The sequence below is a fragment of the Taudactylus pleione genome, unplaced genomic scaffold (genome assembly GCF_031769625.1).
Source record: "Taudactylus pleione unplaced genomic scaffold, aTauple2 ptg000261l, whole genome shotgun sequence".
Lineage (NCBI taxonomy): Eukaryota > Metazoa > Chordata > Amphibia > Anura > Myobatrachidae > Taudactylus > Taudactylus pleione.
The window spans coordinates 147,337-219,425 of NW_028284663.1; positions in this window are offsets into that span (position 1 = coordinate 147,337).

Consider the following 72,089-nt stretch of genomic DNA (forward strand, 5'->3'; position numbering starts at 1 on the left):
TTTCTCAGATTAGCGTCCCTGCCGCACATCTATAACACACAAATACACTTGTGGTACTTTGTGTTTTTATTGGAGAAGCAGTGCAAGAAAAAAAAAAAGAGAATATACTATTGGATGCCAGGCGCGGCTTAATCACATGATCCTGACGCTACCCCTGCTGCATATATTGCGCATATTATATGAGTTACTGCCGTCTGTTTCTGGTTTTATAATCTCTTTCCTTCTTTTTTGGAAGATAACAGCCTCATTTGTCTGCTGCTCAAAGTCTCAGAGACGTATTGTGCGCAAATTATAGGTTCTCCAATTTGTTTTTTTTCTTTGTTAATTTAAGACAAAATGTTGGTGATTTACAAAATACATAAACATCATATTAAAGATCATTTCAGAAGTGATTGAAACTAAATAAAATATGTTATGCTCTGTTTTCCTACAATTCCGAATCTTGAACTAGTAATTCATAAAATATCACTTGAATATTTTTGTTTATTGCACAGTATTAAAGTCATGTTATCAGCTAAATGGCGGATTTCTTCCACAGTCGATTTTTAACGAGGTGGCAATTTTGTGCAATTTCTCCTTTCTGAGACAATGATTTCATGTTATATCGCAAAGAATAATCACAAAACTGTAAAGAAAGAAGCAGACGAACAATGATGAGTTTTATGGAACTTTCACGTTTTGGACTTCAAAAAGGAAATCAGACATAAAAAGAACAAAGTGTAAAACGCACAATATTGACCGTGAGTAACACAAAAAGAGTTTGGGTCCCAAGGCACGCATCAGATGGAGCAACACTACAACAGATATTCAATATATTGTCTTTGTATTTTATACATGCTGTTATTTTATGTGGTTCTTGGGGAATAGAAACATTTTTTTCTGATTACATATAGGTTTATTTCTTACTTTATCATGTTACAGGAAAACACTCCTGATATTTAATGTAATGTTTCCATGTACACACGTCACCTAATGAATTTAATGAATGTAATCCTTACTACAGTACATACCCTCACCATTATTTAAAGAGCTCCTACATTTTGATTCAGCTAAGATTATATGGATAGAAAGCTGAGTAGATGCTGTTGTCTCATGTAACAATTTATAGATGGCTCCTGGTGATGTCACCGTGTGCTGTACAGCATTACACAATTAGAGCTAGCAAACTTATCAGGGTCTAGAGCCTAATACCCTGTAGCAGTACAGAAGACCCTCATCCCAGGGCGAACTCGGACTCGATAGCTCTTCTCTGGTCGTCCTGAGTTGAGCCCAAGTGTTTGTCATACTGTGTGATGCTATACAACTATCTTCTTGAAGAAATGACAGTACTCTTAGTTGAGTACACATAGCATACAGATGTTCTGAGAAGATGTACACAGCACATTGGTCAAAATGATATGTATTTACATACATAGTCTGACACAGTCGGGATATGGGTCCCTCTCCTGGGTAGGTGGGCTCCCTCTTTACACACACAGCAGCTGGAGAAACAGGACACAGTTCTGGGGTTCTCGTGCAAGCTGGTCGGAGACAGTCTTTATTGTACTGGACACATAAATAAAACAAAACACAAACAAAATCCTAGCCTGTCTGGGCTCTAACTAGACAGCAGGTTCCCTCACTAACAGAAGACTAAATAAGTTCATGTCCAGAGTACTTACAGGTGGTATCACACAGTGTCTCAGAGCAAACTAGCCTGCGGGCCTGCTCTCCCAGGTATGAGACACTCAGCCATAACAAAACCCAGCTATCTGAGCCACTTTCAAATGCAAGTCCTAACGAGCTATTCATACAGTGCCCCTGCCTCCCCAGTACCCATCCATAGAGTTCCCTTGCCTCCCTGGTTACTCATCCATACAATGCCCCGGCCACCCTGTACTCATCCATAGAGAGCCACTTCCTCCCTGGTACACCCATCCATAGAGATTCCCTGTCTCCCTGGTACCCATCCATAGAGTTCTCCTGCCTCCCTGGTACCCATCCATAGTGTGCTCCTGCCTCATTGGTACCCATCCATAGTGTGCCCCTGCCTCATTGGTACCCATCCATAGTGTGCCCCTGCCTCATTGGTACCCATCCATAGGGTGTCCCTGCCTCTTGGATGCTCACCCTTTCTCCATGTTTTTATTTATTTTTGATCTTAATGTCAGCAGGAAAGGGTGTGGCTATTTCTGTGCTGGGCCACCATCAACCTCGTCCTCCACTACACACACTGGAACGGCAACTGAACAACTGTTACGTGTACACGACTGCACCTTCACGATCAGAGCAGCACGTGGTGAGACAGTCTAGACCAAGTCCTGAGACTACGGGACAGCCCTGCAAAATTAGGGCTTTTAAACTTTTGCGATTCTGATGGAAAAGTGACTTTTACATCAGAATCACAAAAGTTTGTAGAACTGCGTTGTACTTTTCAAATCCTGGAATACTCTAGATCTCTAGTCCTCCAGCCAGCCCCTACATGAAATCAATAGCAACTATTGTCCATGTAATGATTTGGCTACCTTTCTCAAAACCATCCCAACATTAAATTAATAGTGTTTACATTTAATAAGTAGACCTCCTTTTGCCCCAACAACCTCACAATTAAATAAATTGTATTGACATGTAGCATTCATGGTCAGTACCAGACCCTGAGTCACTCTTCTGTAAGATCTGAGCTGGCCCCCTCCTCAGCTTTAGGCTCTGGGCGGTGGCTCATGCCGCCCTGTCCTAGTCACGGCCCCTGGTTGTAGAGCTAAACTAAGAATTGCTTCCGCACCCCTTGCAGGTCATTAGAATAGGCTATCCTGCGAACACAACATCACTTTTGCACCTATAGGAGGAATTTCACACATTACTGAGACTAGACCCCATCCTAAAAGCAATATCACCATCTGCCAGAGCGTGATTAGAGACACTGGTTTGGGCCATCTTTTATCAGCTCCATTTGTCAAGACACCCACATAAAAATGGATTAGGTTTATAATAGCACTTTAGTGCCATCGCCCACTGTGCCCTAAGTGGAAGCCTAAGATACACAATTGAGCACCTGGCCGTGCAATATGTCCCTGTTCATTCAATGCCCTCTTCATGAGAAGCAAAGCTTCACAGATACTGTGAGTCCGGATTTCACCAAGGCAAGTAGTGCCCGGGTACACGCATAACATAAGCCGAGGATATCAGGATTACCTGCTTGTGTCTGCTGCTTCAATTCTACTAAGCTAAGGTGATAGATTCAATCTTAAATTAAAGTTGTGAATGTGGTGAAGTTGTTATTTTTCTAAAAAAATTGAGATAATTAGTGGTATATTTGCTAAAGTGCGAGTTTATGGAAGTGGAGATATCGCCCATAGTAACCAACCAGATTCTAGCTATTAACTTCTAGAATGTGCTAGATAAATGATAAGTAGAATCTTCTATAAACCCGCACTTTAGTAAATACACCACTTAGAATTAAAGATAAATTATTAGACTAAAAACAGACCAAAGAAATTCACATAGCACCAAAATATATTAGTAAATAGACTACAAACATATAAAATAACATTGTTACTATGATTCCTAGGTTACAAAAAGTGATTTTTCAGAAAATTGTTACATAACATCTTCATTCGCTCACATCTTTATGCTATTTGTACACTATTGAAGCTGATATATATATATACTATGACTAATATATATACGAACAATAGTGATCAACATACAGTAGCTGTCTCTTCCGTCTTCGATGGGATGTGCACAGACAAATTCATTGTTATCTCTTATCATGTCCCTTTGTAAGTCTTCCAAACACAATAGTTTGTTATTGTTCTGTGATTTAAGCCTTGGTTCTAAGACACATTCAATACTCTGCTAGTGCAAATGTTACATTAAACAGTATTTCTCCTTCACAAACAGCTTTCATGAAACAATGTTTTGTTACTTATATTTGATAGATAAGATGGGTACATTAATATTAGCATAAAATCATCAGTACGATTTTTTAGGAAGTGAGTATCATGATCTGGAAAGTTAGAAAACTATTTGTACAGGATACATGAATAAACTATGGGACGTTAGAGACCTAGGTGTACAGTAAACAAATAAACAATGGGAAGTTAAATAACTAGCTGTACAGTACACAAATAAATCATGGGAAGTTAGAGACCTAGCTGTACAGTACACAAATAAATCATGGGACGTTAGAGACCTAGCTGTACAGTACATGAATAAACCATGGGAAGTTAGAGACCTAGGTGTACAGTACACAAATAAACCATGGGACGTTAGAGGACTAGCTGTACAGTACATGAATAAACCATGGTAAATTAGGGAACTAGGAGTACAGTAAACAAATAAACAATGGGAAGTAAGAGAACTAGGTGTACATTATGCAAATAAATCATGGGAAGTTAGAAACTGATGAGTACAGTACACAAATAAACAATGGGAAGTTAGAGAACTAGATGCATAGTACACAAATAAACCATGGGAAGTTAAAGAATTAGGTGTATAGTACACATATAAGCCATGGTAAGTTTGATGTATAGTATACAAGTTATCCACGGTAAGTTAAATAACTAGCTGTACAGTACACAAATAAACCATGGTAAATTAGGGAACTAGGAGTAGAGTAAACAAATAAACAATGGGTAGTAAGAGAACTAGGTGTACATTATGCATATAAACAATGGGAAGTTAGAAACTGATGAGTACAGTACACAAATAAACCATGGGAAGTTGCAGACCTACGTGTACAGACCTACGTGTACAGTACACAAATAAACCATGAGAAGAAAGAGAACTAGGTGTACAGTACACATATAAACCATGGTAAGTTCGAGAACTAGGTATATAGTACACAAATAAACCATGGGAAGTTAGATAACTAGTACAGGTTGAGTCTCCCATATCCAAAATGCTTGGGACCAGGGGTATTTTGCTTGGGACCAGGGGTATTTTTGATAATTGCATATCATAATGAAATATCTTGGGAATGGGACCCCAATATACACACAGAATGCATATATGTGTTATATGCACCTTATACACAAAGCCTGCAGGTCATTTTATACAATATTTTCAATAATTTTGTGGCTCAAGCAAAGTTTGTGTACATATATGAAATAAATTTATGTTGCATTTACACCCTATACACACAGCCTGAAGGTAATTTTATACCATATTTTTAATAATTTGTGCCTTAGACAAAGTTTGTGTACATTGAACCATCAAAAATCAAAGGTTTTATTATCTCAGTCATGCCAAAATTATTCCGTAATTCGGAATATTTGGATATGGGAGACTCAACCTGTAGTACAGTACACAAATTAACCATTGAACGTTAGAGAACAAATAACAAATAAACCACGGGAAGTTAAATAACTATCTGTACAGTGCACAAATGAACCATGAGACGTTAGAGACCTAGGTGTACAGTACACAAATAAACCACGAGAAGAAAGAGAACTAGGTGTATAGTACACAAATAAACAATGGGAAGTTACAGAACTAGATCTATAGTACACAAATAAACCATGGGAAGTTAAAAAACTAGATGTACAGTACACAAATAAACCATGGGATGTTAGAGAACTAGATGTATAGTACACAAATAAACCATGGGAAGTTAGATAAGTAGATATATAGTACACAAATAGACCATGGTAAGTTAGAGAACTAGGTATATAGTGCACAAATAAACCATGGTTAGAGAACTAGGTACAGTGCATCCGGAGAGTATTCACAGCGCTTCTCTTTTTCCACATTTTGTTATGTTACAGGCTTATTCCAAAATGGAATAAATTCATTTTTGTACTCAAAATTCTACACACAATACCCCATAGTGACAACGTGTACAAATATTTTTTTTAGATTTTTGAAAATTTTATAAAAACAAAAACAAAGAAATCACATGTACATAAGTATTCACAGCCTTTGCCATGAAGCTCAAAATTGTGTTCAGGTGCATCCTTTTTCCACTGATCATCCTTGAGATGTTTCTACAGCTTAATTGGTAAAATCAGTTGATTGGACATGATTATGAAAGGCATACACCTGTCTGTATAAGGTTCCACACTTGACAGTGCATGTCAGAGCACAAACCAAGCATGAAGTCCAAGTAATTGTCTGTAGACCTCCGAGACAGGATTGTCTCGAGGCACAAATCTGGGGAAAGGTACAGAAAAATATCTACTGCTTTGAAGGTCCCAATGATCACAGTGGCCTCCATTATCCATAAATGGAAGAAGTTCGGAACCACTAGGACTCTTCCTAGAGTTGGCCGGCGTCTAAACTGAGCAATCGTGAGAGAAGGGCTCTAGTCAACAAATAAATTGTACGTCTCTGCGCATTTCCAGGATTTAATTGCGCATGTGAGGTCGCAGTGCTCCCTAAGCTGCAGCATGATTGAGCAGCCCCAAAGAGCGGCCCTTTGCTAATGAAGGACTTCCAGGTCTATAACCCAGAAGCCCCTCGAACGCGCTGTGGGGGGGGGGTGTGTGGCTGTGTTGGGAGGGATCCAAACTGATTGGATGATTGGAACCCTGTCACAGCTGATAGATGTCACGGCCAGGGTTTCTCAGCATGGTGGTCGACGGGTAATACCTGAGAGGTCACTGTGGCGGGGGGTGTCGGGCGGGGGCACTGGTGCTTGGCGAGGGGCATTGGCTGCGCATGGTTCTGTGTGGGCACTCTGGCTGGTGAGGCCTGCTTCCCTTCCGCTCGGCATGGGTGCCACCATCTTTCCCCCAGCCATGTGATTCAGTTGTAAAATCCTGGTGGGTCATGTGCTCTCTCCAGCCAGTCATGGCATTTGGTATTTAGGAAGGTCCAGAGCCTCCCTTCTTTGCCAGTGCAACGTGTTTCTCAGCAGCAGCTGAGAGAGTTCCTGAGCTTGTTACCTGCCTCCTTGGAAACGCTACCTAGCCTGTTACCCTGCCTGCTCCAACTGCTGGACTTTCCCTGCACCCTCCATTTACCTTCCCCCTGCCTGAGTACCTGAGTCTGCTGTCACCCTGCACCTTGCCTCCACTTGCACTCTGCTGGACTCACTTCAGCCTGACCACACCTGCATACTGGACTGTTCCTGCCTGTCACCAGTAGCGTAACTACTGCCCCCGCAGCCCCCGCGGTGGCTTGGAGGCGCTGGATAGCTTGGGGGCGACGGGGGGGCAGTAGTTACGCCACTCATTGGAGGAACTCCCGTGACTCCCTCCATCTGCCGGGCGCCCGCTGAGTGTGTTACCAGCGAGCGCCCGGCTCCTATTGAAACCCCTGGCGGCTGCCGGAGGACGGAGCTCCCTCTGACTTCCGGGTCCCGCAGGGCACTATGGGAGTGACGTCATGACGTCACTCCCATAGTGCCGAGGAGCGGACGCCGGGGACAGAGCTCAGGAGTGAGCTCCATCTTCCAGGTCCCGCAGAGCACTATGGGAGTGACGTCATGATATAATGATTCATATATAATGAGTATTACAGTATATAAATTACTATACATTCGTTACCTTTCAGTTACAAGAATTAATTGACATAGGCCCGTATTCAATTTGAGGCCTGCAAATCCAGACTTTTCGCCTGCAGGACTTTTCGCCTCTTTCGCCTGTTTTCCAGGCAGAAAAGTATCGCGCGCATGCCCTCTATTCCCCGTATTCAATTCCAAAGTAGGCGAAATCGGGAACAGGCGAAACTTGGATCGGCGAAAAAATACGGGAATTTTCGGGAAATAATTGTAGGACCCCCCTAAAGATGTCCAGACCTCGGGGATCACTATGGGTACCCCCGTTTTTGCCTGCAGAAGAAAGTCGGCTTTTTAAATAGATACGGCAGGTGGTTATTTTTCCCGACATTGAAGAAGTGATGCAGAAGAGCACTTAGGTTTTTTATTTCGTTTTTAAAAGTGGTCCCATCAAATTTGGGGTACATGAAAATGTAGGTAAGCATATTTTTAAGTCCCTAAAGGTAATTTTAAAAACTCTACAAAAATACAGCTGCGGCTACTCTGCGCAATGAATTAAACACCTGCCACATACTTGGACCACCAGAATTAATTTAGTTAGTTTGGCATTTTGTTTCCCTATTATTTTTTTTTTCACCACAATATTTTGAAAATTTTTTTGGGGGTGTCACGATTTTTTTTTTACATTTTTTTTGCACATTTCATTTTAAGGGGGCATTCCCAAGGGTGCAGGCTAATTTTTTTTAAGCCTGCACCTCTAAACCCCAAATCTGCACTTTTTTTCACCTGCTATAGGTAATTGAAATATTATCCCTGTTTTTTTTAAAATGACCCTTCACCCCATTTACGAAAACGGGAATATGCCTGGGACCCCCCTAAAGATGTCCAGATATGGGGGATTACTATGGGTACCCCCATTTTTGCCTGCTGAAGGAAGTCGGGGTTTGTAATAGCCACACAAGGTGCAATTTTGCGGCTATGAAGAAGTGGTAAAGGATAGCACTTAGATTTTTTTGGGGGGAAAACAACTATTCCTATCAAATTTGGGGTACATGAAAATGGGGGTAAGCATTTTTTTAAGTCCCTAAAGTTATTTTTAAAAATCTGCAAAATTGCACCTGCTGCTTGTCCCCGGAATGAAGAAAACACCTGCCGCATACATGGGGACCCGACCTGAATTAATTTAGATAGTTTGGCACTTTGTTCCCCTTTTTTTTTTTTTTACACCCAAAATTAAACATAATTTTTTTGGGGTGTCCCGAATATTTTTAAACTTTTTTTGGCGCAGTTTACCTTTGGGGGACTGTCTTAAGGCTGAATGAGGGTTCCCGCAATGTTGTACCCCAAAAACCGCAATTCTGCACTTTTTTCCGCCTGCTATTCATAGGCAAAACTTTTTCGCCTATTACATTGCATTGACTTTCAGCCTAGGCGAAAAGTCTTCCAAGTTGACTACGGAGGAAACTCAAAATTGGCAAAAATTATGTCATCGGTGAAAAAGTATTGCAGATCCGGACTTTTCGCCTCAATTTGAATACAGGCCAGAGTGGAGAAAATGATTTACAACCCTGTTATCATAAACTCCAAGCTTACAGAATGTTATTTGTTTTCATTATTTAAAAAAAAAAATTAAACAAAAATAATAATTAGTTGTAAAACATTTTCACTTCTACTGCGTTAATCTGCCTGCACGCACTGCAAACGAGCACCGACGTCGGCCTACCCGCCGACTACTCTCCCATGAGACAGATCAGTTGCGTGTCGATCGTTGTTAGCTGCCCAACTGCCACCCTTAAATGCCCATTTCATGGATAGTGTAGTACGTGAATGGAAGGATCAATCTGTGCGCACTAGAATACTCCCCGCCACCTGCTTAAGTCTGAATTGGCACATGCAAAGTTGCCAGTTTCTTTCTTTGGGGCATCCGCGGTACACTGATATCTGCGGGAAACATCCCGACTTAATTCTAATTTAATTTTAGACTTTTTTAAAATGTGCACATTAATAATTTTAAAATATCTATTAATGAGATGTTATTTTCTGGGCCGCCATCAGGGGGGGACTACCGGGACTGGAGAAGGGGGCCCGTCCGCAATGCTGCCCACATCTTCTGATGGCAGCCCTGGTTATTTTTATTCTCTTTTAAAAGCAAAATGTCAATATTTTAAAATAAAGAAAAAAACTATTATAACTAGTTGCATTAACTCAAAGCAGCTGCTGTAAGAATATACGATGACTGTGCGTCTTAAGACATGAGTAGGAAGAGAACTTTCCTTTTTGATACATTGATATTTAGAGAGTCACTTGACATGAGTGAACATTTGTCTATACGCAGAGTCACATCTAGTCATGAAAAGAGGAGCTCATACAAAACAGGTAAAATGTACTTTAAATCCAAACGTTGAAGTGATTTACATCAAACAGTCTCAATATTTCTTTCCTGATTGTCATAACATGAATGGGTGACAACCGTCCTTAACCACAACATTGGCTAATATTTTTTCCAGAAACGTTCCCAAAATTGTCTACTTTTTTAAAAATTATAAGATTATGTAAAAAAATACCTATTTAAATATGATTCAGTATATTTTTTATTAACAAATATGCAGCTGTGCTGTTTATGTATTTGAAAATGTAAAAAAATTTAAATTTTGCAGACATTCTTAGAGAAAATAGTTTTATACAGCATATGTGCTGCACAGAGGAGCATTCCTGGTCCTCGCAAGGCCCCTCAGGGTCTGTCTTTTAGTATTTTAATTTTTTTCTAAATGAAGGGGCATGGCCACACCTCCCATAATTTGTCCACGTCCCCTATTATCCCAGGCCCACTTTGTATTGGTGACCCTATGAGTGTGCAGAGCCGGGCGACTTCCGGAAGATTACCTGCCAGCAGCCACCGGCAGGTGATCTGACACACAGAATAGTCACTGGTGATGCCTGGTGCGCACTTCATATGCCCCCCTGCGTAGCGGAGCCATGTGTGTCCCAAAAGGGGGCATGTCCTGGCACAAAGGGGCGTGGCCTCATGGCAAATCCTGATGCAACCTTATCAGGGAAACCCCAGCTTGGAGTGGTCGCTTCAGTCTATATAGTGGTTAAAAAAAGGTCTCTCCAGGTTAAATAAACCTAAAAAAATAAAAAAATAGCCCCCAATGGTGAAGTAGATTAAAAGAAAAAGCTGAAATCTATGAACACACAGTATGGGGTTGTATCCAGGCGCAAGCATGTCGGGTGACCCAGGCCGGCCCGACTCCCAATATTGGGGGTCTGCTTTCTCTCCAGAGTCGATTCAGTGCTTTGTGGTGGCATAGAACCTCCATGCAGGTCTGACATGCACGGCAGGGTGTGGCCACTCCCCTATTGACCACGCCCTCTTACAGTACCGGGGGCTGGAGGTTTTCTTGGTGGCCCTGATGGTGCACGAGTGAGACCCTTACTCATCCAATTGCAAATTCAAATAGCAAATTAGATCGAGCAAAAGGTTTAAAACATATTGGGAGAAAGTTCCGTTACACATTGTGACGCTGCCTCAAGGTAGTCTATATATACATTGTAACAAGTATATATGAAAGATTCTGAATGTGTTGCTTTAATGTTACAATTTTATGATGTTTAACTAACTGAACTGATTTACAAACTGTTATTGTTCACATTACTGTATAATGCCTGAATAAACGGGAAGCTCTGATATTTCACTGCAGTCACTGGTGCTTACCTGATGTATTACTGGCAAGCTATTGTCCTTTCTCTTTCATATAACCTTTCTTAGGCCATATTAGCTGTGCTTTCAAGGTCAAGAAATGTCACAGTATACAGCATGTACAATGAGGCTACATGACTAAAGCACTTGAAGTGAAGTGGGATAAGTCTGAATGTTATTTTTGTATACTATCATTCATTCATTCATATTTATGTCGCCTCACTGGTGGGTCAGTCGGAATAGATCTTTAAATGAAAATTCTTAATCTAAGTAAAGTAGGAATCCCTAAAGAGATGGAGAGACAGGGACAGACTGGGGCTATACATCAGCCCTGGCAGTCCGCCCCGTGCCTGCACTCAAAAAGGGGGCGTGGTTTAGCTTTGAGGGGGGGCGTGCCATGAGTCACAGGGACCTGGCCTTGCAGCACGCCCCCCTCTCTTCCCGGCCCACTACCGCCACCCCTTCCCTTCCCCTGCTCGCATTATACAGTATGTATCTGGCGGCATGGGGTGGGGGGCGGGGGTACTTCCATCCTCCTCGGACCGCCCCAGACACCATCTGCCCTTCTGGCAAATGCGATAAGTGCCCAATGACCAGCCCGGCCCTGTGGAGAGATATATAATAGTTGCACCGCAGAGAGGTGGGGGCCAGCACGCAGTTTGCACATGGGCACACTCCTCTCTTAATCTGCCCCTGGCCCACCTCACACACTTTATGGCCTCACACAACCTACAGTATTGGATCCACTTAAGTCCAGTTTTTGTTCCCAACACTCCACAGAGACAGCACTGACTAAGGTGGTGAATGATTTGTGTGCTGTGGCCTGGGAATAGAGTAAGATATAGCAAGTAACTGAGCACCTGGACAAACCATGTTGCAATGTAAGGGGGGCAAATACACCCTTTCTTTGCATGCAGGGTAAATACTGGCTGCTTCTGCATGTAGCCTACAAACACTGCAATTTAGATGTCAGTTTGGACACACCTTCCCTAATCTAGTCTCTGTGCCCATGTTACATCTGCCCCCTGCAGCGCAGCACGGTGTTACCAAGATGTACAGTTACTGGCTCTATCTTACCTATTCTCAAAGCTGAATCAGGCCCTGTATCCACAGCACTTCTATTATAGTATCATGTAGTCTTGCCAGTGATTTTATGTGACAAGCTTATGTTTTGTACTCTGCTGGTTAAGTCCGCTCTGTTCGGTGCAGATCTGCTTTTGTTTGCTTATGCCTGGCTGCATTTTACCATGGTAGTGTCTAGATGCCATTCGCGGAGAGGACCCTGATGTCATCAGCTACTGTCCAATGTCATTCCCTACCATCCACATGGATATATAGGTGGAAAATAAATCTTGAGGCGAATGTGACAGGTCAAAGGGTTTAATCCTCCATTTTATTTTACTGCAGTTATTCTGTGTATGAGTTGCTGACAGGAGCAAGTCTCCAGTACCCTACAGGCTTATATCTTCTTATATCTTCTTACAGCGTATATTGTTTTTTCTCTTATTTTATTTGCTACCACATGTACAGTGACCTATTCTGCAGAACCACAATTGTATTATATAGACAATCATTCCAGTCAGTATCAATCTTTCAAAAATAGAGTTCATAATATTCTCATCAGCCAATAGTAGTTATTGGCCTGCCATCTTCATGGACAACACAACAATAAAATCTACGCCTTCAGTTCGCTGCCTAGGTGTCATCCTTGACTCTGACCTGTCCTTTGACCCTGCAAAAACTCTAATCCATGCACTCAATATCTCCCACACTCTAATCCATGCACTCATTATCTCCCACACTCTAATCCATGCACTCATTATCTCCCACACTCTAATCCATGCACTCATTATCTCCCACACTCTAATCCATGCACTCATTATCTCCCACACTCTAATCCATGCACTCATTATCTCCCACACTCTAATCCATGCACTCATTATCTCCCGCACTCTAATCCATGCACTCATTATCTCCCGCACTCTAATCTATGCACTCATTATCTCCCACACTCTAATCCATGCACTCATTATCTCCCACACTCTAATCCATGTACTCATTATCTCCCACACTCTAATCCATGCACTCATTATCTCCCACACTCTAATCCATGCACTCATTATCTCCCACACTCTAATCCATGCACTCATTATCTCCCACACTCTAATCCATGCACTCATTATCTCCCGCACTCTAATCTATGCACTCATTATCTCCCACACTCTAATCCATGCACTCATTATCTCCCACACTCTAATCCATGTACTCATTATCTCCCACACTCTAATCCATGCACTCATTATCTCCCACACTCTAATCCATGCACTCATTATCTCCCACACTCTAATCCATGCACTCATTATCTCCCACACTCTAATCCATGCACTCATTATCTCCCACACTCTAATCCATGCACTCATTATCTCCCACACTCTAATCCATGCACTCATTATCTCCCGCACTCTAATCTATGCACTCATTATCTCCCACACTCTAATCCATGCACTCATTATCTCCCACACTCTAATCCATGTACTCATTATCTCCCACACTCTAATCCATGCACTCATTATCTCCCACACTCTAATCCATGCACTCATTATCTCCCGCACTGATTATTGCAATAGTCTCCTTACTGGTCTTTTTCAATACAGACTTTCACCACTACAACCCTTTCTGAATGCAGCTGTCAGACTGATCTTCCTCGCTACCCATTATCGTCTGCTACACTCTGTCAGACCGTCCACTGGCTGTCTCAATAAAATACCAAATTCTATAAAAATACTTCTGCTTACTCATAAGGCTATTACTCAAACTACACCAACATACATCTCTTCACTTATCTCAAAATATCTCCCAGCTCGACGGCTCAGCACTAGGTCTGTGTCTCTCATCCATATTCCCGGTTACAGTGCTATTTCCGGACTGCCCCCACTCTGTGAAATACCCTCCCAACAATACTTTCTTCCAGTCTCCAAACCAGCAAATGTTCCCTGAAACCTCATCACTTAAGGCAGTTGATCATATCCAGAACCACTCACATAACTTCTGCAAGGTATTCTACCCAATTACCTGCTCTCTACACAGTTCACAGAAAATTTATATTCTACCCTCTTGCATCTTGCTCACTCCAGGCCCTCATTGCTGTGACTGGATCATACAGCCTTCCAAGATCCTCCCACTGATATATAATCCCCCTTTTACCACTATATGGGCTCCAGGTTACTTACTCCCTTGTCATTTAGACTGTACCCACCCTTAACCTCCCTTTAAGAGATACATTTACTGTTATCAGTGCCTCCATCCAGGGCCGGCGCAAGGAATCTCGGCACCCTAGGCAAATCTTCATCACACTGCCCCCCTGCCCACCATCACCAACCACTACCAAGCCCCTGTGGTGCCGGCAGAGTCCAGTCACTGACTGGGGAGGGGATGTATCAATTTGGGCTCCGTGGACCCGGCCACCGGTCCCACCCTCTAGTGGCAGAGACTCATCTTTTGATGCTCAACAGACGTTCACTCTTAACCTTGCTGGCTTGTTCCACGTTTCTTCTTCCTTGGTCTTTTGAACTTACGGGTAGTAGGTCATGTGATTGCAGCTATTGCGGGCAGCAGGCTCTGTTATTCTGTTTATCTATGCCCCCTAGTTGTCCGGCATATATTCCCCAAGGCAAGGGGGAAGCAGCTAGACGGGGAGGAAACATCAGGGATCAGCCTGGCTCTCACTGAAGTGACTGAACACAGAGACACAGTGAGCCAGGATGGGAGCGCTGCATTGGAGACACAGATCACTATGACATACGTGTGCACGATGGATCCCTTTCCCCCCCAGCCTGAGGTCACGCACCTCACTACCGATGGATAACACACCCGCATGCATGGCATACATAAACACTAAATATGTGCCCACGGCCGTCTTGATAGCAGATAAGGTCATGGGCAAAGCAATGCACCTACCCATACATTCACTGACTGTGTTAATGTCTGCTGCCCCCCCCAATTGTGTGCATGGCAGCTGCAAGAAGGCCCCCACATTAAAATACAGCAAACTTATAGGTTTTACACAAGAAAAAAACACACATGAGAAAAACACATACATAGGCCCCTACATGAGAAAAACACACACATAGGCCACCACATGAGAAAAACACACACATAGACCCCCAAATGAGAAAAACACACACATAGGCCCCAACAGGAGAACAGACGCACACATAGGCCCCCACATGAGAAAAAAAAAACACATAGGCCCCCACATATGAAAAACACACACAGATATGCCACTACATGAGAAAAGACACACACACATATGCCACTACATGAGAAAAACACACACATAGGCCCCCACATGAGGAAAGATGCACACATAGGCCCCACATGAGAAAAACACACACATAGGTACCCACATGAGAAAAAACGCACACATAGGCCCCCACATGAGAAAAGACGCACACATAGGCCCCCACATGAGAAAAGACGCACACATAGTCCCCCACATGAGAAAAAACACACACATAGGCCCCCAAATGAGAAAAGACGCACACATAGGCCCCCACATGAGAAAAGACGCACACATAGGCCCCCACATGAGAAAAGACGCACACATAGTCCCCCACATGAGAAAAGACGCACACATAGGCCCCCAAATGAGAAAAGATGCACACATAAGCCCCCACATGAGAAAAAACACACATAGGCCCCCACATGAGAAAAGACGCACAAAAAGGCCCCCACATGAGAAAAGACGCACACATAGTCCCCCACGTGAGAAAAGACGCACACATAGGCCCCCAAATGAGAAAAGATGCACACATAAGCCCCCACATGAGAAAAAACACACATAGGCCCCCACATGAGAAAAGACACACACACGGACCCCCACATGAGAAAATACACACACATAGGCCCCCACATGAGAAAAGACACACACATAGGCCCCCACATGGGAAAAACACACAAAAGGCACCCACGTGAGAAAAGACACACACATAGGCCCCTACATGAGAAAAACAAACACATAGGCACCCACATGAGAAAAACACACAATATGCCCCTACATGAGAAAAGATGAGCAAACATATGCCCCACATGAGAAAAACACACACATAGGCCCCCACATGGGAAAAGACACACACATAGGCCCCTACATGAGAAAAACACACACATAGGCCCCGACATGAGAAAAATACATACATAGGCCCCCACATGAGAAAAGACACACACATAGGCCCCCACATGAGAAAAACACATACATAGGCCCCCACATGAGAAAAACACACACATAGGCCCCCACATGAGAAAAGACACACACACATAGGCTCCCACCTGAGAAAAACACATACATAGGCCCCCACATGAGAAAAACACATACATAGGCCCCCACATGAGAAAAACACACACATAGGCCCCCACATGAGAAAAACACATACATAGGCCCCCACATGAGAAAAACACACACATAGGCCCCCACATGAGAAAAGACACACACATAGGCCCCCACATGAGAAAAAACACACACATATAGGCCCCCACATGAGAAAAGACGCACACATAGGCCCCCACATGAGAAAAGACACACTCACATAGGCCCCCACATGAGAAAAACACATACATAGGCCCCCACATGAGAAAAACACACACATAGGCCCCCACATGAGAAAAGACACACACATAGGCCCCCACATGAGAAAAAACACACACATATAGGCCCCCACATGAGAAAAGACACACACATAGGCCCCCACATGAAAAAACACACACATAGGCCCCCCACATGAGAAAAGACACACACATTGGCTCCCACATGAGAAAAGACACACACATAGGCTCCCACATGAGAAAAGACACACACATAGGCTCCCACATGAGAAAAACACACACATATAGGCCCACACATGAGAAAAGACACACACATAGGCTCCCACATGAGAAATCCACATACATAGGCCCCATTGATACATTGATACCTCACAAAGTGATTCTGAGAACCCTGTGCCCAATAGGGGTAATTTTTTAGGAGAAAAGATGTATACATGGGGCACATCAAAAGACAGGAAAGAAGGAAGAGACCTTGTAGGAGAGAGGGCTCAGGCATAAAAAACTGAGGGAGAGGTTCCAAGGGGCCAAAGAGGTAACCATATTTAATCTGTTGGATCATGTGCCTTCAGAACATGAGACTTCTGTGCTTTACAAGGGCTTGTCCTTTGTACAGACATTTAAGCAACAAAGATTTGATTATGAAAAGGAGCTTTACAACTTCCATATAACGCTCAGACTTAAAGATTTTTTTATGAGGAAAGGAGATCAGGAATCTATTAATAGACCTTTTAAGGTTAGCAGTACCTTTGATCCCCCCTCACCGCATGCTTCAATTGAAACATTTATGAGGTTGGTCAAATCTGAGACCTTACCATATGTACAAAGGGCTAAAATATTTAATTCTAACCTTTTGAAGCAAGAAAATTCAGCCATCAATTCATGCATGACAATACTTCTATTGTCATTTGCCCTCTGATAAGGGCAGGGGGGTCATGATTATGAATCATATGAATTATGTCAATTAAGTCATGCATCAATTGGTTGACGTTAATTGTTACAAACAACTTACGTTTGACCCGACTGATAACTTTAAAAGAGAAATAGATTAAATTATACTGTTGGGTCATGCAAATGGATGGATTGATGATTATATAGTACGTTTCTTGAAACAGGATTTTCAAAAAGTACCTTTGATCTATGGTATGTACTGCCCAAAGTGCACAAATCACTTACGCAGCCCCTGGTAGACCCATTATATGCTCTCAAGGGTCACTGTGTCAAGTCTGTCCCAGTTTGTCAATTACTACCTTCAGCCAGTTGTCCAGAGCACCCATTATTTTTTAAAGGATACTTCAGATTTTTTACAAAAATTGTCATCCATTGGCCAGCCACCAAGAGACTGTCTACTGGCGACACTAGATGTCACAAGTTTCTATACTAATATTGAACATGTTGAGGGAATGCAGGTGGTTAGGGAAATTCTGTCCTCCAGTCCACAGTATGTGGGTCCTCCCACTGAATTAATTTTATTATTGATGGAGTTCATCTTACATAAAAATATTTTTTTGTTTAATAACTTTTTATTTACAGCTTATAGGGACCGCCATGGGGTCAAACATGGCCCCATCTTATGCAAATATATTCATGTATTATTTTGAAAAATAGCACATTATGGCTAATCCACATTTTTCACAATATATTTATTTTTATGTGAGAATTATAGATGATCTCTTCTTGCTGTGGACTGGAGGGGAGATGGCTCTTAAGGAGATTGTGGAGGGCCTAAACCAGTTGCCGGGATCCATTATTTTCACATATACCTTTAGTGCAGAAAAAATTGATTATCTAGAAGTCTGTGTGAAAATTACCAATGATCGGTTTTCCACTGAAATTTCAGAAAACCCACAGATAAAAACACTGCTGGCAGCAATGAGTTTTCACCCACTACCCCTGTAAAGGGATCTACCCTATTCTCAACTTGTTAGGGTAGTGCGGAGTACATCAGATGAATGTTGCCTTCCGAATGCACTAGAAATGATGGGAAATACATTTATTGAAAGGGGCTACCCTCCAGGAGAAGTCAAAAATGCAATATCGAGGTGCTTGGCACTAAAGAGAGAGGATCTACTCAATCCATCTTCCAAATGTGAAGAAGAGATGCAGTTAGTTTTTTCCAGCACATATTCTATTACCTCAGGGTTTATCAAAAAAGCCATATTGCACCATTGGCACATAGTTCAAACATAGTTTGATAAAGCCCTATATGTTTGGGCGAAACCAGTCACAGGACCCCCTGTTTACAGCACTTTTTGACCTGAGCTAAAGACACTGGAGTGTTGTGCTGAATACAGACTTTATTAAGGAAGTGCAGCGAGCGCTCAGGATAACACAAGGTGTTTACAAAAGACCCCGGTGAACACTTAATGCTGGATTAGAGCTGGATTACACAGGAGCCCGACGATACTGCTGGAGCAGGGCTGCCTGAGTCAGGCTATCTCCCAGAGCAACCCCGTGGTTCAGGTACACCAAGTGCGGCTATAACTTGTGACATCAAGAGCTTTATTAAACAAATACTTACATCTTTTGCCTATTTGGAACAGTTTATGCATGTGTGATTTCCACAGAACTTTCTGCATGGGATTCTTTCCACATATAAATATGCAAGTGGAGCACCACTTAACTATCAGCAATATCTAATTGTTCCATCAGTTGTTTTTTTTTTTCGGGACTGTTTTTATTCAATATATTGAATGCAAGTACATAGATCGATTTATCCATATTGTGATCTTAGTAATATAAATACTCCTAATGATATTTATTGAAGTGTATTGTGATATAAATATATTTTAATTTGTAATTTGTGATTAAATTAATGTTATTGGGAAACTCGACTGCTATCTTAATTTTCTGCCATCTCACAACTGGGCTCTATAAATAAGCGCGGTCCCATCTGTAGTACATGGTACAAACAGACCCCATATTGAAGGATGTTTGTAAAAACGTGCCACTGTTTTGCTACAAGAAGAGCAGAAATGTGAAAGAGAAGATCTCACATTCGGATATTGGTCCGAGAAATAATCTCACCAGTAATTGGCAGAATCCCCAGAAAGGGTCCTTCAAATGCACGGACTGTGTCAATTGCTGACACATGAAGATTGGCAGTACTATAGTCCATCCTACTAAAGGGACATGTATCCTTTTAAACACAGAATGTGCTATGACATGAAATTTGTCACATATGTGATTATTTGCCCCTGTAACAAAATTTATGTGGGCAAAACTATCCCCATGCAAAAAGAGAGGATCACAATGCATCGGTCCTCTATCAAAAAAGCTTTCCTATTGGTTTTTCTGCAGCCTAGAAGTGATTCCCAAAATTGGTTCAGTCCCTCACATTATATTTTATACATTTATAGAGTATTTGATTTATATATTTTTTGCATATATATTTTTTGTTGTCTGTTCCGTCTTGTACCAGATTTGTTTAGCCTCGTGTTAACATTCGACACATGCATGCTATATTCTTTTTACATATTGTTCCTGATTTTGTTTTGTTTTGTGGGTGTGGCCTAATCGGCTTGGTTGTTCTGGGTAGTTTTACTGGGACAAATATTCATGTTTTCTAGTGACCCCCAAACAGGTGATCGTATAAGTAATTTGGGCACACTATTGTATATATTTTTTATTTTCATTTTACACTGAGTGTATGTTCACAAAGTCCGCTGGCGTCACTTCTGGCACCTGGGAACCTATGTGTCTTCCCCATTGAGTGGCTTTGGCACATTGGTTCCACCTTTGATGCCATTTCCGGCGCGACAGGTGGTCTTCCTGTATCTCATGTCGTTCCATGGACGCTGGGCTCCCAGTGGCGGAATGACATAGTGGATGGTCTGCTACCGGTGAGACCCACTAGTGGGTGATTAGTATGGGTATTTAACTTGTTCATAGGGCATAGTGGTTTGACAGTCCCCTGACAAAGGAGGCACGAAACAGCTGATGGGACCAATCGGGTTTTGAGCTGGCTCCCCGAGTCCATTGGAGGCTACTTGTACTGGACATTATGTATTGAGTATCATAACTCAATTATTTTTGATGCTATGGCTTGTTTAAACCCTTATGGTATTTTCAATTAAATGCATTAACTTTTGTTAAATGGTGTGCTGGATTCTATCCTTGTTGGACTTTAGTGATATATATATATATATATATATATATATATATTGTTTTAAATATGAAATATACATTTATCTGAAGGAAATTGCCCATTCCTCTTGTGGAAAATAAATGCACTTTGTAACATAAATTGCCCCCAAGTGTATACATTAGTAACAGTAAGAAGGAGCACGAAGAAACACTCTGCCACCATCAAAGTAGATATTAATAAATAATTGAAAGTAATGCAATTTATGGATTATACTGTATAATGCACCTCTCTCTGCAAAAAGCAGCGCAGGTCAGCGCAGGTCAGAAAAACACCTGAAAGAACAGTGAAGAAGACAAAGACAGAGCGTTACATTACATTACCGTTCCGGGAACACACAGCGCGGTTTCATGGTTCTGTGTACGTCTGCGCCACTATCATTATTCCAAACAAGCCAAATGTGTTTGTATGATAAGCACTTCGGGTATCATGAAAGAAAGAAAAACAATCTTATTCAACTACAGAGGTGAAGCAGAGCAATAAACATAAGGAAACAATTGTCATATTTCTCTTTTTCTTTAGCACCCCCCCTCAACTAAACAGCAATTTTGTTGCTAGATGCAACATCAAAGGAATGTCTAAGTGACACGAACAAGAGGGAGAATCAGTGCGGCGGTATTGTGAGATTGTCTTGTCTAAATCCCACTGCTGAGTGCAAGCATTGCCATGGAATGTGTACGTCACTTACGCTGGGCAATATTTGTAAATGTATTAATCTATAGAAGTGAATTATGTTTTATGGCTTATTCAGGTAACATTACAATAGAACTTTATTTTTTTTTTATTTTTCTTTTTACACATGTTAGCAAAGGAAATCAAATCACAAATTAGTACTTTTCTAACATTTTTCTCATGGTAACTTTTGCATAACTGGAGCAATGTTGGATAATGCCCAAGCATGGGCTTTAATCAAGGTCATTGCACCCGGCTTGTACAGTTCTATCTACTACCCGGGTCCATGTTTAGAATTTGTCCGTTGTACGAGGTTACCCCATACCTGCCTACTTTATGTTTTTTCTCCCCGGGAGAAAACTGGGGACAGTGATGGGGGCGGGGCCGGATGGTTTGTATAATCCCCGCCCACTCACGATAAAATAGCACATATTTAACTAGGGGGCGGCGGCAAATGATGCATTTCTTATAGAATCACGTCATTAAACTCCGCCCCCTACTCGCTCGATCACCAATACCTAGGAAAATTCTCCTCATTCTGCCCACTTTATTATGAAGTGGGCAAAATGTGGGAGAGGTGCCTACTTTTCCAGGGGTGCGGGGGTTACCCAAAAAATCTGGAGCTTATAGCAGTTCCCAGGATAGTAGGCATGTAAGGGTTAACCTCCAAGCGTTTTGAGAAGTTGGCTTCAATGTATACAGTATACTGTATGAGATGAGCGGTTCAGTTTTGCTGAAAAGTGAACACACCCGAAATTGGAGGTTTCGAGTCAAACTGAGGCATGCCTCAGTTCCACCCACCAAATCCTGGTCTCAAATTTAGGCAAATCTGCATAAATCCGGAAATGTTGAATCAGGCGTGTCTTGAATTGAAAGCCCCTCCCTGTCTACTTCCTATTCCTCCCTGCAGCAGCTCTGCCTTTGTGGGTGTGCTGAAAGCACTGCATTGATTAGAATGATCTGTGCAGGCTTAGCTAGGTGTAAATAAAATTGAAAAAATGGTTAATTTAAAATTAAATGTTAAAATTTAAAATAGATTAAATTGTTCATTAAAAATGCATTAATTGTATGTTATTAGGGGGAGACGTATCAAATTCTGGTGAAGTACCAACATTTGCGTCTGTCATTTTTCAAACAGAATTTAGTACGGCAGTTAAGAGCTGATTGGTTGGTACTTTATCTCTTTCCAAGGCTTAGTACATACAGTAGATCCCTAAGTTCTTAATGAAAACATTCTATAGGGTGGTATAGTTTATAAAACTGCCATCCCGCCTACCGCTGCAGTGCCATATGTTTCCGAGATGTGCTATTTTCTTTTACACTGCCATGTGTTTGTACCACTGCTCTGTTGCTTCGTTTAACTGATAATTATTAATTAGAGATGTGCGGTTCGGTTCTCCAGAAACCCAAATCCACCTGAATTTTGTAAATCTGGATATAATCGAGTCACCGATCTGATCTCCTGAGGCGATCCGGGTAAATCTGGGTCACAGTTCTGATTTTTTCGTGGTTTAAATCTGAATTTTGGGTTTTGGATTGCACAAATGACATGATTTTAGCTGTTTTAAAAGAAGAAGATCAGAAATGTGTGCGGGAGAGGATTTGGTGAGGGCTTTGTAGGCGAGTGTAAGAACCTTGAATTGGCATCTGAAGGGGAAGGGGAGCCAGTGTAGGGCTTGAAGGAGAGGGGAAGCAGATGTAGAACATCTGGAGAGGAATATGAGCCGAGCAGCAGCATTGAGAACAAATTGTAGTGGAGAGAGGTGAGAGACTGGGAGGCCAGCTAGGAGAAGGTTACAGTAGTCCAATCTGGAGATGACCAGTGAGTGGATGAGGGTTTTAGTGGCATCCTGAGTGAGGAAAGGTCTAATCCTGAAGATATTTTTTAGGTGGAAATGGCAGGAATGCGAGAGGTGCTGAATGTGTGGTTTAAAGGAGAGAGAGGAGTCCAGGATAACTGCAAGACAGCGCACTTTGGGACTAGAGGAGATAGTTGTGCCATCAATGGATAATGAAATTGTGGGAAGTGATGAAGTGGAAGAGGGTGGGAAGATGATCAGCTCAGTCTCAGACATGTTAAGTTTAGGAAAGCGCTGGGACATCCATGAAGAGACAGCAGAAAGACAGTTGGAGATGTGGGTAAGGAGTGAGGGGGAGAGCTCAGGGGGAGAGCTCAGGGAAAGGTAAATTTGAGTGTCATCAGCATAGAGATGATATTGGAGGTCAAAGGAGTTAATGAGTTCACCTAAAGAGGATGTATATAGGGAGAAAAGGAGAGGTCCAAGAACAGAACTCCTACTGTTAGTGGAAGTGGGGGGGAGTAGGTCATGAGAGGACACAGAGAAGGAACAATCAGAGAGGTAGGAGGAAAGCCAGGAGAGGGCAGTGCCATGTAAACCGAGAGAGTAAATGATTTGCAGGAGGAGTGGGTGGTCTACAGTGTCAAATGCTGCAGAGAGGTCAAGGAGAATGAGCAGAGAGTAGTGGTCCTTGGATTTAGCAGCAAGGAGGTCATTGCTGACTTTCATGAGGGCAGTTTCAGTAAAGTGGAGAGAATGGAAGCCAGATTGAAATGAGTCAAGGAGGGAGTAGGAGAAAGGTGGTAAGGCGGTTGTAGACAATATGCTCAAGGAGTTAGGAAGCAAAAGGGAGACGAGAGATGGGTTGATAGTTGGAAAGTATGTTAGGATCAAGGGTAGGTTTTTTAAGAATGGGGGAGACAGGGGCATGTTTGAATGCAGAAGGGACAGTGCCAGATGATAGGGAGATATTAAGGAGGTGAGCCAGATGGGAATAGGCAGAATGAGACAGGTAGGAGAGGAGACGGGAAGGGATAGGGTCAAGAGGGGAGGTGGATGGAGGGGAGGACCGGATGATGGCCATGACTTCCTCTCCAGAAGCAGGGGAGAAGGATGTCAGAGTTGGTGAGACAGAAGGGGAGGGGTGGTCAGGGCAAGGAGGGCGAGGCATGCTGAGGGTCTGATGGGATATGAAGTCCTCACGTATGGAGTCAAGTTTAGATGTAAATTAGGTGGCAAAGAGAGTGAGGAGGGGAGGCGAAGAGGGGAAGGGCAGAGGAGGGAGTTGAAAGTGGCAAAGAGACACTGGGGGTTTGAGGACTGGGAGGAGATGAAGTTCTTGAAATATGTTTTTTTGGAGAGAGACAGGGCAGCACTGTAGGAAGAGAGAATAAATTTGAAATGGAGGAAGTCAGCCTTAGAGTGTGATTTTCTCCACTGACGCTCGGCAATTCTTGAACATTTTTGCAGGTATCTGGTGCATTTGGAATGCCAGGGTTGTGGTGTGGATCTGCGACGGTGAGTAGTTATTGCCAGAGCAACAGAGTCAAGAGCAGAAGTAAGAGAGGAATTGTACAGGGAAATAGCTTGTTCAGGACAGGAGAGAGAAAGGATAGGGTCTCTCCCCTAGAGAGTCCAGCAGGGAGGAAAAGGCAACATTGTCAATAGCCTCAAGTTCTTATCTTCTATCTGGTAGATAGCTAATTAGAAACCTACCTTCATTTCCAGACCACCTGAGAGGCTGATAAAAGGGCGGGTCAGTTTTTCTAGTTTTTCTAGTCTGCCTGTCACTGCTTGGGGAGCAGGTTGAGAAAGACCATTCTTTATGATTGTAAGTACTGTGCCAAATGCTTTTTTGTGAGATGGACTTTAGGTCCTTCCACCTTGGAGAGAGGGAATTGTATGTTAGTTAGAGCCGGACATCCTAGGATTTGTTTTTATGTTTTGTTTATTTTGTGCTCTCAAATAAAACTAGCTACGGATACTGGTACCAAATAAAACTAGCTACTGGATACTGGTGATAGCGCTCTGCCCTACACAGACACAAACACACAGCCGCCAGCGGCAGCTGTGTGTTTGTTACAACAGCCAATGAGAGTCACACAGACTCTCATTGGCTGCTGCATGGAGGGAGCCGGCTGGAGCTCACACATGAGCTCCGTCTTCCGGCTCCCTCCTCAGCGTGTGACAGCAGAGCGGACGGCGCGGGAGCGGAGATACAGGTAAGTTTTTTTTTTTTACTTGTGCAAGGGCTGGTGGCGCTACTGGGGGGGGGTCTGCTACTGGGGATGCGGGGGAGCCTGCTACTGGGGGGGCTATACTACTGGGGGGTCTGCTACTGGGGGGGCTATACTACTGGGGGGGGTCTGCTACTGGGCGTCCATACTACTGAGGGGCCTGCTACTTGGGGGGGCTATACTACTGGGGGGGTCTGCTACTGGGGGGGTCTGCTACTGGGCGTCTATACTACTGAGGTGCCTGCTACTGGGGGGGGCTATACTACTGGGGGGTCTGCTACTGGGGGGGCCATACTACTGAGGGGCCTGCTACTGGGGGGGCCATACTACTGGGGGGGCATACTACTGGGGGGGCTTACTACTACTGGGGGGGCATACTACTGGGGAGGGTCTTACTACTACTGGGGGGGATACTACAGGGGGGCTACTACTGGGGCAGCCTACTACTGGGGGGGCCTACTACTGGGGGGGCATACTACTGGGGGGGCCATACTACTGGGGGGCTGCTAATGGGGGGCATACTACTGGGGGGGCCTACTAATGGGGGGCATACTACTGGGGGGCCTGCTAATGGGGGGCATACTACTGGGGGGCATTCTACTGGGGGCACTGCATAGGGGACCCTACTACTAAGGGGACTGCATAGGGGGCACCACTGCTGGGGGCATTGTGTAAGGGACACCGCTACTGTGGGCATTGTGTAAAAGGGGCACTACTGTGGGCATTGTGTAAAAGGGTCACTACTGTGGGCATTGTGTAAAAGGGGCACTACTGTGTGTCGTAAGATAAATAAGAGACACTACTTTATGGTGTAATGTGAATCAGGCCCTATGTGCGGTGTAATGTGAATAAGATTGTGCACTGTGACTCCTTGGGCCGTAGCCCACTTTGTAAACAAGAACTGTGATTCTTCTGGCCGTACCCCACTGGGTGGGTGCACTACTTTTCATTTCTGCCACTGCTGTGTGGCAATGTGTCATAGATGTGCTTTATACTGTGGTGTCTGTGTCGTTGTGCCGCTGATTTGTCGCTTAGTAACCAGTCAGCTCACTGCAACCTTTGGCCAATAATGTTGAAAACAATATTATAAGCTGTGATGTGGTCTAAATTGACTGGAAATTAATGTTATTGAGGTTAATAATACTCTAGGAAGAAAAAAAAAGACCAATTTATGTGATTTTAGCTTTTTTTGTCAATTTTTGTAAAAAAATCCAAATCCAAATCCAAAGCCAGTCACCGCAGTTTGGCAAATATAAATCCAAATCCAAAGCCGGACGACGAATTAGAACCAAATCCAAATCCGGCAAAAATGGTCCGGCGCACATCCCTAATATATATATATATATATGTATATATATATATAAATATATATATATATATATATATAGTTTATCTATCTATTAATCTGTCTGTCTGTCTATCGATCTCATATCTATCTATCTCTCTCTCTCATATGTATCAATCTAATCTATCTATCTATCTATCTATCTATCTATCTATCTATCTATCTATCTATCTATCTCATATCTATCTATCTATTTCATATCTAACTATGGAATCGGTATGTATGACCGCCGGCCTCAAAATCCCAATGCCGGCAGCCCTATGGGTGAAGATCCCGACAGCAGAGGTAAGTAGGCTATTCCTACCCTTTTCCCACCCCAATCCTCCCTTAGGGGTGCCTAACCCTAACCTCCCCCCCTAGTGCCTAACACTAACCTCCCCCCAGGAGTGCCTAAACCTAAACCCCCCTCCCTGAACCCTAAACCTAACCCTCCTGGGGGTGGTGCCTAACCCTAACCTCCCCCCAGTGATGCCTAAACCAAAACCCCCTCCCCTAGCCTAACCCTAACCCTGCCAGGGGGGTGTCTAACCCTAAGTCCCCCCCGGAGTCCCTAAACCTAACCCCACCCTACGCCGGCTAAGAGGTCCCGACGCCCGGCTTACCTTGGTTTGGTATTGGATAATGATAGGAGTCAGGATTTCTACGCCTATCAACAGTCCCATGCCGGGATTTGACAGTCGGGAAGCCGGCGGTCGGCATTTTGACCGCCAGATTCCTGACTGCACACTGTATCGATCTCATATCTATCTATCTATCTGTCTATTAGGGGTGTGCACCGGCCACTTTTCGTGTTTTGTGTTTTGGTTTTGGATCTGGATCTTTCTTTGTGTTTTGGATCTGGATTGGTTTTTCCAAAACCACCCTTCCGGGTTTTGTGTTTTGTGTAGAGATGAGCGGGTTCGGTTTTCAGAGATCCGAACCCACCCGAATTTTGTAGATCTGAGTCGGATCCAAGCCGGCTCGGATGTTCCCGCCTTACTCGGATCTCTCAAATCGAGGCAAAACCATAGAGATGAAATCTCGTGGCTCGTGAGCATTTCTCTGTATATATAAGGGACACGGCGAGCGCCATTTCACTCCGGCTGTGGAGACTGAACAGGGAGGGGTGATGTGCTGTTCTGTCTGCTGTGTCCTGGGCTGGTGCTGATCCATTCTGGGCTGGTGTTGTTGTGCTGTCTGCTGTGTCCATCTGGGCTGTTGCTGATCCATCAGGGCTGGTGCTACTGCTGCCACTGTGTTGTCTGCTGTGTCCATCTGGGCTGTTGCTGATCCATCTGGGCTGGTGCTGTCTGCTGCATCCATCTGGACCCAAGTTCTGGACCCCCCCCAAAAATAAAAACATATATATTTTTTGTGTAATATATATTTGTCTGTGTGCGTGTTAGGCTTAACCACACAAGATCTAGCAAGTCGGCAATGCAACCTAGGGCTGCTCGACTCCAGTCATCATCAATTTGTGCTCTGGGCCCAAGCTCTGGAGCTGGAAAAAAAATAAAATCATATTGTCTTTTTTTTCTAATAATTGTCTGTGTGTCTGTGCGTGGTAGGCTTAGCCGCACAAGATCTAGCAAGTCGGCAAAGCAAACTAGTGCTGCCCGACTCCAGTCATCATCAATCTGTGCCCTGGGCCCAAGTTGTGGACCGGCTAAAAAAAAAAACATAGTGTATGTTTTTGTCAATTTTTTTTCTGTGTGCACACGACTGCACGTGTGTGAATTTTGTAACCGCACCTTGGCTACACTATTGGTGCTTGTGACACTGCTTCAAGACCACAGAAAATATGGAGGGCTGTCACATGACAGGAGAGCAAGGCCAAGAACCACATGTTGTAGCTGCCGCCAGCAGTGCAAGGCCGTCAACTTTCTCGTTCTCTATGAAGGCCCATGCCCCAGGGCTTAAGTCATGCCATCGATATGGTAGAGCTACATGTACTGAAGTTAAGAAAAATTGAAAGGAAATTTGCCTTTAGATAAACCAAAAATTGGCAATATGCCATTCACTACACAAAGTGACAAGGAAAGGATAAGGCTTTGGCCTTTCTTTATGAAGACTGCTGGTTCTGATTCTTATAGCCCTTCAGAAAAAACAACTGAATGCACTGAGAAATCGAAATCACAAATCCCAGAGGAGTGTACAAGTGTGTCCGCGGTTGCCATGTGTGAGCCAGACCTAAATACTAGTGTACTGGAGGATCCTCCAAGTTCCAACATTTGTGTGCCCTCTGTAAATGTGGGGAAGGGCAGTCAACATCTTGCAGACATAGTCAGTGAGGATGCTTCTGTGGAAATGCACATGGAGGAGGAGGATATTTTGGTAATTGAAGGTGCTAAGGATGATGAGGATGTTGTTGATGAAGATGTTGGTGATGAGGATGTTGATGCTGAGGATGTCCTTTGTGTAAGTAAGGCAACAGCTGTTGCCCATGGATTGAAAAAGCCAAAGCCCATTGTTGTCATGTCGAGGCAAAAGAAAAAAAAATCCACTTCTCACTTGTGGAATTATTGCCACCCCAATCCGGACAACAGTTGTCAAGCCATATGTAACCATTGCAAAGCAAGAGTGAGTAGAGGGAGGGACCTAACCACCTAGGAACCTCCTCCTTGTTACATCTCTTGGAGCGCATTCATCAAATATCAAAGTGTATGTCGCCAAGTTCCAAAACTCAAAACATACCAAGTCCAGTGTCACCTACCTGCTCCCTCTCTGTGGGATCCAAGCGTCTTCGATCTCCAACACCAACACCTGCATCATCATCAACATCCGCATTCGTGATCGGAAGTAATTTAGAAAACAATTGATTATTAAACAGTCCTTTGATAGAGGAAGTAATTATAACAGCTGTCACCCAGTTTCACAGCGGATCACTGACGCCATGACAGCTGTGCTAGTATTAGATGGTGAAATAATAAAATATGAGGGTGATAGTGTGGAGGAAGTGCAAAAGGAGGATGAGGGGGAAATTTGTGTCCTATCTGACGCTAATGTGGATGTTGATGATAAGGATGTGGTTTGCGTAAATCAGCCACCAGTAGCAGCAGTTCTTGCTAATGATAAAAAGAAAGCCAGAAAAGCCACGTCTTGGGTGTGTAATTATTTTAATCTAAATTCTGACAACAGTTGTGAAGGCATCTATTCCATTTGTAAAGCCAAAGTTAGCAGAGGAAGGGACATTAACCATCTAGGCACCTCCTCCTGTTACGTCATTTGCAGCGAGTTTCTGCAATTTTTTTAACAAAATTATAATTTGTAAATTAATAACAAGCAGTCCAGTATCAGCTACCAGCAGTTTGGACCAGCACATGCAATCTCCACCACCAACACCCTCATCATCATCCTCCTTAATGATTGGAGGTAGTCCTTCCAAAAAATGTTTTGTGGGGGCCCAAACAAACCAAGGAGTTCAGCCACGAAAGTGTCAGTCCTAGTGGCTAAAGTGCTTGGTTTGTTAAACTGTGCATGTCCTTTTTAATATCCCACATAAGAGTGGGTGGGAGGGACAATTCCATCTTGCACCTCTTTCCTTTACATTTGGCACAATTTGGGGCATTGCCGACTGACATTATTATAGTTCATTAAACTGCCATCCTGTCTGCCAATGCTGTGTGGCAATGTCTCATAGATGTCCTATATGTTTTTACACTGCCGTGCATTTGTGCCGCTGCTCTGTTGCTTATTTTAGCCAGCCAGCTCGCTGCAGCCTTTGGCCTATATTGGTGAAAAATAGTGAAATCTATATTGTGAGCTGTGAGGTGGTTAAAAATGCCTAGAAATGCCTGAAAATGATTGTTATTAAGGTTAATAATACTGTAGGAACAAAAACAGGCCCAAATTATGTGGTTTTAGCTGTTTATATCATTTTTTGGAAAAAAAATACAGATCCAAAAGCAAAACCTAAAAACAAAACACCAAGGAAAAAAATCCAAAACCAGATTCAGATCCAAAACCAGGGGAGATCCACGCCAGGGTCTGCCACACGACTGTGGCTGAAATTATTGGTTCGTTTGGGCCTCCACAAAACAAGCTGGCAATTAATCTATCCCTGCACAAACTGGCTCTATCTATCTATCTATCTATCTATCTATCTATCTATCTATCTATCTATCTATCTATCTATCTATCTCATCCCATTAGTTACTAATAACCTGCCACTTGTCACTGTGCTGAGAACTGATGAATGATTGGTACTGTCCATGTATGAATAACACCTGTCACTACACCATGTTATATGTACGTACAGTATAGACTCACTTCCCAAACGACTTAATCTATTAGTCCCATTGATATGGATAGAGTGCACAGAGGAGCAGCAGTACATAGCATTGCGTTAGGATGTTGTACATTGCAGCTGAACAATGGGCCTCTGACAGCAATCGGGTCCGGAGCATTATTTTGCATTCAAAAAAATATTCCCCATTATAATCCAGGCAATAATCAGCAAACAAAGACACACATCACAGCAACATTGTCACGTTCCGAGAGACAAAGGACTAGTCGCCTGCGTGGCGCAGATGTTTCGCTTCTGTATACTGAATGCACTTTTGTGTTGAACACAGCTATCTATTGATACACCAAAAAGAAAGATCATACAGTAACTGAAACATTCTTTGCCCCCACCTGTTTCTATGTATTATACCAGGGACTATAAAGCTGCGTCTTCACAGATTACTGCAGCTGACAGATGTTTTTTTAATTAGAAGGATTCAGGTACAGTAATGAATTAACGGAGAAATATAGAAGTGTTACAAAACCAAAAATATGTGACTTGTCACTTTACAGCTGCTGTCTGCTTGTCCTGCTCTAATAACTGCTACAGAGATTGGAAACATAACGGCCTGGGGTAAAGTTTGAAAACTACACTGTGGGCTCTATTTACTATAATCCGCATATTGAATGCAGATTGTAGTGTTATATTATCGACTGAATTCGCAATGCGAATTCAGGCAATATCACAGGGATTTACTACAAATCCCTTGCAGGGACAGAGCTTGCGATAAAGCTCTGTCCCTGCGAATCCCCTTCGGAGCCTTATCACGGTATTTTCACAAAAAATACCGTGATTAAGTGCCCGCGCATGCGCCGACTGGACGCTGCTGCTACCCCTCCGGCGCTAAGCTCCGCACCCCGCGATTGCGGACCCCCCACGACCCCCCCCCCCTCCCTTAATTACACTTACCTGCATGATCCGGGCCTCCGGTGATGTCCTCTTTATGCCTCCATTCAGGTGATCTCCCATACTGCAATGGGACCCGATCACCTGATGACCGGGCCGCAGTGCAGTATGGGAGACCAGCTGACCGGAGGAAGGACATCACTCGGAGCCCTGACCACTACTCCAATTGCCCTGTAATAACTATAGGTGATACTAAAATAATGTGAAAGGTGTGACAACACAAAACAGCCCTTTTCACTTTATTTTAGTCAAAATAATGTTAATAAATAGAGCCCTTAGTGTTTAACATGCGGAATCTTCCGCGTACTGTATACAGTATCACGGGGCCCCGGACCCAAGTGTCTATCTTCAGTACATTATTCTCTCAGAACAGTAACTGGTCCTTGGGATTGTGTAATAGAAATGGTGCCAGTCATGCAACAACTCTAATAAATGTAATATTAATGGTAGATCTACCTTCTCCCCCTATTCCATGACTGTAAATATAATGGCTTCTTGTTTGAATTTGGGCCTTTGGTTTTCAGAGCCAGATCATCCATTAATCAACTTAAGTTTCTGCCTGTGACCCAATGCAGTATCCAGAGCTGTGTTCACTAGAGCCTCTGGTTCTAGGCAGTATTCCGGTTTGGAACCCCTTTGCTCCCTATGTTTGCTACTACTTCAGGGAGTCTCTCTGACAATCAGGGAGAGTTGGCAAGTATGGGCCAGACTGTATAATGGTGCTCGGCGTGTTGCGCAGTAAGTTGGTGCTGGAGGCGGTTAGACCACACGTGATACAGCTTAGCCAGGGTTTAGGTTTATTTAAGCCAGGCAGAAACAACATGTAGCATCTAGAGACACAGGGATGTACAGGTATAGTAACTGTATAGGCAAGCCTGGTGCGCGAGGGTATTGCTAGGCATTGTGGTGCGCCAGGCGGTATGATGACAATCACCCTGGTAGGAATGGGTATGAAATACCGCCAGCGGCAGCCCGACAGGAGCAGAGTGCGACGCAGCAGAAGCCCGACAGCGCTGGAAATCCCGATCGTGGATAGGTAAGTATCCACTAACCTAACCCCCCTAACCCTAACCCTAACTTCCCCCCCAAGTGCCTAACCCTAATCCCCCCTCTAAGTGCCTAACCCTAACCACCCCCTTCCCCGCTACCTAAACCTAAGTCCCCTGGGGGGGTGCCTAACCCTAAGTCCCCCCCGGGGGTGCCTAACCATAACCCTCCCTCCCCCTAACACTCATATGATCGTGATGCCGGGCGCCGGTCTCCCGGCGTCGGGGAAATGCGGGCGTCTACATCTAGATGCCCGGCATTTCACCCTTGCCGGAATAAGACAGTCGGGAAGCCGGCTGCCGGTATATAGGCAGTCGGCTTCCCGATTGCTTCCCCCCTGGTGGTTAGTGGCGATATGCTCCTCTATGGTAGCTCTGTAGTAACAGGAGTCTCAGAGGGCACGTCCATCAGGGGGCGTAGTAGCACATTTCGGAGGTCAGGCCTCTCGCTGAGACTGGGCGCATCGGATTGTTCTGTCAGCTGCGCTGTTCTGCATGTTACACAGTCACTTATCATTTGGTGACAGCAAACCTGTAACAAATATTTAGTGGTCATCGAATCACCATATATGATACTATTAGATGATGACGTTTGGAAGGGTTTGCGCTATTTGACCTTTACTCGCCCCCTTTCTCCTAAATCGATTACCTGGCGTTTAATGTTCTTCTTGCTGTCGGTGGCAGTAATATGGGACAGTGTGAGGCTGTATCCCAGATGACTCCATTATCTGCTCCGCTTACAGTGACCTATCTGAGCCTAATTAATTTCCTTCTTCACATTAAGCAGCATATTGCAACAATTGATTATTGGTTTTATGTCCTTAGCAGTCAGATTGCCCTTCAATAATTATGACAATACAAATGTTCTGCTTGTCTTAATCAGGTCAACTTCAAGAACGAGGGGGGTGAGTGGCAGCTAAACAGAGCCTGCTATTGCTGTGTGTCTCTAAGGGCTACTCCAAGTTATAATCTTATCGCTGGCGTTTATAATCCACGCGCACGTTTTCTCTTGGCCTAATTCTTTCTTTTTATAATATTTACATTCAATTAAAAAAAAGTGTTTTGTTTTGTTATTTATAAATGAGTGATTCTGTAGTAAAATGTAACATTTACATGATGTTTTCTATCCAAAATTCCAGGATGTCGGTGATTGTTACGTTCTGTTTGCGGCAGATCATGTGACTATTGAAGTCATGTGACCTTTGATGTCACATGCAGGTAACACAAATATACTGTATTAGATTAGGATTGATTTAGTAAATGATGTCTAGATTAGACTCCGTTTTCCAAGTACAGTGGGTTATGATTCCGGCGCTCACGACACTTAGAATTACGGAGCCAGAATCCCAACACCAGTCAGGATCTCGGCGCCAGCATCCAGACTGTGTACATCCCAACGGTAAATATTGGGGTTAGGCACTAGGGGGATGGTTAAGATTTGGCTCTGGGGGGATTAGGGTTAGGCAGGGGAGAGGGGGGGGTTAGGTTTAGGCTGTGGGAGGGAGGGTTAGGCTGCAGGGGGAGGGGTTAGCCTGTGGGGGGCTTAGGTTTAGGCTGCGGGGGGGGGGGTTCGGGTGTGGGGGGGTTAGGTTTAGGCTGCGGGGGGGTTAGGTTTAGGCTGCAAGGGGGTTAGGATTAGGCTGTGGGGGGCTAGGCTGCGGGGGGATTAGGTTTAGGCTGCGGGGGAGGGTTAACCTGCAGGGGGATTAGGATTAGGCTGTGGGGGAGGTTATGCTGCAGGGGGGATTAGGTTTAGGCTGCAGGGGGGGTTAAACTGTGGGGGGGTTTAGGTTTAGGCTGCAGGGGGGGCTAGGGTGCGGGGAGGGATGGTTAGGTTTAGGGTACTTACCAAAAGCAGTCGGTATTCTAATCCAGTCAGGATCCCGGCATTAGGATTCTGAGTGCCTGGATCCCATACCCAACCCAGTACAGTCACCGTGATTTTTCCAAAGAAAATATTCTTTCCCTCTCTACTGTGCCTGTAATTCCTCCACTGCAAACCGTTTTCGAATGCCAAAGTAACCAATTATTTTAAATAAGGAATTTAATGGAAGTAAGAAGGACATAGAGCAGCTCGGGTCTCACCTAGCCTCACTACTGATTACCAAGCTGCAACTGACTCGGCCCAGTCTGTTCACATTGGAGTGTAAGCCCACATTACAAAGCCCTGCTGTAAATTGTAGGTGTCCTAGAAAAGCACATGGAAAATAACAAAATTATTTGCATGAAGTGTCTATGTGAAGAGGCGATTACACTATAGGGGTCTATGTACTAAGCCGTGGAGAGAGATAAAGTGTACAGAGATAAAGTACCAACCAATCACCTCCTAACTGTCATTTTTCAAACACAGCCTGTAACACGACAGTTAGGAGCTGATTAGGTGGTACTTTATTTTCGTTCACTTTATCTCCCTCCAAGGCTTAGGGCCTGATTCAGAGTTGGGAATAGAGTGAGATATCTCTCTCAACTGTGAACCTGAACAAACCATGTTGCAATACAAGGGGTGTAAATACATACATTTTTATACATGTAGGGTAAATACTGGCTGCTTTTACATGTAGCCCACAAATACTGCACAGCTTTATTATTACTCTACAATTTAGATGTCCGTTTGGAAACCTCCCTCCCAAATCTAAATCTCTCTGCACATTATAAATCTGCCCCCCCTGCAGTGCAGCATGGTGTCACCAAGATGATCAATTGAGAGAGAGATCTCACTCTATTCCCAAGTCTGAATCAGGCCCTTAGTACATACTGTGGAAATGTTTTTTGGGGGGCGGTTATGTTATCACTTATTTATAGAGGGATCTGGTATTCTCCCAAGCCTTAGCTTACATCAGAGGTTCCCAAACTCCACCAGTACAGTCCATGTTTAAAGATAACCATGTTTGAGCAAAGGTATTTTAATTAGTACCTCAGTTAATTAACCATCTGGACTTAAGCATGGATATCCTTAAACCTGTACTGTAAGGGCAGATTTTGAGAACCACTGGTTGATATGAAGAGGGCATTCGTGTAAACCAATGCTTCCTGGCCTGAGAGGGAATTGTACTGAGCAATCAGGAAACGGATACCTGTTTTGTCTCTCCAGGAATGATGAATAATACCACCCTCATTTTCTCCTTTTTTATTTACTTGGTTTACCTGTTTTTTGTGTGAACATTCTTCTCCTGTTGCCCCAGCAGGATATTGTATAATTTTATATCGGCGTTCGTTGTACTACTTTCCACTATATGTCACCCTCTCCACACTCTTACCCTTATTCCCCTCTCGTTATGTCATTCATTATATAATGATTTGACCTAATGGATCAACCAAGATAATAAATGGTCTTACCTGGCGCCGTCATTTTTACCTGTGCAAGCAGAGGGCAAAGTGTTTATACATACAAAAGCCCTCTACTGCCCCAGGCCTTTTCTTTACAGATTCACTATTCCCAATGCCGGAAGGTCTTGTCCACTCGGGCTACCAGCGACGCCAACCTCTCCGGTTACAGGATCCGATGGCTTCTCCTGGGCAAGACCTGGCTTTTTTCTTTCAGGTGAGTGTCTTCCAGTGGAGGCTGTCTCTACTGGCGATGCTCTATCAGAATGGGCCAGCTACGTCTTCGCACAAGTGCTACCAACGAAAGACTTTAAAGTTTTTCCCTGAAAAAAAATAAACTTTAATACCACAATATATAATAAAGCAACAAAGAAAGTGAATAAAGAATGACTTCACCTAATAACGCATTGTCTTCAGTCCCAGTTAGAATCAGTATCGTGCTTTAAAACTCAATTTGCCATCCAAGGCCAGCACAGAGTATTTCTTCCACGGTAAAACAGCACAGAGAGCCTTGGCAGGATTACGGACACTTTTGTGATATATTATGCATTAGCAATTATGTTTTTTATTTTAATTTCTCCATCAACACTTTTCTTAATGCCAGCTTTGTTTTGTTCCACGCCAGGTAAGAGCAGAACATGATCTGACCGAACAAAGCAGAGAGAGACCAAAGCAGTCCCGTACGTTGGAACATACACAGCTATTGTAATGTTCTCCTGTTGTTAAGAAATTAATGTTTTCTCCTGATTCATATAGGATCAAGGATAAAGTGAGAAAAGACACATTTCCATTTAAGATAGATTTGAAAAAAAAAAAAAAATTTTTTTTTTTTTTTTAAAGTTTCAGATGAAATTAATTTTTCAGAACACTGGAACGCTAAAGATGTTCTAGCTGTTACAATACCGATGTGACCTTCAAAGCTTTCATAAGATGTTATCCGTTGTGTCTGCAGAGTCTGTACTACAGTTCCGAATACATTTTAATTTTCTCATCAGTTACATTCTTCATAGCGATATGAGACAGTGAGGAACGCACTCCGCTCCTAACAGCCCTGACATCAGTGAGCTATCACGGGGCGACTGAAATTGCCTGGACACTATGGATTTAAGTTAAAAGATGAGTTTTATGCCACAACCTGGGTGCATAGACACTATGACAGCTGCAACTGGGTTTTCTATGGTGTCACCCTAAAAAACACCCTTGTGAAACATAGATAATGAGATTGCGAAAACCCAATTGCACTAGTGACCAAAGAAAAATCGAAATACACAGATGAAGAAAGATAAATAGAAAATAAAAAGAAAAAGAAAACTTTACTTCCCCTCAGTCATTGCAAGACTGGCTGATAGCTCTGACACTTTTTCTTTGTAGAACGTCGTTCATACCATGTAAAATATAAAGTATGTACAGACCATAGTGTAACACGTCAAAACAGAATTTATTCTTTGAAAACACGTCTAAAATAAATTACTCAATATACAGCAAATTCAATTAGAGACATGATACAACTGGTTATAAATGAGAGAATAACCAGATGTCCCTAGAATAAGGGCCCGTAGACAAATGTTAGATGGAGGTCTCCGGAACCCTCTAACAGGCACCTTCAACATGGGACCAATCACTGGACAATATCTTCCAAAGTCACAAAAACACCAACGCGTTTCGAGAGATAGCACTCTTTTCTTCAAGGTAGTTGTGACGCTGGCAGGGACTGCTTTATACACCCTGTCTGATCATCATATCCGGGTTAAAGGTCATTCTCCTACATGTGTCTTAAAATCACTAAAATAAACTTGGTCCATACATATAATCTAAAATGAATGCCAATTTCACATAAAAAATCACTTCTAAATTACTTAAAAATTAGGAGAGAAAAAATGAACGTCTATACCGGAAGGGTGTCATCACTACTTCCGGTTGGGATCAAGTCCGTTTCCGCGGCATCCAGCATTTTTCTTTAACAGACGCCGTCCTAATCGTGAAATTCTTTAGAATGGGATCCATCTCTCAGGATCAAGTGAATGAACAACCGCGCCCTAGCTGTGCTAACAAAGCACTTCCTGTGCTTGGACAGCACGCTGGACCGCATCTCCTTCCGGTTTGGTGGTCATCTTGGGAAGGGCGTTATTCTATACGTCCATCGATTCGATATTCCAACACATGGGGCCTGATTCACAGCCACTCGCGAGCACACAACACTCGCAAGCGGCTCGATGTTTGGCCACTGCACATGCACCTTGTCCGGTGTGCGCATGCACGAGCCCCGCCGAATGACTGAAGTTCAGTCGCTACGGGGCCCGCTACAAGACAGAGCAGCTGTCGATGGTGAGTGACAGCTCGCCCCGTTTTGTAGGCGGGTAGGGGTGGTGGCTGCACAAATGCAGGCGTTCCCTTAGGAACACCTGGAATTTGTGGGAGGACCTACTGACATCACTAGTGATGTCAGTAGTGGTCTTCCTGCTCTATTAGAGCAGGAAGTCCACTCGGCATTGCGGCAGCCAAGACCCTATCACAGGGTCTTGTAGCAAGGCTGATGGTCGCGATAATCGCAATGGTCTCCAGGCCGCTCGCACAAGCTGTGGGAGGTCTACCACAGCTTTGCGAGCGGCAGGAGAAAAAAAAACGTCCACAGACCCTGCGAGCTGCCTGCGGCAGCGAGCGGGTCTGAATCAGGGCCATTGTGCGGATTTCATTATTGTAGCCCACAGCAAGCGGCTAATGTCACCACTCAACAAGTTCTCAAAAACATGATCTCTAAAGGCGGGTATCCACTACCCGATTAAACAGAGCGATTGAACGATAACAACATCGTTATCATTCAATCGTTTGCTAATTGGGCACAAATCGGGCAGCTTAGGCACAGCACAGACGGTGAAACAACTGCACAGTTACAATGTCGTAATCGTGCAGTCGTTTCCCAGTCTGCTAGTGGATGTGCGCCTTTACTCTTGTAAAAATATTTTTTAGTATCTCTTGACCTTGGCATGTCTGACAACACTCAATGCGAGCCTGCTTTATAAAAGCCATATCTGGGAAGTGTTTGACACTATATAAGATGAGAGTCTCTAGACTACGGGACGACGGATGGGCATTGTTACACAACAGAACAAGGCTTTATTTAAATGAGTAACTCGGAGATTCCAGGAGGCAAGCCCAGGCAAACCAGAAAAGCAGTTACGTGAAGGCAGTCACAGGGCCTGATTCATCACAAATCGAAGCTGCGAATGCAATAGCGATTGCGCACGTAGTTCAACTGCGATATGTCACGACCCTGTCTATTTGTCACCATTTTGCCTTGAGACTTACCCCTGTCAGCTGTCCCATGGATCTGTGTTTGTAGTTCTCCTGGGGGATCTGCTCTGACTTCTCTCTGCATTCCTGTCACAGTGATTATTGCACCTGGTCTCTCCTGTCTGTGAGCACTGCTAGCCCTGATTGGAATCACAGGTGTGGTTCTGATTCTCAGAGCTGCAGAGATGAATACTCCCTCTGCATGTTGTGCCTTCCACCACTCAGAATGCTACTACCAGACCACCTGTCCATATCCACAAATTGCTGCCAGACCCAGGGTATATATTTCCTCCCCTGATAGCATTCCGGGCCTGAACATCTCGTCTTCCCGTGGTGTATGGTTCATGCTGTTTCTGCATTCAAGTGTATCCCTGAAACCTGCTACAGCAACCCCTGGTGCAATCCAGAAAACCTGTTAGAGCTATACCTGGCAATTCAGTAAACCTGCTGGCAGCAACCCCCGGTGCATCCAGAAAACCTGCTACAGCTAAACCTGGCAATCGAGTAAACCTGCTGACAGCAACCCCTGGTGCATCCCGAAAACCTGCTACAGTAATACCTGGCATCCAGACGTCCTGTTACAGCAATACCTGGCCTGTGCTCTGCTGCTAGTCCTACTCCTGGTTGGTCCCTGGCACTCTGTAAACGTGCATCGTGTCACCCTGCCTTGCTTCCTGCTGTGGATCAACTCCTGCCCCTTTTACCTACCTACTCCCTCCCTGAACCTAAAATTCCCAAACCTACCCATTCCTTCCTAAAACCTGTTATTCCCAATTATCCAATCCAGCCTGCACCTGAGTTCCAACCTTGTCACAGCATTTCCGGATCACCCTGTTTAACCCTCGTCTCAGCATTGCCTGATTTCCCTTCAGCCATTGTCATGTTATTCCAGTCCAGAATCAAGTTCCAAGCTCATCAGTTCAGTCCACATTGTTTCAGTCCAGAGTCAAGTTCTTAGTTCACCATTTCAATTCAACAAGTCTTCCTGCTGGTCCCAGTCCGGTCCCTCCAGTTCCTGTCATTTATCATCAAAGGCAGTTTTCACTGCTACACAAGTCTTGTAAATAGAGCTATCTACCTCATCTGTGGTTCCAGTCATGCCGGCCTCCGTTGAAACCAGATCACCACCTGAGACAGGTAACTCGCAGACACCAATTGTGACACGATAGTATGCTAATCCATTGTGAACGCTATGTCGCCACAGCACTACATAAGGTCGCCCACTTTACCTTACACACATCCGTAATGCTTATCAGGACGGCGAAACCATCAGTAACATGGAGTACCATCGCAGCCTCATGCACAGTTGCACAAGCCCTGACGTTACTCACAAGCTGGCCTGGGTGCCAGGGTCCATCTCAGTGCTCAGCAGCACAGCTAATGGCAGTTGTAAGGTTGTAGGTGCAGGTACAGTATGGTGTACTGGCCACTAATTTTATAATACCAGCCCATACCACCCTACTTTCACTACTGATAGATGGGACCTTACAGCTGAGGTGGCAGCTACAGTGGAACTTCCTTCTTCTTTGGCAATGACTCCACACACGTAACCCACCTCAGGCTGTAGCAGATAGACTAGTCCGATACACACAGTAACATGACATAATGTGACAGCCGTGGCAATGACTCCACACACGTTATCCACCTCAGGCTGTAGCAGAGAGACTAGTCCCATACACAAAGTAACATGACATAATGTGACAGCCGTGGCAATGACTCCACACACGTTATCCACCTCAGGCTGTAGCAGAGAGACTAGTCCCATACACAAAGTAACATGACATAATGTGACAGCCATGGCAATGACTACACAAGCTTTATCCACCTCATGCTGTAGCAGAGAAGCTAGCTCCATACACACAGTAAAATGACATAATGTGACAGCCTTGGTAATGACTCCATAAGCTTTATCCACCTCAGGCTGTAGCAGAGAGGCCAGCCCCATACACACAGTAACATGACAATGTGACAGCCTTGGTAATGACTCCACAAGCTTTATCCACCTCAGGCTCTAGCAGAGAGGCTAGCCCCATGCACACAGTAACATGACAATGTGACAGCCTTGGTAATGACTCCACAAGCTTTATCCACCTTAGGCTGTAGCAGAGAGGCTAGCCCCATACACACAGTAACATGACAGAATGTGACAGCCTTGGTAATGACTCCACAAGCTTTATCCACCTCAGGCTGTAGCAGAGAGGCTAGCCCCATACACACAGTAGGATGATATAATGTGACAGCCTTGGTAATGACTCCACAAGTTTATCCACCTCAGGCTATAGCAGAGAGGCTAGCTCCATACACACAGTAACATGACATAATGTGATATACTTGGTAATGACTCCACAAGCTTATCCACCTAAGGCTGTAGCAGAGAGGCCAGCCCCATACACACAGTAACATGACATAATGTGACAGCCTTGGTAATGACTCCACAAGCTTTATCCACCTCAGCCTATAGCAGAGAGGCTAGCCCCATACACACAGTAATATGACATAACGTACCAACCTTGGTAATGACTCCACAAGCTTTATCCACCTCAGGCTGTAGCAGAGAGGCTAGCCCCATACACACAGTAACATGACATAATGTGACAGCCTTGGTAATGACTCCACAAGCTTTATCCACCTCAGGCTATAGCAGAGAGGCTTACCCCATACACACAGTAACATGACATAATGTGACAGTCTTGGTAATGACTCCACAAGCCTTATCCACCTCAGGCTGTAGCAGAGAGGCTAGCCCCATACACACAGTAACATAACATAATGTGACAGCCTTGGCAATGACTCCACAAGCTTTATCCACCTCAGGCTGTAGCAGAGAGGCCAGCCCCATACACACAGTAACAGGACATAATGTGACAGCCTTGGTAATGACTCCAAGAGCATAATCCACCTCAGGCTGTAGCAGAGGGGCTAGCCCCATACACACAGTAACATGACATAATGTGACAGCCTTGGTAAATAAAAAATCAAGTAGATCTTTTAAAGGACGGTAGGAGTTTGTAGATCTAGAACAGGTCACTGTATGAAAATAATGATCACCATCCATATAACATGATATTGCAGTACATAAAGGAATATAGCAATTTCAACACATTAGTTAGCAACACAGTAGTGAATATTCAATGGTAAATAACTCTTTCCAATAGGTAAAGGGGCTTCTTTATGTTTGCTGCTGCAGCACCACTTTTGGTATAACTAGGAAAATTGAAATTTATTGTTGTCTTGTCTCCATATGCTATACTTTAAAAACACATTAACCTTTGCAAAACAAGAATATACAGTAATAGCAACATGGAGATTATTACTACTCAGCAAAACTTTTCAGTATTTTACTTTAAAGTGCACACCTATTTTGGCATTAGAGAACTCTATTGCTGGATGATCACTGACCTATAATATGCATGTATTTATAATCCACAAGTGGTAATAACAATAAGCTTAATATCTAATGCTGTTCTTTCCTGATTCCAGAGAGCAAGAACTTTGGCTTTCCAATGATAAAGTACATTACACACAGTTCCATTTGCAATATAAGCCAATTGTCTTCAGCACTGCAGAGTAACAATAATTCAGTCCTGAAGTGCTCTTTAACTAAGCTCAGTATTCACACCAAATAGCTACCACTCTTTATATTAGCAAACTCAGACACCTGTTTCTCTAGTAGTTCAAACAAGAATATCACTCGGTTTACTTAAACAAGTCTCTTGCACAAGTCAGGTTTACACAGTACTTTAAATATACAGTAGCACATCTCAGTAGCTCTTAGAAATTCTCAGTATCTGTTGTTAATTCTCAGTATCTCTCATACACTCTCACAATAGCTCTGTAACATTTCTCAGTAGCTCACAAACAGTTCTCAATAGCTACTAAACAATTCTCAGTAGCAGCGCAGCTCAGTAGGGACATCTCCTTTTTTCAGCTGTTTTACTCACTGACAGCCTCCATGGATCTCAGTTGCGTCTCCTGTTGATATTAGTGTACTATTTTGTGGGATACACAGCTATTAAATAGTAGAAACCAGTGGAACCTGTTTCTGTAGACACACCAGCAAGATAGGCTTAACCAGTAGCTCAGTGTATTGCAGTGAACCAGTGTTGTACAGCCATACTCATAGTTATGCAGCTATACTTGCAACGGAGATGGAGCTGAGCATACAGCAGACCGTCCGGTCATGTATGCATGTGGTGCAGTAGGATATAATAGGTCCCCCATTTCTATGTAGTACTGTGGCGCTCAAACAGTGACCCAAGATGGCACAGCGCATGCTCAGGCTAACTAACCATGGCCATCTTGGTAAAGGGACAGATGCTTCAGCTATGGAGCATTATGAAGCTAGCACTGTAGTGCACTCCATAAACCAACATCTCTCAGTGCAGACACACTGTCTCTGGCTCTCAGTCTCAGCTGGCGCTTCTGCAATGGTCACTCAGTGCACCATCAGTGGGTAATCAGTGGCTTCTGTCACCTCACCACTTCAGCAATGATGCTTTGCCCAGTCTCTTGCTTCTAACAGCAGAACTACGACAGCTCATCCTGCTCTACACCCCGCTCCTCAGTGTCTCCTGGTCTCTAATGCTCATATACAACCACAAACACACTGTCCTGCTGCCGACATGTCTCAGTTTTGGTGCATAACGGCTCCACCTGATGGCAGCATCTTAAATTGCAAAGTCCATTGGCTTCTGTCAGAGCCAGGGGTATCACACAGACATCAAGCTTCCCGAGTGGCCAACTGGATACCACTAAAGAAGGGTCTGAGCACTATGGATGAGCCTGAGATTTGTTCATGCAATCTGAGAGTGAGCAAAGCACCAACTCAGATCAGTTAGTCCGCTATTGAAATTGATGGACAACGCCGGTGGTTTGGGGACCCAAAAAACATGTAGGAGTTTAATGAATGTCAGTTTTGAAATTCATAAAACCTATTTACTACGCTCAAAAATGCAGAGAAACACTTTTAGACAGGAATCGCTGTCCATTTTTTCTGTTTATAGATATTGGATCTTTTTTCATATAAAATGTTGTAGGGTCCCTGACAAGTTTCTAGGCTGCACTAGGATTTTAAGCCTACGTTGATCATGACGAAGTCTACCGGCGTGTTTTGTGTAATGGACAGCAGACAAAGAGTGAATTGCGGGAACAAAGTAAGATGACAAAGTAAGATGATGTCTCTCAGCAGCAGGGGGACCATGTGTTAGGTATGAGATACTGGCGCACGGGATCCCAGCAGTGAGAATACCGATGCTGGCATTCCGACAGGGTTACAATACCAACACAAGTCGGTCAGTAATCTAACCTAGCCCTCCTTCCCCAGTGCCTGACCCTATCCCCCCCTAGTGCCTAAACCTAACCTCCCACTCCTCGCACGCTAAACCTAAGTGACTCTCCCCTTAGTGACTAATCCTAACCTTCTCCCTAGCCCTAATCCTCCCCCTAACCCCTCTATTTACCATTGGGATGCCGGCGCTGGGATTCTGCCAAGTGTGAAGATTTTAACTGGATCCCGGGACCATACAGATGTCCTCATTAACGATACCAGTGTACAAGAAGGGACAGAAGTATCAAAGTTGGGAAATTCCCTAAAAGTCTGTCATGTAAAAGTGGATGAGATCCCGTGCAGTGACTTTCAACTTATAGTTATCGCTAAAGGTGTGAAGTCTTCTCAAAGGGTTACAGGTCCAGATAACCGAGCTGTCTAAAGTTGATGTTAAAGAACTGACGTATCCTGACAAAGGTACGGGATGTACAAAAGCCTACAGAGATGTGGATGGCTTCCACGGACAAGAATATGGGCCTGATTCACTGCGGATCGCTATTGCGATAGCAGCTGCGATTACGCACGCAGGTCTGCTGTGAAAATATGCTAATGACTGCAGTCGCAAAGCCAGTACAGAGATGCTAAAAGCCAGCATAGAGACACCCACTACCGCTTTCACACATCCGTAATAGCTTGCAGTCCTGCATATACATCAGGAACATCGAGTAACATCGGCTCCTCACGCACAATTACAACAGGTTAGACCTTACTCAGAAATTGCTAAGCTCGTCGCACGCAGTGAGTACTCAAGCAGCGTTTGCCCTTGCATTGGCTACTTTATGCACGCCCATGCAACATCGTTCAAACGTACAGACACGTCTGCATTCTCCGACCACTCCCCTGTTGCCACACCCAAATGCTGACATCCCGTCCCTCCATCTCGATGGCTTTGCATCTGCGTGAGTGCATACACATGCACAGTACGCAACAATCAGTCGTCTGGGTATACTATCGCAATGGAGCTCCATACTGGATCAGGCCCTCTGTTGTCGCCATGTGATCAGAGTGATGTGAATGTGACCTAATTTCACCATTTTGCTGTGGAAAGCAGAACCTTAGAGAAAGTGAATACTGACAGTCCTGTGAAGAGTAATACTCATGTATGTGACACAATGCCAGGGTTGGACTGGCCCACAGGGGTACAGGGGAAATCCCCGGTGGGCCCCACTGTCTGAGGGACCACCCACTCCTCTAGGTGTCAGGTTTCAAACCTCAAATCATACATTGTCACTCTATTAGATGGTCATTTACCTGGTGGCGTACTACCACTGATCATGGGTGCTTGGTTCCTTTCTATAGATACTACACAAAGTTTCGCCTATTGGTCAACCAAGCAATTGTGGTGGCTGGCCACACCCTCTCTGGACACACCCTTTAACTATGGGCCCCTACCACTGCATTGCCCTGGTGGGCCCTTCATGCCCCTGTCAGACACTGCACAGTGCCTTCATGCAACTAGGATGTAACTTGCAATGCTGCTAAATTTGTCTGTGGGGAAGTGGAGTGGGCTCACATTACAAAGCTTGAAGCAAGTACTGTAGTCCAGCATAACAGAATTTGAAAATAAAGACCTCTGTGGAGAGTGAACTTCAACCTGTGCTGGTGGAACACATGGAATTAGTTTGTCATATTTTCAAGGCCCAAAAAGTGGATGGACAAGGTAACCCAAAATATACATTCCTTATTGACATAACAGACAGCCACCAAAGCCATGAGATAAAGTTTGTAAATCAATGGAGTGAACAAGTATCTTATGTGGATATGAGAGTCCAGAATCTGAGAATGAAAGTGTCAGTACATGGTCTGGTGACATGAAGCCATGATCTGGAAATTGTGATACTGGTTGCTCTCAGGATAATGTTGGCTCCTTGAAAGAAGATGAGTTACCAGTGAAGCATGCCAGTAGCCAATATTGTGCTTCAAGGCTGAAGATGAAATATGTTGTAAACAGAAGTTGGCCAAAGAATGTGACTGTGAAAGATTTAAACAAGAGGAACCATTATTCTGTTATGAATAACAAGCTTTGAATGAAGAAACCAAGGAAAAGTCATTCAAAGCTTGTGGAGGCCTTAACAGAAGTGTCTTGCTCAGAGGGTCTATGTATATAAAAAAAGGGAATTTGGAAAGTCTTATCCTCCTGAGAACATGTACAGTCTTTGACATTGCCTCTGCAATCACAGTCCTCCCAGGAAGTGATAAAGAGGAAGAGTATCACCTCTTGCCATCTGGGGTGGGAAAAGTTTGTGACATTCTTAAATACAGCCGTAAAGATATGGAAGCGGTTATACAGACTGTTGGGCAAGAGGTTCACAGAAAAGTGTGGAAATGGAGGAAGAAGCACCAAAGGCTTTGTCTGGAATGTGTTAAAGAAGGGAAAATTGTTCTGACACTGAAAACCCCATTAAACAAGTACTTGGCAGAAACCTATAAAGTGCCATAAAGTGAGAAAAAAAGTTAGGAAGAAAATAAAATCTGGAACCTGGAGGATGAGACCGCCAGATGACAGACAAGTCTGGATAATGTGTGGGAATGTGGTGAAAGGCACTGATAAGAAGAATGAAGAGGGACTTCCCCATGAAAATGCCTCATCCCATGACGCTCAACCCAGGGGTTTCGAGCTAGGGAGGGGAATATGTGACAGTATCGCCAGAGATGTCACTGGTGAACAGCAGATTGTGTGTGGGGCAGGAGAGATCCACCCACACAGAGAAGAAAAGGAGTGTGGGGACACACCTAGAGGCGCAGCCATTTGCACAGAGCCCAGGTGGGGTTGGAGCAGTCAGACAGTGAGATTGTGGATGCCAGGCAAAGCTAATTTTGCTAGCAAGCCATTGAGTGTCAGTAGACCTGAGCTTAGACCTGTGGGAGACAGGGAAGGCCACCAAACTCTGGGACTGAGCTATGTGAATGTGAGAAGGCCGGAGCCAATGTTGCCTGCAAGGAAGCAGGCCAGATTGTGAGGCTGTACATATGAGCAGCTGTGGCAGGCAAAGCCAAGTCAGGCTGGAGCCTGTGATATATGGTACCTGTGAGAGACAGGACTGGAGAGACTTTGAGAAACTTTATGTTTGCAGATTAGATGCCCGAGGAGTGAGGGCTCATGAAGTGAGATAGTTGCCCTGAGTGAGGGCTAGGTGTTTGTTGTTTTGTTTTCTGTTTGATGCATGCTGATGCCAGTAAAGCAATATTTACATTTACTTAAACCAGGAAAACTATGCATGGACCCTCATTCGAGCACCTAACACTGCACCACTGACACACTTCTACCGAGCTAACTACCCCATATCATTACAGTATATACAGTATATACAGCAGGGCGGCACTCTGTAGACTTATCTTTAGACACATAAAGACTGGAGTCTTCTGTATTCCCATTTATCCACTCATCAGGTCTTTAATGACCCATCCACAGATGCCATCCTGCTGTATCCTGTGTTGTGTGTGTATATATATAATATGTATATATATATATATATTTGTGTATATAAGTAAAGGGAGACCTGGGACGTCCGTCTGCCCCACCCTCAGGCCAGCCTCCTCTCTGCTGCCACATCCACCGCCCCTCTCTCTTACCCATTCCCATTCCTGGCATCACAGCGGGTCCTCAGCTTCTCTTGCGCTAGTGTGTCTCGTCACCCTAGCAGTGGGAGCCGTTGGGGAATGCGCCCTAGCTCCCTCAGTGCGCACATGTTAAGACGCGGCAGACTTTCACCATACATATATAATATATATATATAGTATTATACTTAGGAATCCTTTTTTAATATCCTATTTATTTTTATATATTTATGTATCTGTCTGCACAATATGTTTTTTTGTTTGTTTTTGTTGTTCTGCTGTCTCCTGCCATGAAACCATATAAGCATGGTGTTAACGTTTGAAGAAAAGTTTGGAGAGATTGCTCTTCTCCATGCTCAGCATAACATATAACTCTCCATTGAATCCTATGGGGAAATGCAGGATTTCTAGAGGGGGGTTTTCAAATGCCTGATTTTAAAGCGGGTGTGTCCAGTCCATGAAGAGGGCAGAATTACCACTTATCCAGCTTTTATATGTGTCATACAAAGTGTATTATAATTCCAGCATATACAGGACCAGTGATCACAGTAACCCATTATATGTGTCATACAAAGTGTATTATAATTCCAGCATATACAGGACCAGTGAACACAGTAACCCATTATATGTGTCATACATAGTGTATTGTGTGTCATAATTCCAGCATATACAGGACCAGTGATCACAGTATCCCATTATATGTGTCATACATAGTGTATTGTGTGTCATAATTCCAGCATATACAGGACCAGTGATCACAGTAACCCATTATATGTGTCATACATAGTGTATTGTGTGTCATTATTCCAGCATATACAGGACCAGTGATCACAGTATCCCATTATATATGTCATACATAGTGTATTGTGTGTCATAATTCCAGCATATACAGGACCAGTGATCACAGTAACCCATTATATGTGTCATACATAGTGTATTGTGTGTCATAATTCCAGCATATACAGGACCAGTGATCACAGTAACCCATTATATGTGTCATACATAGTGTATTGTGTGTCATAATTCCAGCATATACAGGACCAGTGATCACAGTAAGCCATTATATGTGTCATACATAGTGTATTGTGTCATAATTCCAGCATATACAGGACCAGCGATCACAGTAACCCATTATATGTGTCATACATAGTGTATTGTGTGTCATTATTCCAGCATATACAGGACCAGTGATCACAGTATCCCATTAGATGCGGCAGTAGGGCCATCCTGCCTGAGCTGAATGTATTTACAGTATGTTAGATGTGGGCACCATTCCAGGGCATGGGAGCAAGTCTAGGAGTCTGGGGGAGCAGCAGAAGAACCTAGCACTGCCTTGGACATATATGTAAATATTGGGCTCTGTAGCCCAAACCGTGCATGTTTTCCAGATCTCCAAATTGGTGCCCTGGTTATTTATTACTGGCTGATACATGTTAAAATATCCACAGGTGGTGCTAATTATTTCATTTGTGATACTGAGAAGAACACGCAGCACTAGTAACAATCTACAATTTCTATTGTGGTCATGGTGTGGGCTGGGGAGAGAGGTTTCCAGGCAGACGGAAACCCCCCCTGCGATTGCCTATGGGACTGCATCATCAAGGGGCCTATATGTATGGCCCCGATGATGAAGTATTCACCTCGCCTCGTGGGATACTTAACACCAGTGCAATTCAGCATTGTTCCGGTATGGGAACAGCTGCTCCGAAAAGCAGCTGTCCCCGCATTTAGTAACAATGCTGTGTGACCTGAAGTCCCCCAGTGAGGAGGCAGCAGAGAGATCCACTCAGATCTCTATTTGCATCCCCAGAACTCCCTCCCATATGTACGGAGCGGGGCGACGAGAACAAGTGCCATCTGAAGATGGTGTTAGTTCTCGCAGGCACACTCCGAAAACTTTAAGGGATCTATTTACTAAGCAGTGCTAGGAGACAGAGTGAAAAGTGATAAGGTGCCAGCCAATCAGCTCCCAACTGTCATCTCACAGGCTGTGTTTGAAAAATGACAGTTGGGAGCTAACACTGCTTAGTAAATAGACCCCCTAAGTCTTCAGAGTTTGCAAAATATCAGGTGGTCTTATCGGACCCCTGATGATAAATGGCCCGTTACCTGAAATATGCGGAAACTAGCATTTCTGCATGGTCAACGGCCCATTTAGTGATGATGAATAGGCCCTATGAGAAGAGAACAGGAAACTCGGTGAAATGGTCGACTTCACTGCAGTTCTCTCTATAAAAACGAAGGAGAGATAAAATGTATTTTCTCCAGCTGAAATGCTGGAGAAAAGAGAATTTTATGTTTACTACTGTAAATCGAACCGGCTCTTACAGGAAAACTATTGTTGAGTCTCCACCTAGCAAGAATAAATCTTGTGTTATCCTTAAAAAATTGCTTGTAAATGGGAATATTTTTTATTACAGCCCCTTTGTTGCGTTTAGCAATATACTGCACTGGGGTATTGTCGCCAAGATTTTTTTCTTATTCGTTTTTTTTGGTATTGTGTTCTGAAGTTTCAGCTTTATCCTTGAAATTTAATTAAACTATTGGCCATGGCCAGGCGCAACTAATTGCAGCTCTTTGTCGCCCTGGAAGCCGCGTCCAGCAGCACAGAGGGCTCCGGGGTGCTCAGCAAACATCCAGTAAAATTATTTTTAGTTCTCCTTCATTGCTCGGCTGCAGCGTACAATTCTGCGGGAGGACCTTATGGCTTTACTTCCATTACAGCGATCTTCCGTGTGCTCCGCATTGTATAATGCCTGGGTTTGACATAATGACAAGTGGTATATTACATTGCAAATCACTTCTATAAGTTGGTTGGGGCGTTGTCAAGGCTTTTTATTTTTTATTTTCTTGCGGTCCTGCTGTTGCGACAAGTTGTGTGTGGCGATATATTACAGAACAATATACATATAATAATATTGGTGCCATCGTTCCAGAAAATGGAACAAACAAATTGCTGTCAGTTAAAATATTAGATTCCTGGATTTTTGACTAAATTAGGAAATTAAAGTTTTTCCTTCTTCATTGAAGCAATCTTTTATAATAGGTTCTGAGTGAGATGTAGGAGAGTCAACACAGCATTTTGACATCTGGTCAGGTCTAAAAGAATTGGCCAAATTTAGTGAAACCTCTACCCCCCCACAAAGGGGATGTGGCTTAATTTACATAGGACACATCCCTTATATGCTGTTACTTGGGGGCGTACCCATATGGCACGCCTCCCGTTTCACATCAGGCTGGGGGCAAGCCTAGACCTCCGTCAGCAGCTGAGCTGCCCCCAGCTATCTCCCAGAACTGAATGGATGCCGCGCACATACGCACAGCATCCATTCAGCTTCACCAACACCACCATGCTCTGCTTGGCAAAGCAGAGCTGTGGCAGTAGTGGCCCCCTACCTCCCAACCACCCACGGGACAGTTTGGCCTGTGGGTGGAACAATGGGACAGTGCCCGAAAATTGGTACTGTCCCAATGAAATCGAGATGATTGGGAGGGGAGCGCTGTCTATGCGGTGACGCCCCTGTTCGACTGCACTGGTCAAAAGCCTCAAGAGCCGGCCCTGATGGTCACCATCCATAGAATGGTGGAGAATTATCTTAATGACATTGCACAAATAGGTATGTCACAGAGTCTCTTTGACTACTGGCAGGAAAAAAGGCAATTTGAAGGCACTTGTACAAAGCTGCCTACCCTCTAGTGTGCACTCGGAAAGAGTTTTCAGCACAGCCGGGAACTTGTCAGAGATCGGTGTAGGAGGCTACTTCCTCAAAATGTGGAAAAGATGATGGTTATTGAAATTATCTAGAATTTCCACAAGGAAGATCTTTACCACCAATTAAATCAAAGACTTCTGTAATGCAGGATTCCAGCGGGGATGAGTTAATATTGTGTGAAGATGATGTTAACACAGATGAGGGGGAGGAGGAGGATGACAATAATGACATCTTGCCTCTGTAGAGATCATTAACAGCACTGTTAGCTGCCTTAAGCCTATTGGTGGCTTTTTTGGATGCCCAAACAAGCCAAGCACTTCAGCCACAAAAGAGGCAGTCCCTGTCACTGAAGTGCTTGGTTTGTTAAACTTTGCATGCCATTTTTAATATACAACGTAAGGGTGGGTGGGAGGGCCCAAGGACAATTCCATCTTGCACCTCTTTCTTTGCATTATGCGCTGTTTAAAGCATTGGTGACTGTCTTTTTGCATAGTTGGCAAACATAGCTCATTAAACTGCCATCCTCTCTGCCAGTGCTGTTTGTGAATGTTTTACAGATCTCCTATATTCTTTTAAACTGCTGTGCATTTGTGCCTCTGCTTTGTTGCTTAGTTTATCCAGTTAGCTATCTGCAGCCTTTGGCCTATATTGGTGAAAACAATATTGCGTGCTGTGAGGTGGTCAAAATTGACTGGAAATGACTGAAAATTAATATGACATCTCCTACGTTACCTTTATGATGAATGGCCCCAAAACTTAATTTTTACAAAAGTAGGTGAAAATGTTAATTTTCACCTGCATTGGTAGAAATTAAGTACAGGTTGAGTCTCCCATATACAAATATTCCGAAATACGGAATATTCCGAAATACGGAATAATTTTGGCATGACTGAGATAATGAAACCTTTGATTTTTGATGGTTCAATGTACACAAACTTTGTCTAAGGGACAAATTATTAAAAATACAGTATAAAATAACCTTCAGGCTGTGTGTATAAGGTGTATATGAAACATAAATGAATTTCATGTATGTACACAAACTTTGCTTAAACCACAAAATTATTGAAAATATTGTATAAAATGACCTGCAGGCTGTGTGTATAAGGTATATATAACACATAAATGCATTCTGTGTGTATATTGGGGTCCTATTCCCAAGATATTTCATTTTGAAATGCAAATATTCCAAAATACGGAATATTCCGTTATCCAAAATACTCCAGGTCCCAAGCATTTTGGATATGAGAGACTCAACCTGTAATGATGAATAGACCCCGAAGAGAAGAGAAGAGAAGAGAAAGCTCATCGAAATGGGGGACTTCACTGCAGTTCTCTCTATAATAGGGAGAATAGATAAAGGGGTGTATTTATCAAAGACAAGTTAAATTTTAAATTCGATTTGATGTTCGACTTAGCTTACCTCAAAACGAAACAAATTGAATGTACAAACCTCTGTCAAAATCCTGCATTTACTTAAATTCTATTTTAGAAGGCTTTTCTAAATCAAATTCGATTTGGTTCAATTTTGAACAGTGATTTGATGTACGATTTTCCATGCTCATGTGCAAACCGGACCTCAAATCCCCAAAATAATAGACCTCCTTCATGCTTTTGTTTTTAGCATGATCAGGTCTGATTGACACAGATGCATGTTCAGATCAGTGAGAATCATGCATGCATCCGTGTTTAACTAACTTGGAAAGCGTTAAATAAAAATAAATTGACATAGGGTCTCCCCCTAATAGCATAACTGCGGCATTACCCCCCAGGGTGGAAGAAGCCAGCGCTCATTACTGCACCGTAACTAGACTTTTTGGTGCCCTGTGCCAGAGAGCATTGGCACCACAACCCCCCACCCATTTTTTAAACAGGGACATAAGATAGTGCTGCTGAAAAAAGGCCATGGCCTCATGGGGAAGGGATAGGGAAGAGACAGGGGAGGCCAGGAGATGCTGGGGATAAATAGGGACATAATATAGTGCACCTGAGAGAGGGCCATGGCCTCATTGGGAAGGGCCAGGGAAGAGATAGGGGAGGCCAGGTGATGCTGGGGATAAATAGGGACACAATATAGTGCACCTGAGAGAGGGCCATGGCCTCATGGGGAAGGGCCAGGGAAGAGATAGGGGAGGCCAGAAGATGCTGGGGATAAATAGGGACATAATATAGTTCACCTGAGAGAGGGCCATGGCCTCATGGGGAAGGGCCAGGGAAGAGACAGGGGAGGCCAGGAGATGCTGGGGATAAATAGGGACATAACATAGTGCACATGAGAGAGGGCCATGGCCTCATGGGGAAGGACCAGGGAAGAGATAGGGGAGGCCAGGAGATGCTGGGGATAAATAGGGACATAATATAGTGCACCTGAGAGAGGGCCATGGCCTCATGGGGAAGGACCAGGGAAGAGATAGGGGAGGGCAGGAGATGCTGGGGATAAATAGGGACATAATATAATGCACCTGAGAGAGGGCCATTGCCTCATGAGGAAGGGCCAGGGAAGATATAGGGGAGGGCAGGAGATGCTGGGGATAAATAGGGACATAATATAATGCACCTGAGAGAGGGCCATTGCCTCATGGGGAAGGGCCAGGGAAGATATAGGGGAGGGCAGGAGATGCTGGGGATAAATAGGGACATAATATAATGCACCTGAGAGAGGGCCATTGCCTCATGGGGAAGGGCCAGGGAAGATATAGGGGAGGGCAGGAGATGCTGGGGATAAATAGGGACATAACATAGTGCACCTGTGAGTGGGCCATGGCCTCATGGGGAAGGGCCAGGGAAGAGATAGGGGAGGCAAGGAGATGCTGGGGTTAAATAGGGACATAATATAGTGCACCTGAGAGAGGGCCATGGCCTCATGGGGAAGGGCCAGGGAAGAGATAGGGGAGGCCAGGAGATGCTGGGGATAAAAGAAGAGGAAGTTCCTAGTGAGAATCATAATAAACCGGAAAACTGACAGGTCCAAACAGTGCCCCCTGCCCTGCGGTGCCTTGTGCCTTGGCTCTGGTCGCACTACCCATGTTAAGGTCCTGGCTGATTATGGTAAAAACAAGGGACCCCTACTCATTTTGTCCCCTGTATTTCCAAAACCAGGACTTAGTCAAGTGCTGATTGTGGTAAATATAGGGGACCCCTACTCATTTTGTCCCCTGTATTTACACAACCAGGACTGGCTCTGAAAAGTCCGAGGCTGGTTATGCTTTTAGGGGGGGAAACTCACATAAATTTTTTTTTAAAAATTAACACTTTTGAAGCATTTTATACAAAAATGCATGGACGGATCTCACTGATCTGTGCACGCATCTGTGTTAATCAGACCTGCCCATGCTAAAATCAAAAGCATGAATCAGGTCTATTCATTTTTTAAATCGAATATTAGTAAATAAAGGATTTGTGTGTTGGTCTATATCAATTTTGAGTGGGATTTGAGTGAAATTCAGTTTTATGATCGATTTGATATTCGATTTTGCCTTTAGTAAATCTCTGAATGCAAAATCAAATGAAAATCTAATGTCAATTCACACTAAAATCACAATCGAACATTACTAAATATACCCCAAAATGTATTTCGCCAGATGAACTGCTGGAGAAAAGAGGTTTTTATGTTCACTACTGTAAATTGAGCCGACTCTTACAGGAAAACTGTTGAGACCTCTCGACCTGGCAAGAATTAAATCTGCTGCTATTCTTAAGAAATTGCTTGAAAAGGTGAATATTTTTTTTATTATTGTTTATATATTTTATTTTATTTTATTTTATAGCCCCTTAGTTGCATGTAGCAATATAATGCACTGGGGTATTGTCACCAAGATGTTTTTTCTTATTCGTTTTTTTTTGGTATTGTGTTCTGAAGTTTCAGCTTTATCCTTGAAATTTAATTAAACTATTGGCCATGGCCAGGCGCAACTAATTGCAGCTCTTTGTCGCCCTGGAAGCCGCGTCCAGCAGCACAGAGGGCTCCGGGGTGCTCAGCAAACATCCAGTAAAATGATTTTTAGTTCTCTTTCATTGCTCGGCTGCAGCGTACAATTCTGCGGGAGGACCTTATGGCTTTACTTCCATTACAGCGATCTTCCGTGTGCTCCGCATTGTATAATGCCTGGGTTTGACATAATGACAAGTGGTATATTACATTGTAAATCACTTCTATAAGTTGTCAAGGCTCTTTATTTAATTTTTTTCTTGCGGCCCTGCTGTTACGACAAGTTGAATGTGGCGATATTATACAGAACAATATACATGTAATAATATTGGTGCCATCGTTCCAGAAAAAGGAACAAACAAATTGCTGTCAGTTAAGAAATTAGATTCCTGGATTTTCTGTTAAATTAGGAAATTAATGTTTTTGTTTTTTGTTTTTCATTTGAAGTAATCTTTATGTAATCTTTATGTAATAGGTTGTGAGATATAGGAACCTGCATGATTTCAACAAGGTCACAGCTAAATTTAATGTACCAACTGTTAAACGCTGGTTTTGCCTTATAACTAGAGATGAGCGGGTTCGGATTTCAGAGATCCGTACCCACCCAAACTTAGGTGATCCGAGTCAGATCTGAGTCGTTGCGACTTTTCCCGCCTGACTCGGATCTCAAAACGAAGTAAAACGTCATCATCCCGCTGTCGGATACTCGCGGGGTTTTTGGATTGTATAAAAGGTCCCGCGATCGCCGCCATTTTTATTCCCGCTGTGGAGAGTGAAGAGGAAGGAGGGAGGGGGCTGTGCTGTTGCTGACTGTGTTTAAGGGGCTGGCTACTGTTGTCACTTGTCAGGGGCTGGCTGCTGCATAGGGGCTGGCTGCTGTTGTCACTTGTCAGGGGCTGGCTGCTGCATAGGGGCTGGCTGCTGTTGTCACTTGTCAGGGGCTGGCTGCTGCATAGGGGCTGGCTGCTGTTGTCACTTGTCAGGGGCTGGCTGCTGCATAGGGGCTGGCTGCTGTTGTCACTTGTCAGGGGCTGGCTGCTGCATAGGGGCTGGCTGCTGTTGTCACTTGTCAGGGGCTGGCTGCTGCATAGGGGCTGGCTGCTGTTGTCACTTGTCAGGGGCTGGCTGTTGCATAGGGGCTGGCTGCTGTTGTCACTTGTCAGGGGCTGGCTGCTGCATAGGGGCTGGCTGCTGTTGTCACTTGTCAGGGGCTGGCTGCTGCATAGGGGCTGGCTGCTGTTGTCACTTGTCAGGGGCTGGCTGCTGCATAGGGGCTGGCTGCTGTTGTCACTTGTCAGGGGCTGGCTGCTGCATAGGGGCTGGTTGCTGTTGTCACTTGTCAGGGGCTGGCTGCTGCATAGGGGCTGGCTGGCTGTTGTCACACTTGTCATAGGGGCTGGCTGTTGTCACACTTGTCATAGGGGCTGGCTGGCTGCTGTGCCTGTGTTGCTCTATCTCTATACTAGTAGCTGTGCTGCAGACAGATGAGGGGGGCTTCAGTGGCTCCTGTGTCACTGCAATCCATAAGGGGTGCTTCTGTGTTGTCCAGGGGGTGCTCTATCCATCAGGGGTGCTCTTCACCCCCAGTTTTTCTGTGTGTGAGCGCGCAGGGGTGCTGCCTGTGTTTATCAAGGGTCTGTTGCCTCATTTGGTTGCTCTCCCTCCCAAGTGCCCCCCAAAAAATAATTAATCAATCAATGTGTTTTTTCTGTGTGTGGGTCAGGGGTGCTGCCTGTGTCGTTTATCAAGAGGCTGGTGCTTTGTTTGGGTGCTCTCCCTCCCAAGTGCCCCCAAAATAGTATTGAATCAATGTGTTTTTTTTCCTGTGTGCGTGCGTGCGTGTGTGTTTGTATGTGTGTGTGTGTGTGCGTGTGTGTGTGTTTGTATGTGTGTGTGTGTGTGTGTGCGTGCGTGCGTGTGTGTATGTGTGTGTGCGTGTTAGCCATGGCATCACAAACGCCTCTACTGAGATTTTCATAAACATTTTCAAAGGTGAAAATAGAGGATATGGTTTAAAAAATGGAATAAAGCAACTAAAACTGTGTTCTCTGATTATAGTGTCCCTACTCCCAGTCCCTACCCATGGCCCCTCTACCTGACTTTCAGCGAGTCAGAGCGGTAACTCCATGCAACCATATCCCAGAGTGCAGCTGCTCCTCCTGTAGCCCAGGTCAGAAGATGTGTAGGGTGTAGTGATGATATGGACTAAAATGGAGCTCACATCCACTAAAGTGCGCAATGAATCCCCAATCTAACAGTGAGCGCAGCTGTAATTTATGCACAACACAGGATGGGATGACGATATAGGTTTGGGTGATGGTATAATCTGGGGTGATGTATACATCATCTTCTTCACACAATATTCATTTTTCCCCGCTGGAATCCACCATTACAGGTGCCTCTGTGATTTTTGCACGTAATTGATGGTAAAGGTCTTTCTCGTAGAATTTGTAGTTCATTTTCATGGACATCATCTTTTCCACGTTTTGGGGAAGTAGTCTCAGGCTGATCACTGACAAGGTTCCCGGCTGTGCTGAAAACTCTTTCTGTGTACACACTGGAAGGTGAGCAGCTCAAGTAAAGCAAAGGCAGTTTTGTGTAAGGGCCTCCAAATTGCCTCTTTTTCCTGCCAGTAGTTATCTACATGTATCTTTTTCTCTTCAGATCTTTGTACGTTGGGAAGAAAAAACAATGTCTTCATCCCTTCTGGGATGAAAAACCACTCCCAGCAGCAGGCATGGTGCTCAAGAATTCTGAAGACAGACTTAAATCTGAAATGTTACATTTAATGCTCTGTTCCGCTTGTTCACATATCTGGTCTGGTTAAATGGACAGTGGGAACAATGGCAGTTTGAAGGCAACTAACTAATTAACTATGTTTTTTTAATGTCCCTGTAAAGGTTGGGAAATGCTTTTACAGAAGGTTTGCAATGGATTATTTAACAGTCAATTGTTTTTGGAAAGCACTCTTCCTGGTCATCTTCTGGGATGAAAATCCACTCGTAGTCACAGAAGCAGGCGCAGGATTCTCAAGAAAGACACAACGTAAGGTCTTAAATCAGGGGTAGCCAACCTTGGTCCTCAAGAGCTACTAACCGTTCATGTTTTCCAGACCACCTAGCTAGTGCACAGGTGTATTCATTACTCAGTAACACATTTGAAAAGATCCACAAGTGGAGTTAATTATTACACTTGTGATTCTGTGAGGAAACCTGGAAAACATGAACTGTTGGTAGCTCTCGAGGACCAGGTTTGGCTACCTCTGCCTTAAATCATAGATCTTACGCTTGTCCAGATATCTGTGCTGGTTAAGTGGCACTTTGAGGCCACTAACTATGGTTTTTTTTATGTCCCTGTACAGGTTGGGAAATGTTCAATGTGGAAGTTTTGCAAAGGATTATTTTACAGTCAATTGTTTTGGAAGTCTTCCTGGTGCCCTTCTGGGATGAAAATCCACTCCTAGCAGCGGAAGTTGGCACAGAATTGTCAAGAAAGACACAACGTAAGACGTTAAGGGGTAAATTTAATTTTCTAAAGTGAGAGTTTTTAGAAGTGAGTTTTAGAAGTGTTGTTGCTTGCCCATAGAAAATAATCAGATTCTAGCTATTATCTTCTAGAAAGTGCTAGGTAAGTGATGTTAAGTAGAATCTGATTGGTTGCTATGGGCAACATCACTTTTAAAACGCAGTTCTAAAAACTCTCACTTTAGTAAATTAAAATTACCCCTTAATATTTTTGTGCTGGTTAAGTGGCAGTTTGGAGGCCACTAACTAACTATGATTTTTTTAATGTCCCTGTACAGGTAGGGAAATGCTTTTTCATGTGGAATGCACTACTAGAAGTCTTCCTGGTCCCCTTGTGGGATGACAAATTCCACTCCCAGCAGCAGGCATGGCGCTCAAGGATTCTTCTGGGGCAAGGACTGATGTGAATGAGTAAAATATTTTTTTGTAAATGCCTCCTCCCCTCCCCTTCTCCCTCATAAATTTACTTCAGAATAAAAAAAAATCAATTAAATTTAATACCAAACCCTTCCTGTCCCTGCCTTCAACTACATACATACTCCAACTCCATCAGGCCTCTCTTGAATAATAAAAACATTTGTTTCCTGATGTGCCATGATGGAAGTTGAACTGCCACATTTTTGTGACGCCCACTGCTGCCGCATAGCTTAGTCAGCCAGCTAGCTTTGTGCAAATTTTGGGCCTAAACTGGATAAAAACAATATAGTGAGCTGTGAGGTGGTCAAAATTAACGAAACGAGTGGAAATAAATGTTATTGAGATTAATAATACTGTAGGAACAAAAACAGGCCCATTTTATGTGATTTTATCTGTTTTTATGATTTTTTAAGAAAAATTCCAAATCCAAAACTAAAACTGAAAAACAAAACACGGAGGTGAGGTTTTGGCAAAACCAATCCAGATCCAAAACCAGGGGAGATCCAGATCCAAAACCAAAACATGGGGGTCGGCACACATCTCTACTTATAACTTATTTCCGCTTTACATTTATGAACATACTCATCGAAATCACGCAGGTTCCTTCATCTTGGAACCTTTAACATTATCTCCTTTGAATGGACATGCAGACAGGGTAGCCAGAGCCTCCCCTGTCATAGTCCCTCCTCTATCATACTCCCTGTCATGCTGCATAGTTTTGATATGAAAACTGTTCTTATACATGTGCGCCTCCCCAGCAATTGACCTCGCCACACATCACTGCTCTGGAATCAGTATGAAATACCGGCAGTCGGGTTGCCTTCTGTCAAAATACCGACAGCGGCATCCTGATGCTCGGTATCCTGACAGGGGTAGGATAAGTATGTTAACCCTCCCCCCAGTGGGGGGAGGGTATTTGGAGCCCAGGGCAAGTTAAAAATGAAGCCCCCCATGTGCGCGTGCCATGAAATAGTGGGCGTGGTCACATGCTCAAGGGGCATGGCGACTTGAAAATGGGGACATGTCAACATGACACACCACCATTTCTTGTCACTCTGAGAGCATTTCTTTCCAATCCATATGCACCTTAATGCCCCCAGTAGTAGTGCCACTATTGCAATAACCACTGTAGTAGTGCCCCTTATACAATGTCCCCAGTAGCAGTGCTCCCTGTAATAGTGCCCTTATGCAGTGCCCCCAGTAGTGCACCTTTATACAGTGCCCCCAGTAGTGCCACTTATACAGTGCCCCCTGTAGTTTTGCCACTTATACAGTGTCCCCTGTAGTAGTGCCCCTTACAGTGCCCCCAGTAGTGCACCTTTATACAGTGACCCCAGTACTGCCACTTATACAGTGTCCCCAGTAGTACCACTAATACCGTGCCCCCAGTAGTGCTCCTTATACAGTGCCCCCAGTAGTGGTCCCCCCTATGCAGTGCCCTCATTAGTGCCCTTTATACAGTGCCGCTAGTAGTGGTCCCCTATGCAGTGCTCTCAGTAGTGCCCTTATACAGTACACCCAGTAGTGGTCCCCCCTATGCAGTGCCCCTTATACAGTGCCCCCAGTAGTGGTCCCCCTTATGCAGTGCCCCCAGTAGTGCCCTTTATACAGTGCCGCTAGTAGTGGTCCCCTATGCAGTGCTCACAGTAGTGCCCTTATACAATACACCCAGTAGTGGTCCCCCCTATGCAGTGGCCTTAGTAGTGCCCCTCATACAGTGTCCCCAGTAGTGGTCCCCCCTATGCATTGCCCATTATATAGTTCCCCCAGTAGTAGTCTCCCCTATGCAGTTCCCCCGGTAGTGGTCCACCCTATGCAGTGTCCAGAGTAGTGCCCCTTATATAGTACCCCCAGTAGTAGCCCCCCTCTGCAGTGCCCCAGTAGTGGCCCTTACATAGTGCACCCAGTAGTATTCCCCCTCATGCATTGCCACCAGTAGTGGTCCCCCCTATGCAGTGCCCCAGTAGTGCCCCTTATATAGTGCCCCTAGCAGTGCCCCTTGTACAGTGCCCCCAGTAGTGGTCCCCCTTATGCAGTGCCCCCAGTAGTGGTCCCCCCAAAGCAGTGCCCCTTAAATAGTGCCCCCAGTAGTGGTCCCCCCCTATGCAGTGCTCCCAGTAGTGCCCTTATACAGTGCCCCCAGTAGTGACCCCCTTATGCAGTGCCCCCAGTAGGGGTCCTGCCTATGCAGTGCCCCCCAGTAGTGGTCCTCTGTATGCAGTGCTCCCAGCAGTGCCCCTTATATAGTGCCCCCAATAGTAATCCCCCTTATACATTGCCCCCAATAGTGGTCCCCTCTATGCAGCGCCCCCACTAGTGGTGCCCCCTATGCAGTGGTCTTAGTAGTGCCCCTCATACAGTGTCCCCAGTAATGGTCCCCCCTATGCATTGCCCATTATATAGTTCCCCCAGTAGTAGTCCCCCATATGCAGTTCCCCCGGTAGTGGTCCCCCCTATGCAGTGTCCCCAGTAGTGCCCCTTATATAGTACCCCCAGTAGTAGCCCCCCTCTGCAGTGCCCCAGTAGTGGCCCTTACATAGTGCACCCAGTAGTATTCCCCCTCATGCATTGCCACCAGTAGTGGTCCCTCCTATGCAGTGCCCCAGTAGTGCCCCTTATATAGTGCCCTCAGTAGTAGCCCCCCTATGCTATTCCCTCAGTAGTAGTCTCCCTAGCCAGTGCCCTCAGTAGAGGTCCCCCTATGCAGTGCCCCCAGTAGTGCCCCTTATATAGTACCCCAAGTAGTCTCCACTATGCAGTGCCCCTTATATAGTGCCCCCAGTAGTAGTCCCCCTTATGCAGTGCCCCCAATAGTGTCCCTTATATAGTGGCCCCAGTAGTAGTCCCCCCTATGCACTGACCCAAGTAGTGCCAGTGCCCCTTACATATATAGGACAAAGACACAAACACACAAAAGAAAATCTCCCTACCCCTCCCTTCTTGCACCCTAATCCTCCTCATTAGTGCCTAAACATAACCCTCCCCCCTTGGTGCCTAACCCTAACCCCCCCAGTGGTGCCTAACCCTAACCCTCCACCCTAAAGCCTAACCCTAACCCCCCCCATGGTGCCTAAACCTAACCCTCTCACCACTGCGGTTAACAGCTAAGGCGCTCTGCTATATCTACGATCGGGATGGCGGCTGTTGGGATTCCAGCGTATGTATCTAAACTGGTGTCAACATTTCGACGCCTAAGTTTAGTCCTGGGTCTGGATTTTGATGCTGCAATTTCAACAGCCGGCATTCTGTCCGCCGGCAAACTGACTGTATTCCACTACTCACAGAAAAAAAGAGATTTGCCCCCAGCACACTGCAGCAAAAACAATACTTAAATCCTACATGATAATAGAGATTCACAGGGGTATTCAATATGGGAGCGATAAGCCCGTTTTTGCATTAATATCGGAGTTATGATGTCATTATCGGAGGTTTTACTTTTACACCTTATTCAATATCAAAGACTTATCGCAGTTTTGAAAAGTCGAAGATAAAAAACGGGGATAAGTTTTCACCATTGAATAGGTGTCGAAAAAAAGTGCAGAATTGGGGTTTAGGGGTGCAGGCTTAAAAAAAATAGCCTGCACTCCTGAAGAACTGTGTCAAAGAACTGTGTCAAAAAAAGTTTAAAAAAAAAATAGGGACACCCCAAAAAATTAAGAAAAAAATTGGGGTGAAAAAAAAAAAGGGAAAAAAATTGTTTAACAATAGGGAAATAAGTTCAGGGCTATTCTGCATGTATGCGGCACGTGTTTTCTAGAATAGATTTATAGCGGCAGGTGTTTTCTAGAATAGATTTATAGCTGCAGGTGCACAAATGCAGAATTTTTAAAAACTTACTTTAGGGACTTAAAAATATGCTAGTACCCATTTTCATGTACCCCAAATTTGATGGGACCACTTAAAAAAACGAAAAAAATAACGTAAGTGGTCTTCTGCATCACTTCTTCAATGTCGGGAAAACAACACCTGCTGCGGCTATTTAAATCCTCGACTTTCAATTAAAGGCTAAAACGGGGGTACCCATAGTGATCCCCCATGTTTTTACAACTTTAGGGCGGTCTTACAATTATTTTAAGGAAAAATTCGTAACTTTACGCAAATCCAACTTCGGAGTTTCCCGTTTTCGTTAATTTTATATTGAATACGGGGATAAGCGGGAGCACGCCCGATACTTTAACGCAGGTGAAAACTCCGATATGAAACGTTAACTTCGACAGTGAAGTTAACGTTTCATATTGAATACCCCTCTTAGAGGTATTAGTTACACACATTTGCAAATATATGAATAAGCGCCAGGCCAATCGTCAAGGCTCCTCTATACTGGCGTCCCCTAACATTAAGGGGCTCACGTCCGAGAAGCAAGGCACTCCAAAAAAATTCCAGCCAAGGGCATCACACGAAAAAGGGAAAAAGGTGATAGTGAAGTGTAAAGAAAAGATGTTTTTTTTGTATTCCACTACTCCCTTATGTAATTATACCTTTTCTAACATCTTTTCATGTTAAACCACGCCATTGCCATAGAGAAGGCAGCACGCGATGCCTTGTCTTACAGAGGCAGATAGTGTAGAGTCCTGAAATCCATCAAGGGGCAATAGGATGATTCCTGTGATTTTTGCTTTATTAATATATCAAACCATAGATGTCAGTCCAGTAATAGTGCTGAGTTAGTCAGTCTGTGTATCAGCACTGCACACTTACTCCAAATGACCAGGATTTAAGCAATGGGACAGGTGGGTTTTTTTGTTGTCACACACAGATATCTGGTCATTTAATAAAAAAAAAATCAGTCTGGGGTGATTAAAGAGCACAGAGGACCTCATTCAGAGGCGGTCGTTAGATGCAAGCGGTCGCTCTGAATGAGGGCGGCCGCTTGCATCTTGTAGTGCCGCCTCTTGCTCGATCGCTAGTGGGTTACCACTCTAGCAACCGACCATGGTGATGGTCGTGATGGTCAAGACCATCGCGACCATCGGGGCTTGCGACGAGCTTGGGTCTCGGCACTCGCAAGCCCCAGGGAGCTTCCTGCTCTGATCGAGCAGGAAGTTCCCCACTGACATCATTGTTGATGTCAGTGGGGCTGCCCCCAAACGGCAAGTGTTCCGTCTGGAACGCCTCCGTTTGGCCGGCCACGCCCCCTACCCGCCTCCCAAATGGGGCGAGCTGTCACTCACCATCGACAGCTTGCCCCCTTTGGTGCAAGATCCCTAGCGACGGAGCGCCCGTCGCTAGCCGGGTCTCGCGCATGCGCATGTTGGAGCCGGCTCTGACGTGCGCATGCCCATTGGGGAAACATCCACCCGGTTGCGAGTGCTCAGCGCTTGCGACCGGGTCTGAATGACCCCCAGAGTGTGCACCTGGAGCCATGAGAGTCAACACTTTAAAATGATTCGGGTTAGTGGTGTAACTATAATGAATGCAGGGTGTGCAGGACATATGGGCCACTGAGCCATGTGGGACCTGTGTTTCCTATCCTGCACACACACAAAAGGGTTTACACAAAAAAAATTGTTAAAATGCATGTGACTGAAATAATACCGTGCACAGTTACAGACGGTGGCAGCGCAAATATTGGGGGGCTCAAACATTATTATTCTATGCAAGCTAAGTGGCCACAAGCTACCTTCTCTGTGGCAATAGGAAGTGTGTGGCCAGTGGGGGGTTCCCACTGTGGCTGGTAAAAAGGTGTGGTGCAGTAATAAGCACAGCCCCTTTTATCGCCCCCCCCCCCCCCTCAGTCATCGTTGTGAAGGCCGGATCCATGCAGCTTATTATTGCAGTTACTGATTAAATAACTCTGACTGACGGCCAGCTTCAGGGGGGCAAGTGCGCCTACCGCCTGTAACTCAGCGAATCATGCAGGAGGGGTGCCCTGCATTGTATACATCTGGAAAATGGGGAACGTGTCTGTGTTGCAGGTGGGAAGTAATTTGCATTGCAGCAGAATGCACTCAGAATGCATGCATGTATCTGAGATTCCCCCACCACATACAGTATGTGTCTACCGGTACAGCCGCAGTCAGAATAAAGCTACGGTATACTCAGTACTTTGCATATTATTATTACATTTTATTTATAGGGTGCCACAAGTGGTCCGCAGCGCCATACATACAGTACAGGGTACACAGAACATTACATTACACTACAGTAACCAAAATATAAACAGAACACAAGTAACAATTAGCAACACAATTCTCCATACACAGTACAGCTGGGAAGGTGAAGGCTGTCATAGAAGTGCTAGAGAAGAGGGCTGTGAGACAGTGGGGAGGATGACCCTGCTCCTAGGAGCTTACAATCTAGGGGCGGGGGGAGATGGACAGATGACATGAGGCATGAGTGTGTAGAAGGGGACCTGAGTGCAGGAAGTAAGCAAGGTAGAGATGGCTGAGGCAGGAGGGAGAGCGGCCTGGTAACATGGTTATGTGGTGGAAGGGTATGCTTTGGTGAACAGGTGGGTTTTCAGTGCACGTTTGAAGCTCTGCAGGGTAGGGGAGAGCCTGATCGAGCGAGGAAGCTCATGCCAGTGGAGGGGGGCTGCACTGGCAAAATCTTGGACACGAGCATGAGATGAAGTAACCAGGGTGGAGGAGAGGTAACAGTCATTGGCAGACCAGAGTGAGCGGGAGGGAGTATGTAAGGAGATAAGGTTGGAAATGTAGGGAGCAGTGGAGGTAGAGAGAGCCTTGTATGTGAAGGTGAGGAGTTTGCAGAGGATTCTGTAGGGGAATGGGAGTCAGTGCAGGTTTTGGTAGAGGGGAGGAGCAGAAGTTAAACGGTGGGAGAGAAAGATAAGTCTTGCTGCCGAATTGAGAACAGACTGGAGGGGAGCAAGATGGCAACGTGGGAGGCCAGTAAGGAGAAGGTTGCAGTAGTCAAGCCGAGAAATGATTAATGAATGAATAATCAGTTTGGTAGCATTCTGGGAGAGGAAAGGCCTAATGAAAGCGATGTTGCGTAGCTGGAACCGTGCCAGAGATTGAATGTGGGGGGCGAAGGAGAGGGTGGAGTCAAGGGTGACACCCAAACAGTGAAGTTGGGTGACAGGGGAGATGATGGTGTTGTCAACAGTGATAGCGAGAGTGGATGGAGTTGAGACTCTATTAGGGGGAAAGATGATGAGTTCGGTTTTGTCCATGTTGAGCTTCAGAGAGCGCTTGGACATCCAGGAAGAGATGGCAGAGAGGCAGCTGGATACCTGAGAGAGGACAGAAGGGGAGAGCTCAGGAGAGGAGAGGTATAGTTGCATGTACCACCTCATCGGCATAGAGGTGGTATTGGTGGCCGAAGGAGCTGATGAGTTCTCCTAGTGTAGAGGTGTACAGGGAGAAGAGCAGTGGGCCCAGGACAGAACCCTGCGGGACACCAATGGGAAAGGTGGAAGGGGAAGGTGGAGCCAGAGGCAGACACAGAGAAGGAGCGGTTGGTGAGGTAAGAGGTGAACCAGGCATGGATGGTGTTAGAGATGCCAAAGGTCTGAATGGTGCAGAGGAGGAGAGTATGAGCCACGGTGTCGAAGGCTGCAGAGAGGTCCAGGAGGATGAGCAGAGAGAAGTGGCCCCTGGATTTGGCTGCAAGCAGGTCATTGGTGACTTTGGCCAGGGCAGTTTCAGTGGAGTGAAGTGGGCGAAAGCCATATTGATGAGGATCAAGGATTGAGTTGTCAGAGAGATAGCTGGTGATGAGGCTGTAGACAAGCCGCACAAGTAGTTTGGAGGCAAAAGGGAGAAGAGAAATGGGGCGGTAATTGGCGGGTGAGGACAGGTTCGAGGTTGGGTTTTTTAAGAATAAGTGTGACAAGAGCAAGTTTGAATGAGGAGGGAAAGATGCCGGTGGAGAGAGATAAGTTGAAAAGGTGAGCAAGGTGGGAGGACAAGATGAGGGAGTGGACCTCACCGCCCATGGTGGGGCTGATGGAGTATAAGGTGGGATGGCCGGGAGGTACGGATGGTGGAGGAGGTAAGGTTGCAGCAAAGAGATTGAAGGAAATACTGTGACAAAAATTGCCTCAATTTTGGAAGAGAAGAAGGAGGCAAAGTCAAATGCAGTGAGGGAGGATGGGAGGGGTGGAGGGGGGGGACGAAGGAGAGTGTTGAAAGTACCAAAAAGGCGGCGGGGATTGGAGGACTGAGAGGTGATGAGTGACTGGAAGAAGGATTGCTTGGCGAGGGAGAGGGCTGAGCTGTATGAAAAGAGGACAAACTTGAAGTGAAGGAAGTCCGCCAGAGAACGAGACTTCCTCCAGAGGCGCTCGGCTGTGCGCGAGCACTTTTGGAGAAACCGGGTCAGTTTGGAGTGCCAGGGTTGGGGTTTTGACTGATGGAGGGGGACAGAGGAGTAGGGGGCAACAGAGTCAAGTGCAGAAGTGAGGGTGATGTTGTAGAAGGGTGATGTTGTAGAGGGTGATGTTGCATACCCACTAATCTTCCCGCAATGCATGGCCTGTACTTCGCCCATGACTAATCTCTGCTGGAATTGTTATGTACTTCAACAAGTAGAGGGAATCAGGGGTGTATCTAGGAGTACAAGTGCCCCTGGCAGAGTAAGGGACTGGTGTCCCCCATACTTTCTGAATAATTACACTCTGTGTAATTAAACTTAAAATAGAGAAACAAATTATTTAAGATTAACATAATACAGTAAGAAAAAAACACTAACCTTCCAGGTGGATTCCCCAGGGGCCTTTCCTTCCAATTCCAAGTTCTGGTTCCTCTTCTCTCCAGACTCCAGGTCTCCAGCCGCTCCCTATTAAATGCTCTCAGTAGTCACCAGTCACGTAAGGAATGAGATAAGGGGAGGGGGAGGGGTGACTGGGTGCAGCTGTAGAGTCTGTGCCAGGAAGTGCATGTCCCTGAGGCTAAAGGGGTAGTTAGCGTGGATAGTGGGCCTGATTCAGCGAGGATCGCAGTAGCAAAAACGCATGCAATCGGTTGATTAATTTGCATTGCGTATGCATCACAGTGCGAGAACTAGCAATTGCGATGGGAAATTGGTTTGCGGTTACTACGCAAACCCCGAGCACAGTGATTGACAGGAAGTGCCGTTTATGGGTGGTAACGGGGGGGGGTTTGATGAACGCAGGCGTACCAGTGCGTTGGGATGGCGTTGTAGTAGTGTGTATAAATTATCCACTGTGATACTATACGCAGCCAGAGGCCTCATAGGGTGCGCTGAAGTCAACAATTCCTGAGTGAGGTCTGAGCTGCCTTACCTGTGCGTATGGATCCGATGTTACCGATTATATTTCGCTATGTTGCACAGGTATACCGATGTGAGTAAGGGGAAGTGGGCGTCCTAATGTCAGGATGCGATCACAATATGATTGCAAACACTTGCATATCACCGCTAATATTAGTAATTGCATAGCGTGCGTATTAGCAGGATAGCGATCCTTGCTGAATCAGGCCGCATGTATGTACCTGGGTTGGGGGGGTACTGTGTGTACAAGGCTGGGAGACACGGTGGGGAGTGTATGTCCCTCGGTTGGGGGGGTACTGTGTGTACAGGGTTGGGGGACACGGTGGGTAGTGTATGTCCCTGGGTTGGGGGGTACTGTGTGTACAGGGCTGGGGGACAGGGTGGGAAGTGTATGTTCCCGGAGCTGGGGAATACTTTAGGTCTATGTGCCCAGAGGGTATTTTAAGTCACTAGGGCTGGGAGGAGATGGTAGGGTGGATAGTGTATGTTCCCAGGTTTGAGGGTAATATGTCTAGGGGGTAGGGGGTTTAGTGGGTAGTGTTTGTCCCTGGGGCCAGATGGGGTATGGTGGGTGAGCAGTGTATGTCCCTGGGCCTGGGGGTACTTTGTCTAGGGGGCAGGGGGTTGGGTGTGGAGTGTATGTCCCTGGGGCCGGGGATGTACCCAGGGGGTAGTGTATGTCCCCGGGTTTGAGGGTACTGTGTCTAGGGGGTAGGGTGGGGAGAGTGTCCCTGGGGCTGGGGGATAGCTTAGGTCTATGGGGCTGGGGGGGGGTAGTGTAGGTACCAGGGGCTGGGGGGGTAGGGGTGGTGGTAGGGTGGGTAGTGTCTAGGGGTATGTCCTTTGGGCTGGGTGGGTACTGTGTTGAGAGCCAGGGGTAGAGTGGTGAAAGTATTTCCCAGGGGTCATGGGGTAGGGTGGGTAGAGTATTTTCCTGGCACCGGGGGTGTATAGTGGGTAGTGTGTGTCCCTGGCACCGGGGGTGTATAGTGGGTAGTGTGTGTCCCTGGCACCAGGAGTAGGGTGATGATTGCCGGCTGCTGCGGCTAATTGTAGTATATGACCAGTCACCTCCTGCTGTCCTGCTGGGGAGGAGAGGAGCAAAGGTTGTGCTGGGTCAGCGGAGAGATGAGGGCAAGGGGCAGCCAGGTCGGCCACACAGCAGCAGCCAGCACTGATGGGGTATATGGTTGCTGCTGCTCCTGGCTAATGGCACATGGAGGTGCCTGCTAGCTGGAGCAGATGACAGCTGCATTCCGCAGTGAAACACAAATACGGGAATTGCTGCAGACATATGAATCAGCCCAGGCTGGCAGGCAATGTGAGCCGACCCGGCTGCTGGGTGGGCCCTACTCTTTATACGGGCCTGGGACTCTAGTCTAGGTAGTTCCCCCTGATGGTGGCCCTGGACAGAACCACTATGTGATTCTACCACCTGGCTGTGGGTTGCACCAGCAGGAGGCATTTCCCCCTCAGCCAGCTTACCTGGCTAGTGCCATCCTGGCCATGGGGTGGACATGCACCTGGAGGAAATATCAGCCACAGCGGTCTATTCATCAATCCTTAATGTATACAAAAGCAGGTGAAAATTAACAAGCTAACATACTTTTGTATATATTAAGGAATGCACCATACATTATAAAGGTTAAGTTGGAGGTATCACTAAATCTAGTACTTACCTTCCTCTCCCAGAATGGCCCGCTGTCCCCATACACTAGTATCACAGATATCTCTTGTTTACCTTTCTCTCCCGGAATGGCCCGCTGTCCCCATACACTAGTATCACAGATATCTCCTGCTTACCTTTCTCTCCCAGAATGGCCCGCTGTCCCCATACACTAGTATCACCGATATCTCCTGCTTACTTTCCTCTCCAGGAATGTCCCGCTGTCCTCATACATTAGTATCACAGATATCTCCTGCTTACCTTCCTCTCCCGGAATGGCCCACTGTCCCCATACACTAGTATTACAGATATCTCCTGCTTACCTTTCTCTCCCGGGAATGGCCTGCTGTCCCCATACGCTAGTATCACAAATCTCCTGCTTACCTTTCTCTCCCGGGAATGGCCTGCTGTCCCCATACACTAGTATCACAGATATCTCCTGCTTATCTTTCTCTCCAGGAATATCCCGCTGTCCCCATACACTAGTATCAAAGATATCTCCGGTCTACCTTCCTCTCCCGGAATGGCCCGCTGTCCGCATACATTAGTATCACAGATATCTCCTACCTACCTTCCACTCCCGGAATGGCCAGCTGTCCCCAAACTCTAGTATCACAGATATCTCCTGCTTACCTTTCTCTCCCGGGAATGGTCTGCCGTCCCCATACACTAATATCACAGATATCTCCTGCTTACTTTCCTCTCCCGGAATGTCCCACTGTCCTCATACATTAGTATCACAGATATATCCTGCTTACCTTCCTCTCCCGGAATGGCCCGCTGTCTCAATACACTAGTATCACAGATATCTCCTGCTTACCTTTCTCTCCCGGAAGGGCCCGCTGTCCCCATACACTAGTATCACATAACTCCAGCTTACCTTTTTCTCTCGGAGTGCTTAGCTGTCCCCATAAACTAGTATCACAGATAAATCCTTCTTACCTTTCTCTCCTGGAATGGAACGCTGTCCCCATACACTAGTATCACAGATATCTACTGCTTACCTTTCTCTCCCTAAATGGCCC